General features: G+C 33.7%; 7 protein-coding genes and 1 long non-coding RNA gene across 10 annotated transcripts; 4 read left to right on the forward strand and 4 right to left on the reverse strand.

Moving 5' to 3' along the window:
* Nucleotides 1–470: 470 nt before the first annotated feature.
* Nucleotides 471–10,009, forward strand: LOC109810072 (cytochrome P450 714A1). Its single transcript, XM_020373449.3, has 5 exons — nt 471–1,128; nt 4,578–4,804; nt 7,260–7,513; nt 8,292–8,673; nt 9,454–10,009. Exons 1-5 carry the CDS (start codon nt 819–821, stop codon nt 9,877–9,879), a joined length of 1,599 nt encoding a protein of 532 aa, XP_020229038.1. The 5' UTR covers nt 471–818; the 3' UTR covers nt 9,880–10,009.
* Nucleotides 10,010–15,732: 5,723 nt separating this feature from the next.
* Nucleotides 15,733–17,865, reverse strand: LOC145959065 (uncharacterized). Its single transcript, XM_083077065.1, has one exon. The coding sequence runs from the start codon at nt 17,863–17,865 to the stop codon at nt 15,733–15,735; it is 2,133 nt and encodes a 710-aa protein (XP_082933191.1).
* A 1,601-nt stretch (nt 17,866–19,466) lies between these two features.
* Nucleotides 19,467–22,794, reverse strand: LOC145958890 (uncharacterized). Its single transcript, XR_014434438.1, has 2 exons — nt 22,661–22,794; nt 19,467–22,311 (listed from the first exon to the last, which is right to left on the reverse strand). It is a non-coding gene; the product is annotated as an uncharacterized LOC145958890 (long non-coding RNA).
* On the forward strand, nt 19,560–21,610 carry LOC109810144 (Acyl-CoA N-acyltransferases (NAT) superfamily protein). Its single transcript, XM_020373533.3, has 4 exons — nt 19,560–20,114; nt 20,425–20,483; nt 21,014–21,070; nt 21,147–21,610. The coding sequence occupies exons 1-4, from the start codon at nt 19,560–19,562 to the stop codon at nt 21,244–21,246; spliced, it is 771 nt and encodes a 256-aa protein (XP_020229122.1). The 3' UTR covers nt 21,247–21,610.
* On the forward strand, nt 22,048–23,604 carry LOC109810143 (uncharacterized). Its single transcript, XM_020373532.3, has 2 exons — nt 22,048–22,504; nt 22,713–23,604. Exons 1-2 carry the CDS (start codon nt 22,048–22,050, stop codon nt 23,300–23,302), a joined length of 1,047 nt encoding a protein of 348 aa, XP_020229121.1. The 3' UTR covers nt 23,303–23,604.
* A 341-nt stretch (nt 23,605–23,945) lies between these two features.
* On the reverse strand, nt 23,946–28,139 carry LOC109810048 (alpha/beta-Hydrolases superfamily protein). The gene is made up of 6 exons (XM_020373411.3): nt 27,790–28,139; nt 26,579–27,056; nt 25,737–26,070; nt 25,258–25,356; nt 25,042–25,162; nt 23,946–24,489 (listed from the first exon to the last, which is right to left on the reverse strand). Exons 1-6 carry the CDS (start codon nt 28,013–28,015, stop codon nt 24,275–24,277), a joined length of 1,473 nt encoding a protein of 490 aa, XP_020229000.2. The 5' UTR covers nt 28,016–28,139; the 3' UTR covers nt 23,946–24,274.
* A 3,178-nt stretch (nt 28,140–31,317) lies between these two features.
* LOC109810145 (GroES-like zinc-binding alcohol dehydrogenase family protein) lies at nt 31,318–35,497 on the forward strand. The gene is made up of 6 exons (XM_020373534.3): nt 31,318–31,699; nt 31,772–31,880; nt 31,997–32,088; nt 32,653–32,911; nt 33,844–33,987; nt 35,116–35,497. The coding sequence occupies exons 1-6, from the start codon at nt 31,356–31,358 to the stop codon at nt 35,206–35,208; spliced, it is 1,041 nt and encodes a 346-aa protein (XP_020229123.2). The 5' UTR covers nt 31,318–31,355; the 3' UTR covers nt 35,209–35,497.
* A 2,759-nt stretch (nt 35,498–38,256) lies between these two features.
* On the reverse strand, nt 38,257–43,517 carry LOC109810058 (autophagy-related protein 18d). Of its 3 annotated transcripts, none has more exons than XM_020373422.3 (6): nt 43,399–43,517; nt 43,030–43,100; nt 41,111–41,962; nt 40,323–40,581; nt 39,486–39,609; nt 38,257–38,588 (listed from the first exon to the last, which is right to left on the reverse strand). In XM_020373422.3, the coding sequence occupies exons 3-6, from the start codon at nt 41,891–41,893 to the stop codon at nt 38,489–38,491; spliced, it is 1,266 nt and encodes a 421-aa protein (XP_020229011.1). In that variant the 5' UTR covers nt 41,894–41,962; nt 43,030–43,100; nt 43,399–43,517; the 3' UTR covers nt 38,257–38,488. The 3 variants fall into 3 exon arrangements, with proteins under 3 accessions (XP_020229011.1, XP_020229012.1, XP_020229013.1); XM_020373423.3 differs by lacking the exon at nt 43,399–43,517 and adding an exon at nt 43,334–43,397; XM_020373424.3 differs by lacking the exon at nt 43,399–43,517 and adding an exon at nt 43,209–43,332.
* Between the last annotated feature and the right edge of the window lie 16,890 nt (nt 43,518–60,407).

A 60,407-nucleotide genomic window follows, 5' to 3' on the forward strand; every position in this document is an offset into this window, starting at 1 on the left:
GTTGTGTATGATAGTATAATCGTTAATTTTTTTTATAACAACTACTATAAAAAATCATATCTTTAAGATGATTTTTTATTAGTTAATATATAGTATAAAAATCTTTAGATAGTGCTCAGAAGTTAAACTTGTTAGTATCTCATTGTTGCACATACTTTATACTTTATTTTAACGAATAAAAAATGTTTACCGCTTTTAGCATTACTTGACTAGTTGGTCCATTAATATAGGATTTTCCACTCATGTAAACATGTGCCAATATAAATTTTTTTTCCTGCCACTAATATTCCAATCTTATTAGGTTAGAACTTAATCTCGCATATAATAATAATGTGATTACAAGAAGAAGATCAACTGATTTGATAAGATTTTATATATAAATGATGAAAATCATACACGAACTCTCCTCTCAATAGATAATTTATATGATGTATGAGGACATAGTATTTTATCTTTACATCAACTCATTGAATTTGTTTACAAATAATGTAATATGATATCACATTCATGCATATGTCACCGGCTCCTCCTGTTGTAGTCCTTATTCTCAGCTTCTTGTCTACTTTCCAAGGTATTCCTAACCTGATCGTATTTATAGAATCTTTCATCAGCCTTTAGTTACTGGACTGAAGCCACTTCTCTCTCTCTCCCACACCTCTCTCTAAGCTCAAATATACATATAAAATTAGAACTCTGCAACAGGCCAAAACAACCAGCTTTTGCTCCCTCACATATTACTATATAATATATAGTTTTTATGTGCTAAGCTTTGTTGAGTGAGAGGCTAGCTATTGCAAGAGTGAAAGAAAGAGGGAGAGATGGAGGAGGTCTTTGTTGTGGCAATGAAAGTGGCTTCTTCAGTTGCTGTTGTGGGGATTCTAAGCTGGATACTCTATGTGTATGGCAATATGTGGCACAAGTCTCAAAGGGTTAGAAGGAGGCTACAAATGCAAGGTATAAAAGGGCCTCCACCTTCTTTTCTACATGGGAACCTGCCTGATATGCAGAGAATTCAAGCTCAGGTTAGCATGGCCAAATCTTCATCCTCCAACCATTCTGATCAGTTTCTGGCACATGACTACACTGCAACCCTCTTCCCCTACTTTGAACACTGGAGGAAACAATATGGTACCCTTCTCTTCCTCTTCAACTTTTGGTCTCATCATCTCATTTTCTTTTAGTAATGTTTTATGAATGTAAACAAATCTGGTACTGAGGATGTTGGACAATTGCAAATCTTCTTAAAAATTTATGCATCTTTTTATCCCATTTGAACAAATTTATCTAAAAAAGAAGAAAATAAAATAAATTGAGTTTCTTTGACCAACTTTAACTAATTTCTTACCGATGGATCTCATGAATGAATTGACACGAGATTTTTCAATTTAACCAGTGTTATATAGTTTCAATCCTGAGTATATATTTGGTTTTGATTATTAAACTCAAGTCCTTCTCTTTCCACGTCCGATTCTAAATTTAAAGAGAAGTGATTATTTTCTACTTCAGCTGAAACGTGAAAAATCACGTCTTCACAGCTCTTACAAACACGCTATTAAAAAGAAGATTTTGTCATTTACAGTAACTCTACCAGCTCATCAAAAAGGATACCTGTAATGTTGAAACAGAAAAAGAAATTAAAACCAATTTATGGACTTAACTTTTACAAAAACATTTTCAACTAAATTCTTTAAAGATTGTGATTTATAAATTAATTTTAATTTACTGGTTATTTTACCTTCTTATTTTATAAGTATATACGGAAAAAAATTCATCAAACAAGTCATATTAATATTGTAAAGTATGGTGTAGAAAACTATGGGCATACCAAATAGTTTCAGGTTTTGGCAATGATGAAGTTTTAAGATAAGTTAGTTACTTTTGCCGAAAGTCTACCTAAGTGCGTATGTCCCTAACTGTGCAACTCTATTGGAGCACTAATTTTAAGAAGACTTGGTGGTGGGTATCACGTTTTTGTAGTTTTTACCATGTTTTCTTCTTCAGTTGTGAGCCCATGTCTTTGGGGCAAAAAGCCCTGTGTTTATGCATTTGGTGGTACCGAATTGATTGAGTTTTAGACATGACAGTAGTCTTTTTGAACATTCCTTGTTCGTCTTTATCGTGTGATAGTTTGCAAGTTGGAGAATTGGGATTGGGTTGGCAGAGAAAAAACAGTGATTTTTCTAAAGCAAACATGATCTTGACACTTTAAAAAGCTAATAATACATGATGGACAAAAAAAGAAGGAACAAATCCTTTGCTATCTTCTTTTTAAGTAATTAACCATTATGATTAAACTTTTTTAGATTTTCTTAATTAATCTACACAATATTTTGGAATCTTTAGTTTGAAACTGATGGTTATTTATGATTTCAATTGTTATATGCTTCCTTATTTGACCATTTGTACTTCGGAACCAAAAAAAAAAACAGGGGTTTCCACATTTGTTCCTCAATTATTATATCCTTCCACATTTTGTTACTGAAATTGGATTGAAATTAGAGAAATTAAAAATTAATAAATTTTTGGAATTGCTACTGAGAAGCTTTCTCCCCCCTCCCCCCTCCCCTCTCTCTCTTAACGTGTCCAAAATCATTATTATTCCCCTATAAAACAAAACACTTGTACAAAAACCTTTATTTCTAGGTGTACATAACAACTCTCTTGAAATTTTATTTTTAAGGTTTATATGCAATTCAATGCAAAAGGAAAAAGATAAGAAAAGGAACTAACAAATAAAATAGATGAGAAGGTTGACCAATGTGGGGTCTACTTGATACATGAGTAAGTTATCTTGTGTAGAAAGCTTGAAAATTGTTATGAGATTAAGCAGAAAATGGGCAACTTAAAAGTTGTCCAGCAAAAGTCAATCACCCTCTGTGGGTGCAGATGGTATCTTAAGTGTACGACTAAATGTTGATTTGATATACACAGCTAGTGCAAGACAGACAAATACATTTGGAGTTGTCAACTTTACAGCTGTTGTGTTTCTATTTGGGAAATCATGGGCCTATGCTTCAGGCGGGGCTGCCCTTGAACGTCGTCTAGAGCTTCCACCTCTCTGGTCCATGATCAAGAGGGGTTTAAATTTTTTTTAAAAAAAAATATATAATTGAGATTATTTTTTATATATTAATTTTAAAAATAAAATAAAACTTAAATATATTTTAAATTTCTATAAAATGAATATTTTTTATTTTTGGTCTTTATTTTTTTTTTTGTTTTTTTATCATTCTAAGTAAATATTATTTTTGATTTTTATAAAATGAATTTTGATTTTAATTCCTATAAAATCAATTTTGATTTTAATCCTTATAAAATATTTTTATTTATTTTTTATCTTCTAAAATTTAAATTTATTTTAGTCCATAATATTTATTTTTAGGTTGATAAGTAACATTTATTTTAAAAATTATAAAGACCAAAATCAAAATCCTCTCACTTTACATAAACTAAAAATATGTTTTAGCCATAAAATTGTTACTTACATATTTTTTTTAATTCTAAATATAAAATTGTGACACAATTATAAAATATTTTTTATTATTAATTTTCCAATGTATTATACTCATAAAAGAGTAAAATATGTTTTTGATCCCTATAGAATTTTTCAAGTTTGAGTTTAGTTCTTTAAAAATTTGTCCTATTTTGATTCTTCAAATTTGAAGATGCATCACTTTTGATTCTCAAAATTACTTATATAACACTTTATGATAAATTATAGCATAGAAGTAAATTGAAGAAAAAATATAGTACATATCTTTGAGATTTATTGTATAATATTATGTTATATTGTTATTTGTTTAATATAATTAAATATGTCATTTTTAAATGAATCGTGCATTTAATTTTATGTTATAAATATTTATATAATAAAATATTTATATATAAGAACTTATGCTAAAAATTTATTAGTTTGAGTAGCATTGAATCTAGTTCTCTTAGGTAAGGTATTATTATAATTAATCAAATTTTTTAATTAAGATTAGTTATTGGTAAAATCAATATATATTTTCTTACCAATATTATGATTATCAAAAAAAAAATATAAAGATACATATTTATCGTTTGGCTTAAAACTCAAAATACCTTACCTGCGGACTATATAACAACCTAAAGATTTATTCTACTCATTATCTTATTAATTGTTTTAAAATATTACTAATCAACACCCTTAATTAAAGAATTACTAATTGAGATTTTGTGAAATTACACACGCTCTTTATTATTATTATTTTTTAATACAGCTGCTTCTTTTATAAGAGGTGACTTTATAATGACTTTCACTTGATAAAAAAAGTTAATGTAATAATTAAGAATTATCGGTGTAATGTTACTTCTGTTACTATACCCGTTATTTTATCTCATGTTTTTCTATTTTACTTTCTTTATTAAAAAATTAATTATACAAACATATGCACATACAATTTTTCATAAGTTAATAACTACCAATTGAGTTATCTAATATTGGATAACTGGACTAACATCAAGTCTATCTATATCATTGTTAAATGATCAAAATTTCTACTAGGCGACATGAATTTATGTTGTGCTAACTATAATGTGATCTTGTCTTGCAGGTCTACTGTACACTTACTCCACAGGGATGAAGCAACACCTATATGTGAACCAACCGGATCTAGTGAGAGAAATGAATCAATGTATCACTTTGGATTTGGGTAAGCCTACTTACATAACCAACAAACTTGCACCAATGCTTGGCAATGGCATTTTGAGAGCCAACGGCCAAAGTTGGGCACAACAAAGGAAACTTGTTGCAGCTGAGTTCTTCATGGACAAAGTTAAGGTATACATAAGTTTGTAACTACCCCAATCCCTTGCCTATTTACTACTTTTATTTTGTTTCATTTTTTTATTATTATTTTCAGTTAAATTAAAGATAGAATAAATGTCCAAATGGGTTCTTATAAAAATCACTGAGATATTAATTCCTATAAAAAAAAGTGTTGTTTAATTATTATAATGTGAGACACTTTAGTTTTCTTACTTGAATTAATATTTTTAGGGATTAATTTAGGTCACTAATTAATGATTTTTGTGAAGAATTAAATTGATAGATAAATCACTTTTATGATTGAAAATAATTGGATCAAAGTATCCAGGTTTGTAATTTGGAGGGACTAAATGAATACCCTTATTTTTTACTCTTAAAAACAAAGTGTGTCATGCATTTCTTTTAAATATTTTTTTTTAAACATATTATGAGTCCGAAATATCTACGAGTTTTATATTATTGACTGATTTTTATAGAGAAATTTAAATAATTATCTTTAGTGGCTCATTTTCTCTTTTACACACATATATATATTAAAACTTTTTTTTTAAAATTTTGTTCATATCAATAATACGTTATCTTTTTTTAAAACAGTTTGAACCTTTACTCTAAAGGATATTTTAACATTTGAAGTAATTAGCGTTAAAAGTATGTTATTTGTACGTCTTTGATGTAATCTTTATATTATCTTAACACTTTAAAATATGATTCATTTCCTTCAGATGAAAAAAATGATTCATTTCCAATATACATGGAAATCCTACATTTATACAGAGATTCTACATATTGGGTCAATGTAATTTAGCTTTACCATTAATTATTTAATTTTAAACTCTTAACCGTCTTTTTTTTGGTCCATTTTTTCACTTAAGCAAAATGGATCCAAGTTGTCCGTATAATTTTGCATTAATCAAATGAGAGAGGAGATTCAGAGAAAGTATTTATAAGTTCATAAAGTACATCAGAAGATTAAAGTAACTATGAACACCTTAAAATAGCAATTTAGTCATTGTCTAGGATATGTATATGTATTTGTACAAGATGTTTATAGGAAAAACATTTTTTATATAATAAAGATAATAAAATTAAAAATTAAGAACATGTGTATATTATATAATATTTTACCATTAGACTAATTTCGGTGGTTCACATTTTAAGAATTAGGAACGACAAATTTTTCATGTATGTGAATGATGATTCATAGGAATCATAATTCTTAAAAATGATAAAAATCTATTTGATTGATCACAAATATTTATGAAAATGTTTATAAATGTTACTACCTGAGAATTAAGGATGTTTACTATATTAAATAAACAAATAAAAGAACATGACGATTTCCTCACATTAAAACTTTATTTTCATTTTCCACTTCATCATGAGAAACCTATACAAAAACAATTATTGAGAAATATTGTTTCTTAGGAATGTTATTTTTTTAAATAACAAATCAAATATGAACATTCTTCATGTTAGATTCTTGAGAGTAAAATTTTTTCGTATACCAAATGTTTCCTAATACTTCTTATTATATTTTATAATTATTTATTTATTTATTTTTGTTATCAATGTAATAAATAGAAATACCACAATAATTACACGAATTAATTATTTTACTATATTTATTATAATTTGATTATATTTTTTTAAATATAATTTCTTTCTTTTAATTAATTTTTTTAATGTTACATGAATTTTATGCATTGTGTTATATTAATTTTTAACGTATAGTTGTTTATAAAATTTGGTGTACATAGCCGATATCAATATATTGATGTGTGATTTCTATGTTTACTTTCTAAAGTACACTTTTCAAGTTAACACTAGTCTAAACGATAAATATTTGCGAGCCATGCCTTTTAAGACAACAATTGTTTTGTTTTCTTTTTTCATGCAGTCCTTCTTCCACTAATTTTGCTTTGTGACATGAGATATATCTAGAAGAATATAGTAATGCAACACTTCACAATTATATGTGTGTTGTGTAGTAACTTCCATTCATATGCAGTAGCCCCACATAAAAGATTATCCATCATCTTGCATGAATCATGATTCAGAAAGATGGGTGTGCTAGTACTGCTGGTAGCAAGTGTACCTGCCCTATCGAGAAGATGAAATTAACTTATATTTCAATTATTTAGAGGGAAGTTAAAAGTGAATTATAAGATGGATAGAGATGTCCCTTCCACCCTGTTTGCTTTATAGGAAATTACCCCACCATATGAAGCTTTACTGGCCGAATAATATGTCAACAGAAAATCTATTTTTTAGTCACTAAAAATATTATAACAACGATAATAAAGATTGAGTATAAGTTTTCATTATTTATTCCAACTTCATCACTACATGGATAAGGTATTATCGAAAATCTAGGCTTTGAATAACATATGTGCATGATTAAATAAATGATCCATGAAGAAAATATGGTAGGACAGTGAATTTGAAGTGAAATTGATGACTGTGGCAGGGTATGGTGGACCTAATGATTGAGTCAGCTCAGCCACTACTAGTAAAATGGGAGCAACTTATTGAGAGTCAAGGAAGTGGCACAGCTGAAGTTAAAGTGGATGTGGATTTGAGGGGCTTCTCAGCTGATGTTATTTCAAGGGTTTGCTTTGGCCATTCTTATTCCAAAGGAAAGGAAGTCTTCTCAAAGCTTAGAAGCATACAGAAGGCCATGTCTAAACAAGGTGGCTTCCTTTTTGGCCTCAGCAGTTTCCGGTATGCCAATTCTCTGTTATTCTAAAATGTGTTTTACCTAACTCACCTCAAAATTCATTTTAGTTCTCAAAATTCATTTTAGTTCTAATAATTAAAAATAGTAATTTTGAATCTTGCATGTCTAATATGACAAAATTTATATACAGTACAATATGTATAATTGTAATTCTTCTCTAATCAAAATTAAAGTTTTATTTTAATGAGTTAATGTATATTACTCATATTTATATTAGATATAAATATATATTATTAAGATAAAATTATAATCCTGATAAAAGAGAAACATCAATCGTACTTATAATATTATACCTAAGTTTTATCCTTAAAAAATATAGTGAATATGATCTCTTGAAGTCAAAATGAAATAAAGTCATATAGCAAATCCAACCCCCTTCAAAAATACTAGAACTATCAAAACCACTATTTTTAAAATATAATAACTAAAATTAAGTTTGACCAAAAATTTGACAAAGCTAAAACTCATTTTACCTATTTAAAATTCTGCTATCTTATGGTACAACTCTTACATCCATATACGTGCATTTGCATAATTGTATGTGTGGCTCCTGAATTCAAGAGTGACACTTGAATTATACCAAAAAGCGTCATATAATGTGTGATACAAAAGTTAAATTTCTTGTAACCTCGACCGTTATTATTTTAAAAGCTCTTATAAGAATAACTGTCTTTAAAACCTTATACATTGCACATCAGAAAGTAACTAAGAATCTTGTGTTTAACTGTAGCCTAAAACTTATTGATTATTAATTAATGGCAGCGACAAACTGAATTTCTTGTCAAAGAAGCAAAACGAAATTGCAAATTTGGAGAGAGAGATAGAGTCACTGATCTGGGAGTTAGTGGAGGAACGGAAGCGTGAATGCTCAGAGACATCTTCATCAGATAAGGATTTGATGCAGTTGCTATTGGAAGCAGCCATAACTGATCAAAGTCTGGGGAAGGACTTTTCCAAGCGATTCATTGTTGATAACTGCAAAAACATTTACTTTGCTGGCCATGAAACCACTGCTGTTGCAGCCTCTTGGTGTCTAATGCTTCTTGCTTTGCACCCAGAATGGCAAACTCGTATAAGGAATGAGGTGGCTCAACTTTGCCCCAATGGCATACCAGATGCAGATTCTCTCCCTTTATTGAAAACGGTACACATGAAGTTTGATTATTAGAATGCAAATAATTAGTCTTGCATGTTATTATCATATGAAAGTTACTAGTCCTACGACTAGAACAAAATTACTTTCAGTGGAGGATACATGTGGTGTCTGTCAAAATTATCTTATGAAAATGTTCTCTCCATTGATACACACTTATAATACTCTACAAGGGGATTGGGGTTTTTCATATACAAAGTCATGTGAGAGTTTCATCTCCGGTTAGTGTGTGGAAAAATATCTATCTAAGAGAATTGGAGAACTTACATTAACTAATGATATGGCAAAAAATAATGAATATAGGTGAGAAACAATTCTCACTCTATAAGTTTAATTTAATTTTGTAAAGTTAAGTTAGGTCGATAATTCTTATTCTTTAGATAGTATTATCCCTTATCGCAATAATAATTGTTGGGCATATATTTTGTTCTACATAATTCACACTTTAGATATCTAATCTTTGGTGTGAGGAAATGTGTTAGAAATTCTATATCAATTAGTGATATAACAAAAAATAATGTATATAAGTAAAAATAATTCTCCTTATAAATCAATTTTATAAGATTAAGATAGATTTATAATTTATATTCTTTACCTTAAATGGAGTTTTGTACCTAGGGATCAGTCTCTAGCTCTCAACCAGATGATTCTTGAACATTAAGATCGTCTTTGTTGGTATTCTTTTTTATCTAATGAAAATTAAGCTGCTTGGTTTCACTTCTTTTGACAATTTATAAACCATTTTCATTCTGCTTGGATTACTGTTCATAGGTGACTATGGTGATTAAAGAAGTGCTACGTTTATACCCACCAGCAGCCTTTGTGTCAAGGGAGGCATATGAAGATATCCAAATAGGAAGCCTCAATGTTCCTAAAGGCGTGTGTCTATGGACCTTGATCCCAACACTGCACAGAGACCCTGAAATTTGGGGACCAGATGCAAATGAGTTTAAACCAGAAAGGTTCAGTGAGGGTGTCTCTAAGGCTTGCAAGTTTCCTCATGCTTATGTGCCATTTGGATTAGGTACTCGCTTATGCTTGGGAAAGAACTTTGCAATGGTTCAGTTGAAGGTTGTGCTAGCCCTTATCATCACCAAGTTTAGCTTCTCTCTGTCTCCTAGCTATAGTCACTCTCCGGCATATAGAATGATCGTAGAGCCAGGACATGGTGTATATATTCTCATTCAGAAGATTTGAATGACTCGTAGCTGATGACACGAATAACTCAGCTATAACATGCAAGCATTTAGTTTGTCTTTGATGTGTGTATGTGTACTTTAGAAATGAAACTATTATTGCCTTAGGTTATTGAAGAGTTTCTTCTTCACTTCTTCGATTCTTTTCTTTTAGACGTGTATATATATTTATATTATAGGTTAGTATGACTGGTCAAACTTTGGTTTAAAGACTAAAATTGAATTTTGAAAAGTTCAGGAACTAACAGCTTAGTTAATTCAACTTTCATATTCTATTAGGCTACTATTCTAAAAACTGTCAACAAGCATGCACAAGATTTCTTGATTAACAAGATTTCATGAAAAGACATAAATACTCTTTAATTGTGTAAATGAGATTATTATCTAACAATAATTTTCAGTTATGTTTTTGATTGAAATATATAATGAAAGTTGTTCTTACCGGAATTTGGCCGTAGGGATGGTCTGCCCAGTAAGATCAGTGAGCCTCTTTTGCTTGATGTGTTGGTGCTCCAAGATGGGGGAGGTACCTGCAAAAGAGACTCCGATGCCAAAGTTAGGGTTTGTATGAGTATGAGTCTCGTATATATAATGCACATAACTTTGTGTGAATTAGGGTTGTCTTGGGCCTGAGATAAAATATGATATGATACGATATCATATAATATGATATGATCACGTTGTGACATAATATGGTATAATTGGAGAACGGTTTTGGCCTGGGACGAGATCTCCGGGCTCGGGCGTGGTCTGTCCAGATTCCGGGCTGACGTTGTTCAACGCGTGCCCGGGATGACCCTTATAATGTCAACCCGGGCTGAGAGCCCAGGTGCGAAATGCGGTCAGTACACTAGCCCCCAGAGCTCCGAAGGCCGTAGGCCGAGGAGTTAAGGTCGGGCTCGTGAGAGGAGAGGTGGCTTTGCGCGTACGCTAGCTGGAGGCTCGCCACGTGTCGCGATTGTTCATGCTCTGGAGACGTTTGATTGACGTATTGGGGGCAGTGACGGTTTTTTAATGATGGTTTGGTAATAAGTGTGTCGTCGGGTGTGCCTTTCAACTGACACGTGTCGCGTCGGTTTTGAATTTCGGGGAGAGTTTTAGCCTTTCTCTCTTCTCGCGCCTCTTCCCTGTCTTTCTTCTGACTTCTCGAGTACGAGAGCTTTTCTTGGTTCCCTTTACCTCCTTTCTCTTTTGCGCTTCCGTCGCCGTCGTCGTTTCCGGTAGTCCCTTCTTTGTTAGGGTTGTTTTCTGAGGAGGAGCACCAGGTACTTCCTTTTTATTTGCTTCTTCTCTTTTTTCATGGCCGGTGGAAGTGGTGCCGGATCCTCTGCGTCTGCCAGGGGCAAGGCGCGTGGCAAGGTGGTGGCCGTCGGAAGGGTCACTGTTGAGAAGAAAGATTCGCCGCCACCTAGGGGCCCAGAGCCGGGCGTTCCTGGTTATGACTGGGTCAAACGTGAGGTGGCCGAGGCTCAGAGCATTTTTCGCTCTTTCCTCGAAGTGAATGCGTTTCGGAGAGCGCATAGGGTTTGCGATTCCTCCATTTCCCACATGATTCGGCTTGAGCCCTGTCAGGCTGATGAGGGCGTGTATATGGGGAGGTCTACTGATCCCCCTCATTTCTATGTATATCAATGCTTTTATAGGGATTTGGGTGTCTGTCTTCCTTTTACCCAGTTTGAGTGCGATTTTTTGAATTTCATCAACGCGGCTCCTTGCCAGTTGCATCCCAATAGTTGGGGTTTCTTGAGGGCTTTTCAGGTCCTGTGTACAGTTCTAGGTATAGAGGTATCTCTTCGCGTCTTTCTTCATTTTTATCAGTTGAAGATGGGCGTTCCGCCTTATGGCATTTTGTCCCTGAGCGGGAGTAGGGATGGGGGCTTGTTTACTCCCTACTCCCAATCGTATAAAAATTTCAAGCAGGAGTTTTTCCGGGTCGCCCTTGTGGGTGTTGACCCTTTGGAAGACGAGGTGTTCTACTTCGGCGGTTTGCCGAGGTTTCCATTCTATTGGTGTCCCAAGCCGTCCAGGTTTCACGGTTTGGGGGATCTGAAGGTGACGGCCGCGGAGACGGCCGCCATCAAGAATCTTGCCGCGCTCCCTCGTCCGTTGGATTGCAAGCTCGTCTTGTCGCTTGCGAATTCGCCTTTCAGGGAGAGGGGCCTAGAGAGTGAGTATTATTTGCTCTGGTAGGTTTTTAGGACTTGTGTGGTTGCCGGTTATTGATGTGTTTCTGTTTCTTTTCTGCAGGCATTATGGGCAGAAACTTGTGGCGTCAGCTTAAACACCGCTACAATGTTTCGAGCTCGAGGTTCCCGAGCCTCTAGAGGAGGATGCTGTCTCCCTAAAGACCCACCGGAAGAGGAAGAGGGGGAAGGAGGAGGTCGGGGGGACCTCCGCTTCTCACGATGTCGAGGAGGCGACCTCCCGGGTTGTGGACGCTGTGGATCTCACCGACAGCCCTCCGGCCAAGGAGGCCTCGCCAGTGGCTACGGCGGAGGTGGTGCAGGGTGTCGGGCTTACTGCACCGGACGCTGAGGTGAGTAGCTTATCATATGCACACGTTTTCCGTGTTAGTTCCCCGTCTTTGTTTTTTGAGGCGTTATGGATCCCTTTGCAGGGCGAGGTTGGCGTTGCTGAGGTGGAGGTCTGCGTTTCCGAGTCCGAGTTGCCAAGGTGGTAAGTATTGTCCTCTCGGACTTTTCACTTTGGCTTTTTGCTGTGTTGCCTGGCCGTTTGATCTGGGTGATTTTTTGTAGGCGGGAAGTGCCTCTGGGCCTGAGCTGCAGGCGGGGAAAGCTGCTGAGCCTGAGGTGCAGGCGGAAAATGCCGCTGATCCTGAGGTGCAGGCTTCAGGGCTGGCCGCCCAGGCTGCTGGGGTGAGTCTGGTTTTTTGTTTTGTTTTGTTTTGTTTTTGTGGCTTTCTCGCATGTCTCCTTATTTATTTGTGATGCGGGACTGGTGTTTGCAGGCGGGCTCATCGAAGGGGCCTTCCCGGACCCAATATCTGTCCCATCGCTTTGGGAATGGGATAGATACGGTGCGGCTGGATCACGTGAGCGCGTCCGCCGGTATGGATTCATTATGGAGCGCGGGGGTGACCGCGGAGAGGTTCTTTCCTCAGGGTTCGTTGAGCTCCGAGGACCAGGGATTGATTGACAGGATCGGTCCCGAGGACAGTTTTGATGCTGCCCAGGTCATGCTGCAGAGGGTGATAGGCATAATGAGTCACTGGAAATCCAAGTGGGGCCAGCAGCGAGAAGACTTGGCCAAGCAGCAGCAGGAGCTGGCTAAGCGGGAGCAGGAGCTGGCCAAGCAAGAGCAGGAGCTGGCTAAGGTGAAGGGCCGACTTCAGCCATGGAAGGAGGCGAACAAGATCCTGAGGGAGGATAACAAGACTCTCACCGCGGCTCTTGATGAGGCGAAGCGGCGGGAGGCTGAGCTCCGGACCGCGCGTAGCGACCTTGCGCGGGTGCAGAAATCTCTTGAGATTGCATTGCGGTCCAATGAGGCTTATGCTTCTCTAGTGGGGGAGCTGCAGGGGCTCGTCGCTTTTTCTCGGGCGCGGGCCCGTTCTTTGGAGGACGAGGTGACGTCCTCCCGTGACCAGGTGCGGGTCTTAGAGGATGTTGTGGCCTCTCTAAAGGGGGATTTGGCAGCGGCGGCTGAGGAGCGTCTCCGTAGTGAGGCCATTTTGGGTGGTCGAGAGGATGAGATTGCTGCGCTGAGAGTAGAGCTCGTGGAGCTGGCAGCAGGGAAAGCGACCGTGGAAGGACGGCTCGTCGAGATGGAGCGCTCCGTCGTGGCAGAGCATAAGAGGGGCTTTCAGAAGGCTGCCCGTCAGACACGACTTCTTGCTCCCGGGTTCGACTTCTCCTCGATGCATGTGGAGAAGGTGGTCCGTCGTGGGAGGATTGTTTCGGAGGACGATGTTAACGACAGTTCCAGTGAAAATGCCTCCGCTTAGGTTTTCTTTGTAATTTTGGTTTCCTTTCTCTTTGGCGTGAATTGATGTACTGAATCTTGTGAACTTTGCTTGTATACATGTATGCATGTTGCTCTATTTTGTTCGTTTTGGGTTTAATTTTGGCTATTCGCGCTGTTTGAAGCGCATGTTTGGCGTCTGTTATATGCTTTTGTATCGGGTGATACCTCTTATCTTGCGCTAGTGACGTCGAGGTTCGAGGTCGGCCTTAGTTGCTTGCTCAGTAGGTTTTTCGTGGAAGTTCGGACTCGGCCGTAGATGAATGTGTTAAGATTCGTATTCGATCTCAAATTGTGACTTTGTAATTGTTGTGAGAGTTTATAAATGACCCTAGGCTGGAGTCAAGGTCAGAATTCAATCCTAAGTTGGTCGTGCCGGGGTTCGAATTCGACCCCGGTATCGAGAGTGGGGTGTGCTTTGCCAGGGTTCAAAGTTGTCCTCAGGTTAGTGGTTTGGTATCGACCTTTAAGGGAGAATTCGTGTGTGTGTTGAGATTCGTATTCGACCTCGGATTTTGAATTAGGCGACTTGGTTAGGTTCGGACTCGACCTTTAAGGGGGAGCATCGAGGCTCATACTCGACCTTGTATGCTAAACGAGGTTCGGGCGTGACTTCAAACTTCTGTTTGGGTGAGTGTCTCTGTAGAGGCTTGATGACCTTGATTTATTAGCGTCGAGGTATTGCGCCGACCTCAGGCCGGAGTGTAGTAGGTTGGATAAGTGGTCCATGTCTGCCCTTAAGTTTAGGGTCATGCATGTTTTGTCATGGAACGAACTCGATTTCGGGTATGTGGTCGGGACTCGACCTCCGAATGAGTTACTAGGGTTCGACCTTGACTTTTGACAAGAGCGTCGAGGTTTGCACTTGACTTCGTAAATTGCAAGCGGGTTCCATTAAGGTTTGGATTCGACCTTTGAAGAAAGCGTCGGGGTTCGTACTCGACCTCGGATTTGACGTTTGATTAAGGTTCGAACTAGACCTCGGATTTTTGCGAATGCATGGGTTAAGGTTCGTGTTTGGCCTTTAACGAGAGTGCTGGGGTTCGTTCTCGACCTCGGGTTTGCCTTTTTAAGGTTCGAACTGGACCTTTATCAAGGATATCGGGGTTCGTGCTCGACCTCGGGTTTGCATTTTTAAGGTTCGAACTCGACCTTCTATCAAGGATACCGGGGTTCGTGCTCGACCTCGGGTTTGCATTTTTAAGGTTCAAACTAGACCTTTTATCAAGGATACCGGGGTTCGTGCTCGACCTCGGGTTTGCATTTTTAAGGTTCGAACTCGACCTTTATCAAGGATACCGGGGTTCGTGCTCGACCTCGGGTTTGCATTTTTAAGGTTCGAACTCGACCTTTATCAAGGATACCGGGGTTCGTGCTTGACCTCGGGTTTGCATTTTTAAGGTTCGAACTCGACCTTCTATCAAGGATACCAGGGTTCGTGCTCGACCTCGGGTTTGCATTTTTAAGGTTCGAACTGGACCTTTTATCAAGGATACCGGGGTTCGTGCTCGACCTCGGGTTTGCATTTTTAAGGTTCGAACTCGACCTTTATCAAGGATACCGGGGTTCGTACTCGACCTCGGGTTTGCATTTTTAAGGTTCGAACTCGACCTTTATCAAGGATACCGGGGTTCGTGCTCGACCTCGGGTTTGCATTTTTAAGGTTCGAACTCGACCTTTATCAAGGATACCGGGGGTTCTATTTTCGTGTTTACAGTAATTGATGCGGTAATATTTAAGGAAATGCAATGAGTGAGCGAAAAGGAGAATATTATTAGATAATCCTGCCGTGCCTCGTTAAAAACCCTCTCCGTTTAGGACGGAGGCGGGAAAAGAGTGCGCGATTTCGCTTTTACAAATGTGAAATTAGAGTTTAGGGGCATGTTGTGGGGGGACTCTTCTTGCCCTCCTTGCTGGACGCGGAGATCCTCAGGCTTTCGGCGTAGCATTGCCGAGCTGTCTTCTGGTTTACTCTGACGGAGATAATTTTTTCGTCCTTTCCTGGGAACTTCATGGTGAGGTGCGGGGTGGACACCATCGCACCGAGATGATTTAAGGTCGGCCTCCCTATTATGATGTTATAGGAGGTGTTGGCCTCCACGAGGAGGTATCGGACCGTGATTCTTCTGGCGTCCGGGGGTGTGCCAAAGGTTGTGAGCAGGTCCACGTATCCGCGGGTGTGGACCCGTTCACCGGCGAAGCCAACTAGGGGCTCTATATGCGGCTGGATGAGAGAGTGAGGGACGTCGAGCTTGAGGAAAGTTGGCCAATACAGGACGTCTGCCGAGCTCCCCTGATCGATGAGTGTCTTTTGGACTTCCCAGTTTGCAATTTCTACCCCGATGACCATGGGGTCATCCTGATTGGGGCTGATCCCTGCGTAGTCCTCGTCGGAGAAAGAGATTGGTGGTGAGCTCTTGTAGGGGATCGAGGCAGTGGAATGGGCGCAGTTGATACTGCGGAGGTGTCTTTTTCGGGCTGAGCTACTAGCACCTCCTCCGGCGAAGCCACCTGCAATTGTGTTGATTATTCCCCGCAGGGGGGCTGGTTCGGTCTCCTGGCTTATTTCAGCCTGTACTGCGCCATTGGCGTTTTGCTGAGGTCCTGTGGGTAGGTCCCCCCGAGCTCCTGATCCGCGGCCTCTCCCGCGTCCCCAGCCTCCGGAGCCACCTCGGGAGCCTGGCTGTCGCTGAATGTAGTGGCCGAGGTGACCTGCCTGGATGAGTTCCTCGATGCGGTCCTGGAGTGTGCGGCACTCGTCTGTGGTATGGCCATAGTTTCTGTGATACCGACAGTGTTTGGACTTGTCAGCACTGTTTGGTGTGTGGTCGGGTGGTGGGAGGTCTAGCAGGTTGCTGTTACTGGCTTCCTCCAAAATGTGGACTCTTGGGGCGTTCAAAGGGGTGTAGAAGTCGTACCTCCCGGCTCTGTTTGTCCTGGCTGACTTCTTGAATTGGCTGTCGTTGTTGACTTTAACCTTGTCTTTGTGGCCCTGTTCTGGTTTAGCGGGGCCCTTTCCGCGAACCTGGTCGCGGAAGGCCGCGTGCTCTTCCATTTGAATGTAGCCGGCGGCGCGGGCGCGCAGTTCGTCCATATCGCGAGGGGCGTCGCGACATAGGCTGTCGACGAACGATCCGGGTTTCAGTGCCATGAGCATGGCGTGTAGGGCGACTTCCGGGTTTAGATTTCGGATCCGGACTGATATGTTAGAGAAGCGCTCCATGAAGGCCCGTAGGGGCTCGTCGTCATTCTGTCTGAGGTTGGCCAAGGCGGCCGAGGTTGTGTGGTGAGGTCGGCTGGTGGCGTACTGTGCCGTGAACCGCCGCACCAAGGTGGCAAAACTGTCAATGGACACTGCCGGCAGTTGGGTGTACCAATGGAGCGCGGGTCCTTTAAGCGAGGTCGGGAAGACCCTGCACAGTATAGCGTCATTGTTAGTGTAAAGGTTTACCTGAGTCGTGTACGCGTCGACGTGCTCATCGGGGTCCGTAGTGCCGTCGTAGCGGTCGAGGTGGAGGGGCTTCCACCCGCGGGGTAACGAAGTCTCCATGATGCCGTTCACAAAGGGATGATGGCAGAAAGGCTCTTGGCCCTCGGAGACATGAGTGGGGGCCTTGCTGGTGCCCTGCCCTGATCTGTGTGTTGATGCATGAGACCGGTGCGTGGCGGGCTGTGAATGTGGTGCCTTGGTGGTTGCTTGGGAATGGGGGGCTGAATGCGCCTCCTCCTCATGATCACCGCTGTCGTGCGGTGGCTGGCCGGGGCGATGCCGAGGGAGCTGGGCGCGGATGCGCTCGTTCGCTAGGTCTGCTTCGTTAGCGGTGCGCATCGCCGCGAGGTCATTCTCATGCTGGGCACGCATATTCTGGAGGTCGGCGTCGTGCTGTCGCCGCATCTGCTCGACTTGTTCGACCAAACGCCTTAGGGTCGCGGTATCGCTGTCCATGGTAGTTGAGTTGCTTGTGTTATCTGTTGCTCGTCTAATATGGCTTCTGGTAGAAACCATGCAGGTGGCCGATGAGAGCTTGGTCTGATCGGCCCCACGGTAGGCGCCAAATGTTCTTACCAGAATTTGGCCGTAGGGATGGTCTACCCAGTAAGATCAGTGAGCCTCCTTTGCTTGATGTGTTGGTGCTCCAAGATGGGGGAGGTACCTGCAAAAGAGACTCCGATGCCAAAGTTAGGGTTTGTATGAGTATGAGTCTCGTATATATAATGCACATACCTTTTGTGTGAATTAGGGTTGTCTTGGGCCTGAGATAAGATATGATATGATACGATATCATATAATATGATATGATCACGTTGTGACATAATATGGTATAATTGGAGAACGGTTTTGGCCTGGGACGAGATCTCTGGGCTTGAGCGTGGTCTGTCCGGATTCCGGGCTGACGTTGTTCAACGCGTGTCCGGGATGACCCTTATAATGTCAATCCGGGCTGAGAGCTCGGGTACGAAATGCGGTCAGTACAAAAGTCATGTTAATGTATTTGAGATATAAATTGTGTATTAGAAAATCTATTTTTGGAATCATGAATTGAATTGTAAAATTAATGATCAATAATAAAACATAACACACATTTAAGTAAATATAGGATTTCTTATCAAATTAAATGATAATGCATTATAATAAATGCATTTGTAAGTTTTTTAATTCTTAATATTTCTATTTTTACAAACTATATCCATTGTCTTTTATTTGAGTGATAACCTCAAAAATCTCTTTCGTTCATTTTTCAATTCCTCACCAAACAATCAAAGTTATTTTTTTTTCGTATTTAGTTTCTAATAGCTTGACAAATATTTCCTTATCATCATTTGAAATTCTTTTACACTCACATTTATCTTTTTTCTAGCAAGATGTTATCCTTGCAATTCCACCCAACACACATGTGAACAAAACTAAGATTTTACTTGAAATGTACTTATTAAGGTGACACTTTCATAGTATTGCAATGTAATATCGGACACCTTTATTGCTTGACTCATTCTTTAATAAAGTTCACACAATTGACATAAATAAGGAACACCAAGCAACATACAACCAACAGAGAACACCAACAATTACTACAATAGGATCCATCAATCAGTGTAGCAAGAGAACAAGAGACAAGCAACCAGGAGGAAGAAAACATGGACCACCACAGCAATGACCATTTAGCAACACATAAATGACCAACTATTCAACCAGTACCAAGAAAGAAGAAGGAACCACCACCACACAAACAAGACCAACACTCAGCCAGGAACGGAAACAAAGAAGAAAAGAAAATGATACCAACACCATACAAACATGAATTGTGAAATTCACCCAAAGAACATAATTCAAGTAATTTCGACGCGATTCTTGTGATTTGATCTATGATACAGAAACATAAATAACTCACATAATTAGTACATTAAATTATTAACTACCATGATGAAAATAAGTTTATATTGCATATAAAATTCATATAGACACGATGGTTTTTTTATTAATAAAAGTTTTTTAATTAATAATATACTAAAATAAACTTTTTTTTTTGTCATATATTTGAAATTAATTCCATCGTGTATTAACCGTTACCTCTCCTCTTACCTAATTAAAAAAAAAAACACCAAATATATAACAAAAACTCATTTTTATACACATTAAAAATATATTGCACAAAGTCAGAATGAAAAATTAAACAGCCTTGTCAAAAAAAAGAAAAAAAAATGAAAATAGGTGTGGTGGGAATTGGAGTAGGATTCAAGTTTGGTTATCCATTCGAAAGTTGCATATGCGGAAGCAGAAAGTGCAGTAGAGAAATGGTGGCAATGGGGTTGGCAGCACAAACCCGCACACAGTTACAGTTACAGTTAGAGAAACACGTGACAGAGGGTTTTGGTTCAAAATCCATGGAATTGAAATGGGTAAGGCGAAGAAGAACCACCAAAACCTCTCACACGAAACCACTCTTCCCAATTTACATTTCCACCGACCCGTGCCACGTCGATCCGCACCGTCTCCGAGACCTATTTGCCGATTGCAACTACTCTACCCGACCCGAACCCGAAATCGTGGATATACGCAAACTCGGCGTTGCTCTGTCTCATAGTGCCGTGATTATCTCTGTCTTCTGCAACCCCCAACATGTAAACGCCGTTCCCAATCACAATTCCCCAATTGCCGATTTCTTCACGCCGGTTTCTCCTTCTCGCGACCAATTGATCGGCTTTGGCCGTGCCGTTTCCGATTATGGCCTCACTGCTTCTATTTACGATGTCATGGTAACACTTCCAAACGTTCCAAAATCAAAGATTAGTTAGACTTTTCAAAAATACATATTGGAGAATCAACTATAAAGGATAAATAAAATAAAATTTCCAAAAATTAAATTAAATTAGTTTATGTATAGGGTAATTTGAAGGAAAAATATATTAACTTTTTGAATTATTTTTTTAATTTAAGCTAATTTTAGTTTAGCAAAGAAGTTAATTTATGTTTTTCACTTAGAAATTCTTTTAGAAAATTTTATCCAAAACAAAGCTTAGTGTATTAGTTAATGAGCATGTTTCAACGTGGTTCAGTCTCTTGCAGGTTATTCCTTCCATGCAGAGAATGGGAATTGGTCAGATGATAGTTAAAAAAATTGTGAGGTATGCAGTAAACCGTTTGTTCATGAGATTTGACTCTTACTCATAATGTTATTGTCGTCGTCTAGTTCTTTGTATAGCGGATTTCCTTAGAGTGATTCTTTAATTTTAATTACATTAAAGTCATTTTGCGGTAGAGATAACATACCATATATTATCGACATAAAATTTTAATTTTGATAAGAGAAAATAGCATGTGCGATGAAAGTTTAAAGAGTTTTTTTTTTATCCAATCATAAATTTTTATATAAATTTATTAATTTTTATAATAATTACTACTTATAAATCATTCTAGACAATGTATTCTGAGACGGTCATACTTCTACGATATCTACTTTAAAAGCATTCCAATTATAATTGATCACTTAAGTCTCCGGGTATTAGCATTGTTACCTCTTATCATTGATCACATGCTGCTACATTCTCCTTTTTCTTGGCCATATACTTTGTATTATAATGGTCACTTGCTATTTTTCCATTATACATAGACGCATGAATAATCAAATGTCTTATATGACTACATCCTTTTGCAGAATGCTTACAAGTAGAGACGTCTACGACATAGCAGCCCTTTGCTCTGAGAATGAAAGGTTGTTCACTGTCCTCTAGAGTGCCTAATCTTTTATACCTTTGTGGACACCACGTGACGTTCTCAACTCTTGTCAGGTTATTTTTTAAGGCGTGTGGATTTGGAGACGACATTTTGGGCTCTACTACCATGATGTACACGAGAACTGCTCCATTAACATTCCATGAAGGGGAATAGACAGTTACATACTTTCATGTGCAAGCCTTGCTATTGTTAATTCCACCTCTTATTGAGGGACCTACGAATCTTCAAGGACAGTAATGTAAAGAGTCAAGCTACATTCTGTAAACAATTAGCAACAACTAGATTGTTGCTTGATCAGCTAGAGGAGGTTCGACATTGCCATTTTTTTCGTCATTCATAGATTCATATTCACAATTCAAGTGATAGATAGGTAAAATTTGTAATTGCAAGATTTTTTGTTCCACGCTTTCAGTGTAAACGTGGGAAATGTTATGGCTTCTGGAAGACCACATATTTTGTACAGAGCACATCTTAATACAGAGTAAACTGCCAAAATTGTCAGTCCTTCTCAAATCAATATCTTGTAAAATATGTCTTTATAAAAGACTAAAGTGGTCTGCCAAATAAAGATAAATTTGATACCTGATTTGTCTCTTTGAGAGACTAATTTGATAAAATAAATACTTAGAGAACTATTGTAGAAGTGTTTGTACTCTATGGCCAATTTTTCTGACTAGTTAATTTTTACCTTTTGCCTTTGAGTCAACCCACCTATGAGTTTAGAAGATTCCTGTCTGCCTGTGATGAGCTTAACAAGGGGGGGAAAAGTTAGCAACTTGGCATGAGGGTACCCCCTAATGGCGTTTTGGTATAAAAAAAATTCTGATATCGAAGTAAAGTATCCTTTGAAATACCGCAAAGTCGTTCACTTCTTTTCCTGCGCAACCCTTATCCAAAGAAGCTTACAGGAGACAACATCCTTCAACATCTCATTTTTTCTTTGCTGCACTTTCTATGGGGATTATATGGGTGGAGGTCTGCTTGATATCTGCTCATGGGCTCCAGCATTCAACCTCACTTTGGAAACGTCAATGGTTTGCGGTTGGGTGGATTGATTTTAACAGCAAATATTGCACCAAAGTTGTTGATTCTGGGAGTGCAAATCCTGTATGGAGAACCACGTTTTTCATTCCTGTTGATGACTCATCGCCAAACATCCAAGATTTGGCACTGAATGTGGAAGTTTACAGTATCGACCCCATATTTTTCAAGGAAAAGCTGCATGGTTCAACAACAGTTTTTCTCAAAGAGTTTATTGTCAAGCAGGTAATGAATTATGAGGTGTCTAAGCCTAGGCAACAGGAAGTTGGAAGCTACCAATTACGAAAGAGGAAATCCAGCAAACCAAGAGGATTCATTGATATTTTGATTCGTGTTTCTGATGAAAAGAAAGAGTCAAGTTCCCACTCAGGTGTATGATCATTTCATATTTCACAACTTATCACCGTAGCCATTTTTCTGCATTTAGCATCTTATTATGTTTCTTTACTTTCAGCGAGCTCTTATTTCAGTATACTTCTAATGGGTTTCCTAATTTGAGAGGAAGTTGAGTATGATTTAGGTTTACCTCTAGCCTTTTTGGAAAATTCTTGATCTGTTTCTGTAAATTTGTTCCGTAGGTAACAAGGAAGGGATTTTGCCGTCAGATGATGGCGATGGTACTCAATTGACCGTTGAGGAAGGAGTAAGGCAAGCCAACGCGCAGAAGCCTCAAGCTGCAATCCATCGGCCAGAAAATCATGTACAAACAAACGTCCCTGAGTTCCATTCAGTGCCATTCACCACTACAAACTATTATGATCCATATGTGGGTAAACTAAGCTACCACGAGGTGGGTGGACCAAGCTACCACGAGGTGGGTGAACCAAGCTACCACGAGGTGGGTGAACCAAGCTACCATGATGTGGGTGTACCAAACTATCTACTACCTAGAAAAATAACTCCTCCTCCACCATCCCCACCATACAATGCTGGCTATATTCCCACTTTCATCCCAACAAATGATGGCTTGCCTTCAAGCTACATAGACATGTCAACATCCAGGGAGGCCCCAGGTCAGAGGGTACCTCTAGGTGTTGCAATGGGATTAGGTGCTGGAGCACTAGCTGCTGGTGCTGTAATATTTGGTGATGACTTCATGTCAGGATTTGATGTTCCTCCGGCCCTAGGAGATTCTAGTTTCAACCTAGAAATGGATCCTCCTTTCTGAACGAGCATTTATCAGCTTTAAATAAATTATATTTGGCTGCATAAAGCCTACCAACAAACCCTACATTGCCATTGTATATGAGTTTTGGCGTTTGTAAGATTTTGTTTGGATAAATTTCTCGACAAAAACAAACTGGTAGTAGAAGAAAATAGGAAGGTACAACGCATTGAATTTTTCCCGAGCTAAAGTCTACTTATTCACTTTAGCTTCTAGAGAAGTTGAGTGAAAAGAGCTTCAATACAAGTTAAATACCCAGGTTGACTTCAATTTGTGGGAAAAACTTGATTCATTTTACCTCCTTATTTACTTTCTATAAATACATATGGAAAAATTTATCCAAAAAGAACTTGGGATAATTTAGTAAAAGAAAATGTTAAGTTTCATTGACGGGTGAAAAATCAAGTTATTTAATACTTCTCTTTGTAACTGAAAATATTTTCTCCGCGAGAACTTGTTCTTTTTTAATAGCTTCATGCTAATATTTTTAACACAAAAAAAAGGTAGCTTAATTTCAAAATCATGGATCATGAACAGCACCAGATCCTGTCTATTAATAATTTTTTTTGTATGTTAAATTAAAAAAAAACTGCAATTCAATAAATTGAATGGTTGGATCGAACTGCACTACCCGCAGTTATCCACATCCCAAAATCAAATATATAAATTAGAGATCACTTGTTGAATTATAAGTCCTTTTACATCCAAGAGACAACTATGCTAGGTTCAATGGGCAGTGATGATACAGATCATTCGAGCAATATAAATATATAATAATGTAAGACTGAGTTATACATTATTGTTTATAAGAATTTTTCCAATTGCTAGATAAAGACCATCGAGCTTGATGAATTTAACGAGTATCAATATGCCTCTAGTGAATCTTTTTCCGTCTGATCAAGCTGCATTAGCTTCTGCCTGTATTATATGAATCTTCTCTAGGCAGTAAAATGGGGAAGCTTGATGTAGGAAAATTCAATTTGCTCGTTGTAGATATTGTTCGCTTGAATCAGTAACTAATTTCCTTAGGAAGTTTTCAACAATTGAAATGAACTCCTCCACTTTTTCTTCATGGGGAAGATGGCCACATTGCTTAATTACTTCAAATGATGCTCCTGGTATGACTCGTGAAAGTCTCTCGGCATTCCATGAAGGGACTAGTCGGTCAGTATCACCAGTTACAATCAGAACTGCTCATTGAAACAACCATCACCAGTTATGCTCAATATTTAACTCACAGCTATCAAGCAGGTTTAGATTGCTACTTACTGGAAAGAGTTGCATCATTTAACATGAATTCAGGAACAATAACACAGAAATCCAAGGAAATGAACAGGTAACTATATAACAAACCAATAAATCAAAAACTATGTGCTAATTGGTTTTCCCAGTTTATTGAAAATCTCTAGTAACGATGATTTGCACTTAACAGCTATATTCTGTCAATTTAACATTTTAATGATCCAGATTTGTTCTTAAGAAAAAAGTATCCAGCGGATAGAACAGAGAATAAATAAGATGTGCGAGCCATTTAACCTCATTCCATCTTGGTTAATCTCTAATGAAAGCATAAACCAACTAACCTATTCAACGCTACTAAAACTTACTGCATATTGCCAATCTAAGATGTTTTCCATCTCTCCTAGTCTACTGCCTATTAGTAATCAGTTATTCAAAGATAAAGGCCAAAGGCAAGACAGTAAAGCAAATGAAAGTGGGTATATGCAGATTAGTGATATTACCAGGACAAGATATTTCATGAAGTCGTTTAGATAGTGATGGCTTTGTTTTATATTCCTCGTCCAGAAGCATTGCTGCAGTGTATTCCACCAGTGCCCGATCCCAATCCTTAGTCCTTAAAGGCTGCATTTAGTGCTAACAACCACATGAGAACTAACCATTTGAGTATGACAAAAAAAGAGATAAAATAACAAAATAGGATATCAGAGTGGGATTACCTTTGTATAACCACTAAGGACATGCTCAGAGACCTGCTTTGGGTTGTACCATGCGTTTCGAACTGCAGCAGTACCAAACTTAATAATTACCATTCTTACCTGAGGGTGATTTGAATAAAAGGGCCGTCAGTCCAGTAGGCTTGACTAATAAAAAATTATGTCAATTTAAAAGTACAGTCTAACCCTACACCGAAGCCAAAATATGCAAAAGAGTCATCCGACAAGAAACAAGTAACCAGATTTCGCTTAATATATATACATGAAATTTACATTTCAATCTATGAATTATTAAAATTGAAATTAGTGAAAAATGGAATTATATGGAATATCAACTCACTGACATGTTTTTCATAAGTTCAATGTAGTTGTGTTTGAGTCAACAATTCCTTGTTTCTCTTGGATTATTATTTTCCAATAATGATTGAACCAATAAGGTTGAGATAACTCAATTGAAAATTGGTCATGAACAAGTTTATTACCAGCATTATAGCAAGGGAAGAACGCAGGATAGCTGATAACAATTTCCTATAGAAAAAGTTGAAGATATCTATCATCCGCTTTATAGCCCCTGTTATTGCCTCTGCAATGTACTTGGTAATCTTGGACAACACCTTGTAAATTGCCAAAATTGGATTTTTTCTGATGGAACTGTTGTCTTCTTTTTTTCGGCTATCATGTCTTGATTGATTTTCTTTAACAGATTTTGGTGTAGAAAGTGGGGCAAAAATTGCTGGGGCAACTAGGATCAGAGCAGCAACACGTTCAGGAGCTTCAAAATATGCATTAACTGCTACAAGTGAACCAGCTGAGTGCCTGGCATGTCATTTTGGAGACAACTCAGATTCTAGAAAAGGGACTATGGTGCAGAGGCATATGAGAATACATTTCTTTACGTTGTTAATAACCCATAACCAATTATAAAGCACTAAGATCTGCTTCAGTGGACAAAGGCTAAGATTTAAAAAGGGAAGGAAAACATCACTAGAAAGTAGAAACATATGTAAATTTTATTTTCCTATGAGGGGCATTCATGCTCCTAACTTCTGATTCTGTATACCATGATTCCTACTTCAGAATGGTGAAAAGAAAAGCTGATTAATTTAACATTTATGATTTGAAAAATGAAAATCATATTAATGCAGCAACTCATGAATGTAAGATAATCAAACAAATACATATCGAGATGCAGGGATGCAACTAATATTCAGTTCTCATCTTATAAATACAGTGGGAAATATGCTTTACTTGTGTTTATGGAAACCACCTGATGCATCAGAAAAATAAAGCCACTTAACAAACAGAAGATAGAATATTTTCATACCCCACTAAAATTGCCTTCTCAGCATTTAACAATTGAATAAAGTGCAAGGTAGCAAGCACGGAAAATGCCATTGAGTATGCATTTAGAGGTTTTGTGTCTTCCATTTCTGAAGAAAGAGGCCTAGATAAATTTACCCTTGATGTCAATCCAAAGGCTGGCCTATCAAAAGCAAGAACTTTTGAACCAGTAACCCCTGCCAAAGGCTTCATAACTTGTTTCCATGAGAAAACGGAGGCTCCAAACCCATGTAACAGAATCATAGGATAACCAAGCTTCTTGATTTGATTTGAAACAGACCGACTCTGGAACATGCTTTCTGCTTGGGATTCAGCATCACATATCTTGTGGTGTATATGCACTCCTTTGAACTCACAAAAACAACTGTCTAGATCAGCTAAAAGCTTTGGATCCACTAACTCCTCCTGATCCATGCCAGATACCCCCTTATTCTTTTTTGCTCCAGCATCCAACAACTGCTCTGAAGACATGTGGTTCAATTCAACAAAAAGCACTCATGTAAGTAACCTAGAAAAAAAAATTTTGACTTTTGCATGATGAAAAGAAAAATAAAAGTTCCGATGACAATTTTTCATCCCTACCCCCGTTCTTTTCTCCTGGGACAAAACTGTTAGGGTTGGTTCCCAATCAAAATTGAAGTTCCACTTCTATAATATGAGTAAATATGTATTACCAAAGTTTGCACTAAGAGGGCCTTTGATATGTAGAATATTTTCACTTTCTTAAGTTGGGAATGTTAGTTTTCCACATTTCATTTATCATCTAAAAAATAACATTTTAGGAAACATGGTTTTCCAAGAATGCTTTTTATACTAGTTTCTCACCAAATGAGTAAGTGAGAATCTAACATTCCTAAGATAAAATTTTCCTTCTCCCAAACGCCCCTATAATGTAAATGCATGTTATCGAGTTGGAACTACAGTTCTCGTCTGGGAACAGCACCAACAATACCCATTATATTTTACCTAAGTTTTAGCCTTTCTCCTATAATGTTCTAGGAGCCAAACCAACATAAAAATCCAGAAAGTGAGAGGACTTATGTGGGCTGGCTCTTTTCTTCTTCTCTCCTATAATTCATCGACTATTCCCATCAAGTGAAAAAGAAAAAGAACAACCAATTCATGGAACTAGAAACAAACATTAAATTACTTTAAAGAAATAAGGAGATGGTGAAGTATTGAAGAGAAATATACCGGAATATTGAGCACCTGAACCGGAAACTGATGGAGCTGAAGAAGCAGAAGCAACGAATCGATTATTGTGATGAGAAGCAGAGTTAGGAAACATTAGAGGAGAAGGATGTTTATGAATATATGAAAGTGTAGAGTTATTGCAGCGATGGGATAAATAAAGAGTATGAGTAGGAGCAGGAGGGGTAAGAAAACCCAGTTCCCCACAAAACAACCCTACCCTCATCATCTCACCCAAATCGCTTCAACTTCTATCACCTTCTCTCGAAATTCAACGCAGCTTAAGCTTTGTGTTTTTGGTGCCAACAGATAGAATACAAGTACCAGCACAGAAATAACTAAACAAGAGTACAACAGCGCCACTTAAAGCTAATAGGTTATAACGAGAAACGTTTTATTTATATATTAATATTAAAATAAATTGCATTTTTTTCTTCTATATTTTTCGAAATATAATTTTATTTATTTTAAAAGGAAGATATTTAGTCTCCTATTTTTAAAATTCAAATTTTGATCTTATTATCAATTTAATATTTATTAATAGTTAAATTTTGACATTACATAATGATTTATCATCATTTAAATAATATAATAAAAATTAAAAATAATATAAAAAAATCATCATTTATATATATTTTTACGAGTGATTAATATTTATTTTATTAATAAAAATTTTATTTATATCAATTTTTTATTTTTAAATGTCTTGTTATTAAATATTATTTTAATTAAGTAAGAAAAAATGTTAAAATTTAACAATTAATAATGATGAGAAAACTAAAATTTCAAATTTTCAAAATTTTAAAATTAGAAGAAATAAATATCTTTATTTTTGTAGATTCATGATTTTTATTATTTTATACATTGATTTAAATTAATGAAACGAAGTATTAAATAGTTTTCAAATATTTTAAAAATTTACTAACTTGATATATGCATTAAAAACTTTAAATTCAATTATTGGATCGTTGAAATTTGATGTAAAATATGCTATTAAACGAATTAAATTTAAATATACTTACTCATAAAGTGAACGAATCCCTTTCATATAAAAGTTAAATTATTTCATTTCATTAATAAAAAAGAGAAATGGAGTACTCTCAAATACATAATACTCAACTTTGAATATGTTGACATATACTATGAATCTAGTCTAGTTGGTTGCTTGAATCTATAACTACTCCATGAATGAAATAAATTGTTTTATCCTTCAATTAGTATAAGGAATAAATGAGGCGTCCACATTTTTTAAATATCTTTACTCGTTAACTAATACTATTTAAGAGCACTTTACTATTATTAAAAAATTAAACTCGTACTTTCATTTTAGGCGAAATCTATCATGACTTTATGATTTACGTGGTTCATGGATACATCAATAAAATAAAATATCATTTTCATGTGATTTATTAGTAGAGAAGGAAAAAAAATATCATTATATATAAATAACTAAATTGAAAAGTTCAAATTTATTTGGTGATAAAATTTTATTAATATATTAATTTTATTTTCTGATGATAAATGATCATTTTGTTAAAAAAAATTATTAACCCCATTCGGCTATCTCAACCCTCCCTTCCACTTCCCCACTATCATTTTCATTTCTGACTTTGACTTTGACGATTAGTTAGACACCCTCTCTCATTTTTTTCATAACTTTTCCTTTCCAATCTGTTGATGGTCGAGGAACCTCAAAAATCAGCTCAAGCGACGTTGACCCTTTTCCCCCATCAACTGTCCAAGCTAAACTCAAATCCATAGAAAAAGTCAATAACCACCATCGAAGTTGAACCTAAACCTAAAAAGAAACCAACAAGCCCCGAAGAAGTAGAGAAAACCCATGAAGACAATATTTTCAAATGAGTTTCGTTCAAGGACGAGACCAACGTTGTTGTTGACCTCCCCTGCCCCCACCACAACCACAACTGCAGCCGCAACGTAGGACCACCCTCTTCACTCCACTACCTTCACTCCCTCGACCTTGCCCCCAACATTGCCTTCCCCTTCTTCCTCTCTTACGCTATCCTTGCCCTCCTCCACCATGCCCATATTAGCCACAACTTCATTATAAGGTTCGGTCTATCCTTCAAATGTCACACCACCCACTCCCTCATCACTACGTACTCGCGTAGGACCATTGATGGAATCATGCCTAGTAATGCAAGAGGTGATATATTGAAGGATCCAAGAGGAATGGGCTAAACATGAAGATTTGGGCTAGTTTAGAGCCCAACGAGCTAGTGGGCTTGGTGGGCCCAAGTTGCTTTCCACATGGGCCACACCTTGAGATCTTCATCTTGCTCTAATTGTATATATTATATTAGTATATGTTTCATATCTTTTGGTCTTGTATTTTGGACCACTTAGAATATGATTTTGGGCCTTAGGCTTCATGGGCCTAGTTTTGGGCTTTATGGGCCTTTGGGCTTTTGATACCCAATATTAGACTCATTTTGTTTCTTTTATTATTTCTTAGTATTTGTGATAGGTTGACCATTGTATTTAGGTCATTAGCATAGGATTATTGATGAAATACTAAATAGGTCAAGAAACTAAAATCTAGGTTTCATTTAGTAATCATTTAAGGTACATTTGAGTCACATGTTTTAAGCCAAGTGTGGTTGATCATGTGCATGTCTAAATGCACCCTAAATGCCTTCCAAATGACACTTAAATGCTTGGCACACCTAGTTACACGGAGCTACACATGACCACCAAGAATTTGAATTCAAATTCCATTTGAATTTTGAATTCTTGGCGCCGATTGTGAGCCTTTGGAACTTGGCGCCAATGAGCTTGTTTTAGGACCTATAAATAGCTTTTCATCCACTTGTTTATTCACTTTGATCATTTTTGAGAATTTTGAAAATTTCTTCAACACTTTTCTCTCTCAAAGTCACCCAAAGCTCCTTGCTTAGTTCTAGGAATTCTTTCACTTTTTTAGGGAAATCCGTGAGCAATCCTTTGCTCACCTAAGCTTGAATGCTTCCTTCTTTGGTTTGGATCAATCCGAATTCGAATCCTTCTTCATCTTCTTCTCCAGAATTGCAATCAAGGACGAAGATCTTGTGAGGAGCAAGGCTAGGGAGAATTCCCACCCCACTTCACCTTCGATACTGTAGGACACCCTCTCTACAACAGCCTCCCTCGCTAAAACTCATTCGAATCAAGCCCTCGAAGTCCTAACCTTGCTTTCGCTTTCATAAATCCACCTTACCTATGTCGAATTCCATGATGACAACAATGACCGACTAGTAATTATCATAGACGAATAAATTTGCAATAAATACCTCATCATTAGAATAAAGAATGCGTATTAGTCACTGAATTAAGTCCAAATAATTTTTAATAAAGATTTTTTAATAATTTTAAATAAAAATAAAAAATAAAAATAATTGTTATTCACTTATCCACCTATAACAATATGATAAATTGATGAATATGATAAATTTGCCAATCATTTTATATCTATTTTTATTTTATTATGATTATGTGATTAGTGAGTTGGATTAGTTAGGATAAAAATAAGAAGAAACAGTATAAGCTTATAGAAACACCGAAGCACGATAATGGAGGCACTGGTGTGCAGAAAACTGGGCGATCCAACGCTGGGTTTGGAAGACAACAATAGCCCAATAATTTTGTCAAGGAATCACCCAATTCCCCAACTCGATTCTCCCACTGCTGTAAGAGTCAGAATCAAAGCCACAAGCTTGAACTTCGCCAATTACTTGCAGATATTGGGAAAGTACCAAGAGAAATACCCTTTGCCATTCATCCCCGGCTCCGACTTTTCCGGCGTCGTCGACGCCGTTGGCCCCAAAGTTTCTGACTTTCGAGTCGGCGACCCCGTTTGCTCCTTCGCCGGCCTCGGTACCTTCGCTGAGTTCATCGTCGTTGATCAGTCCCATTTGTGAGTTTCCACTTCCTCTACCTTTTGACGATGCTTTCTAGAAAATTCTTAATGAAGTTGTTGCCTTTGAAGGTTTCGAGTGCCCCAAGGTTGTGATCTGGTTTCTGCTGGGGCACTTGCTGTGGCGTTTGGCACTTCTCACGTGGGGCTTGTACACAGGGCACAGTTGACATCAGGTCAGGTGTGTATCTGTGCTTTGAATTTGATTCTCTTCTTGTTGGGTATGTGTGGATGTGTGTGTTGTGGGAATGTTTATTGTACTGTCTCTTCTCTTTGTGTTGTGGAATTGTGTTGCAGGTGTTGCTGGTTTTGGGTGCTGCTGGAGGTGTGGGCCTTGCTGCTGTGCAAATTGGAAAAGCTTGTGGGGCCATTGTCATTGCTGTTGCAAGGTACTGAATTGTTTTTTTTTTTTCCCCCACTTTTTGGGTGGTAAATTGTCCTTTAGGTCTTTATGATCCGGTCAAGATTGGTTTTAGTCTTGTATCTTAAAATCGGTGGGAGGTTGGAGTAGTATGCAATGCAGAGTCTTAGGCTTTTGCCGTCATTGTAAATCCTACAAATAAAAAAAAATGGTGGTTTGGTCCTTGGATTTCTGAAATGTGGTGGATTTTGTTCCTCTTGAAGGCAAAATGAAGTATAGGGCCAAGAACAAAATCTACCACATTTCAGAAATACAAGGACCAAACCACCATTTTTTTTATTTGTAGGAATTACAATGACGGCAAAAGCCCAAGACTCTGTGCATTGCATATTACTCCAACCTCCCACCTAAGATTCTGTGTATTATACTCTAATCTAAGACTGTGCATACGACTCCAACCTAAGACTTTGAGGGGCTTGAAATACATTTTACCCTTAAATTTTTTATGCATGGGTTGTGTATGACACAATGGCATGATGACATTTTAATGATTATCCCTGTCTACTTGATGAGTTGAGCAATTTTTTATTAGGGGAGATGAAAAGGTGCAGCTCTTGAAATCTCTTGGTGTTGATCATGTGGTGGATCTGGGCAATGAAAATGTAACTCAGAGTGTCAAAGAGTTCCTTCAGGCCAGAAAGCTTAAGGGGATTGATGTCCTGTATGACCCGGTTGGAGGCAAGCTCACTAAAGAATCTCTGCGGCTTCTGAAGTGGGGAGCGAAGATTCTCATAATTGGGTTTGCGAGTGGAGAAATTCCTGTCATCCCTGCTAACATTGCTCTTGTTAAGGTATGGTGGGAATGGCGTTTTAGACCATAAATTTATCTACTAGGAAGGAGGGTGTGATGTAGATATATATTATTATATGATATCTACTAAACTTATGAAACAAGCAACCACATGTATTATTGCAACTTTCTGAACTGTGCTTTCATTTTCTTTACCTTTGGACAATGAAACCGAAAATAACCTTGTTAAATACTACAGTTACTTTGTAATATGTATTTAAGGAAGCAAAAAACCTGCAGAAAAATAAAAAGCCACTATGATGCAGTATGTTTTTATTTTAGCACTAAACAACTGGTCAAAGGCCTGTGATTTGTGGCGTTTACCTGCAAAGTGTAACTTTAGGATACATGATCAGAATTAGGGTGAATTTAAGAAAATTATTATTTTTTAAGGTAATAGAAAAAGATGATTTAGGTATCTGAGGTCGGGGAATTCTATCTGGTGGGCTAATAGGTCTCAATCTCATTAAAGAAACAAGTCTACAAATATCAGACTACTTAGAGGATATGTACGAATAAGACCAAGCCACCTGAGAATATTTCATGCCTACATAAATTATATAGTCATAAACTTCAGACCAAAGCTAAATAACCATCCACTGATAAAAAATTATGAATCCAACATAAACTAAAGTTAAGTCCATAGTCCCATAAATATGACTTAATACTCGACTTTTGACCTTAATGTACAGTTGTACAATACCAAAGCCCCGTTGATTAAATCACTGAAACAATCTTTATGGATGAAAATACTACAGTTAGCCCTACCTATATCAACATCAGACCGAACTAGTAAGAACTTCAGATCTTTAAACGTATTTCTTGGGTTTTGCTGCCTGTTTCACATATTCTCATTAATTCTGCCATATCTGGTATAAATTGTTGATCATGATTTTGGGTTATGACTGCTTTTATTTAAAATTATTGTGGCAGAATTGGACTGTGCATGGCCTTTATTGGGGTAGCTATAAAATACACTGCCCAGGTGTTCTCGAAGATTCTATCAAGGAGCTACTTTCTTTGTTGGCAAGAGGATTGATTTCTATCTATATTTCTCATTCTTATCGCCTGTCAGAGGTCAGGAATTTCTTTGTCAAAACTGTTCTACTAATTTGTGTCTCTCTTTTCTCTAATCCTATACACATTCAAAGACTTGTATGTCTTTTAAAAGTATTGAGCTAGGATAAGTCAAGAGAGGACGTGAGATAAAGGATCTATCTATCTATCTATATATATATATATATATATATGGTTACATCCTTTTGCTTCGTTACCATTTGCAACCAAATTGGCAATTGCGAAGGTCCTCTTTAGAGGAAAACGTTGCAAGGCCAAGTGAAAGATCTCAGCATTTCTACTTGCACCTTATTTTCCTTCTTCTGATGTAGACACGGTAAAAAGCCAAAACATTGACTTTTTTCGTTCTTTATAGCAGCTACACCGTATAGCTTATTAGTATAGACATGTCACTTAGGTGGTGATGTGATGATGCTCATCAAGGAATCCAGCACATCAATGCAATGAAAATTGGAAACATTTTAGAGTAATATTTATAATATCAATAGAATGGACATTAGTTTTCTTGAGAGAATTTAACTGAAAAAAAAAAAAAAAAAAACCTTAAGCCTAGGCAATTAGATTTCTTTATTGTTCTGAAAAATTAGATAGCCGTTTGACACTCAATGTGGAAGATATGCATGGAAATATTGAAGATATAAATATTTGCTCATACTATATTGTTGAATGTTCATTTTCATGGGGTTCTGTTTTCATCAGGTTAAAATTAGCTAGTATGGTGGGAAAATAGGAAATGTTATGCATGTGTCTCTCTCTGTAATATAGGCTTGAAGATGACAAAAATATTTATTTAAATATCTGATTTACTCGTTATAATGTCTGTGACAAATAGTTAATTGTGTATATGATTAATTTTATATCCATCTTTTTAGTTTTGGTAAAATATTTTGTAGTTGATGTTGGTGTTTTTTACTGCATTATTCACTATTTTTTAGTTTAAATTTGATTCACTGCCTAATTGTGTGATTATGTAAAGCATTTTACACTATTAGATCACAATTAAATCATTTTCATACATTGGTTGAATTTACCATTTTGTATCACTTGCCTCATCGTCCATCTATGTGCTTCATAGATTTTCATTGGGGGTTAGTACTATCTGGTGTGAACAATTTCTTATCCTTGCAGGCCAACCTTGCCTTTTCTGCCATCAAAGATAGGAAAGTTATTGGAAAGGTGATGATTGTTTTTGATGAGAAACTTCCAAGATCTAAGCTGTGACCCTGCTAAAATTTGCGGTTCAATAATTTGTTGTGGACACGCAAGGGTTGAAGGTGATAAAATAAATAAATAAAGAGAGAGATGTTGGTTTAGGGAACAACTTAAAAGGAGCAATAATTGTCAAAAATTGTGTGCAAAAAATATTATCCTTGAAGCCCTCACATCGTTATGTAAAATCTTTTTTTTTTTTTTTTTGCTGAAATTGATTTTCTTCAAGTTTTCGTACCGCTTGAACATTTCTATAATATTTCAAAGCTGTTTGCTCTATTAAAGAGCGACTTTAATTTTACGTACTTCTATGATGCAGAAACTTTAGATGCCACCGGTCCTTTGACGTGTCATGCAATATTTGTGTAGTAATAATTTCCTATGCTAAAATGATTGGTGTTATGAATGACAAAGAGACTCAAATGAATGAGTCATCTAATCTTTATCTACCAGTTTCAATTTGATGACACTACCAAATTTGACTGCATCAAGGTTAGAGAGGTACATAAAGCATCACCACCATTGCTGTAACCATTATCGTATTCATTCCACCACCGAATTTCTCATTTCTCAAAAGTAAAATAAACTTTTTCCTTCACGAAGGAGGTACAATGAAGGGGGTCCTACATTCACTCCAAATACTGACAATATTCAAATAATATTGGTTAAAATATCAAAATTCTAAAGATATATACGATTTTTCTCTTACCCGTCAACTACCTAGTTACTACTAATCATCGCCAATTTACGGTCCAACACGACTCAGTTATTCTTTTAGGGATTACAAGCGATTGTGATAACTGATTTTAGAACATCCACAACAAGGGTTGCTCAAGCTAATTTAATAATAAAAAAAACACACTAAATTAAGATTCACTAATAGTTAGTTTAAGTGACAGTTGTATAAGGGACAATTATTTGTGCAACGGTTACTTAACCAAAAAAGAAATAATGTCTGATCTCATTAAAATCGCACTATGGCATTTGCTCTCCGTGGTCAGCAATTTGTCCCATGTATTTAGTTTTTGAGTTTTTTTCTTAAGATACTCAAACCACTCCCGAAATACGCATTTTATATATTTCGGAATGCGTGTTTCAAACACAATATATCATGTTCAGAATAAGTGTTCAGATAAAACATTCGGATTGTGTGTTCCCAACAAAATAAATTGCGTCTAGATTAAGTGTTCTGGACATGATATATTGTGTACAAATTGAGTTTCAGAACATATACTACCATTTAGAAGGAGTTTTTAATAGCTTGAAACACCCATTCGGGATAAACCAAACTAAAAAAAAAAAAAAAAACAATCCAAGAACGTTGATCCAAAATGTTATTTTTCCATTCCGGATTTGCTAATCCTGAAAATGTAGGGTGCAGTGGTGCACAAATTTACTTCCAGAATGGTTATTCCGGATTGTAATACAAAACCATAAATCTGAATTGGCTAATCTGAATCCACCAATTTGAAAGGAACCAAAAAACACAAAAGAAAAAAACACGCATAACTAAACACAAACCAAAACAATCGCGTAAATATATATAGAGGAGGGATCCGTTTATTTCATGAGTAAATCTACTTAAATTTATTCCGTTTAATAACTCATGTAACTTATATTTTACATTAAATTTTAACGATTTAATCGTTGAATTTAAAATTCTTAATACATAGATCAAATCTACAAATTTTTAAAAAAAATTAAAAATCATTTGATACTTCGTTTCATTAATTCAAATCAATGTATAAAATAATTATGATTATCCATCAATTAAAATTAATTAAATAAAGTATCAAATGATTTTCAAATTTTCTAAAAATTTGCAAACTTGAGCTATGCATTAAGAATTTTTAATTCAACAGTTAGATCGTTGAAATTTGATGTAGAACATGAGTCATTGAATGGAATAAGTCTAGGTAGACTTACTCTTGGAATAAACGGATTCCTCCTCCTCATATATATATATATATATATATATATATATATATATATATATATATATATATATATATATATATATATATAAGGAGGGATCTTTTTATTCCAAGAGTAAGTATACTAGACTTATTCCGTTCAATAACTCATGTTCTACATCAAATTTCAGTGATCCAACCGTTCAATTTAAAGTTCTTAATGCATAGATTAAATCTGAAAATTTTTAAAAAATTTAAAAATTATTTGATACTTCGTTTCATTAATTTGAATCAATGTATAAAATGATTTTATGATTATCCGTCAATTTGAATTAATGAAATGAAGTATCAAATGATTTTCAAATTTTCTAAAAATTTGTAAATTTGATCTATGCATTAAGAACTTGAAATTGAATGATTGGACCGTTGAAATTTGATATAAAACATGAGTTATTAAATGGATGAAGTCTAGGCAGACTTACTCCTGGAGTAAAAAGATCCCTCCTATATATATTTGAGTTAATCATTCATACACTGGAAACTAATCATATCTTTTAAATTATTTTATTTTATTTTTATTTCATTAAATAAGTAAATGACATGACATTATTAGAAGATATGATTGTTTGTCAGTGTAAAAATTTTTTATACTAATAATGTATAGGTGATTAACTATATATATATATATATATATTAACTTGTCATAGGAAAAATCAATATATAAATTATAAATGATAAAGTTATACAACTCCAATGAATTGCATCATCGGAGATTATGCTTAGAGCATAAAAATGGGTTTCTCTAGTGTTACGGGTTATGCTGATTCTTCTTCAACTCCATTTCAAAAAACCAATCGAAGCTGCTCTTTTTCGCCTCTATAAAGAGGATAGTTTGCTTTCATGACGAAGGCTAACCATGACAATTTGTATTTTATTTTTTCGTTTTTTCTATGTTGAAGGGTAGGATTGTCGGGGGAGAATAATGTATAATATCATGTTACTTACACTCTACAAAATGTATGATAGTAAATAAGTTTCAGTTTCTTTGTATTATCAGACCTTATCTAAATGAAATACTATTGAGGTGTCCTAAACGCAACCTTAGCTGATAGATGTGACATGAATATACCCATGAAACATGATAATATACTCCGGCAAAACTTCTCATGCGACTATGATGTAAAATGTAAGATATATGCAGTAATTGATTTATTTGTGTTGCTATCGGCATTTCTCCTTTCAATTTCAATTTTTTCCCCACAATATACAAGATATACAACAATGCATCTCCAGATCCTCTAATACCACCGATAACATGGTTACCCCAAAAGGATCTTACAATACGGGGAGGCATCATATTTACACAAAATGAGAAGGGTTTATTGCCGGTGATGATGAACACACAATTTTAGGAAACGAACATGCTCCTGCCGCACCATCTCTCCTCCATGTACTGGATCAAAGCTGCATTTGTAGAAACTGATAAAAAAAAATAAAAATAAAGAGCAGATGTTATGAGTGAGGTTTCACAAAAATGATGACAACTAAGTTCCGTAAGTGATTTTGACAAGGATAAAAAGGAATTGATAGAGAAGTGAGAAGTGACATACACTGAATAGCGTTATACATTTATATATATGATATACCCTTTTGAAGCTAATGAAATCATGGCATGCCATCAACTTCAAAGCAAGGAGGGGAGTGTATGAAGACAACTTATAAAGAAGCAGCTTCAGAAATAAAATTATATATGTATGTTTGAGAATCCACCAACTCCACTAAATAGCTTTTGTAGAATTTCATAATCAAGTGGAACCTCATTAATCTAATTAGAAAACAATAAAGGGCGACTTAGTGCATGACGCTCCCACCTAGTGGGATATGGGAAGGGTAACGTAGCAACCTTACCCTACAAGTGTAGAGATTATTCCCAAGATTCAATCCTGCCATGAGGCAGCAACATTATGGTTTTGGTACCCTCATTTTAACAATAATATACTTTCAAAATATAAGTAAATATCAACCATGAAATTAGAACTTGTGAGTGTCTGCTCTACCTTAACTTTAATATTCACACAAACACCAAAATAATATCAGATGATTCAATAATAAGTTTATAAAATTTGCATTTTATAAAAGGTTATTTAATGATTTAAGTTAAATTAGCCATTAATCTCAACTGCATGCATCACTGAGATATTATATATATATATATATATATATATATATATATATATATATATATATATATATATATATATCCCAACCTTATTTGAAAATTTTAAACATCAACTATTCAATTTCAGAAAGAGGGTGGTGGTGGAACACACAACTGACAAGTTCACTGAAATAGTAGGACGATGATAGTACACATACCTCCCATCCATGCCAACAATTATGACACTGTTCTGTGATCCAAATGCCACAATGAAACGTGTGTTCTCAGGCAAGTGGAACTGAGCAAATGACCATTCTGAGCTAAAATATTTTGGTAAAACTCCTACAAAATGGTCAAGAAAAAATCATAAGCACAAAAAAAAGTATCTTCAAATATTGTGCTATATCCGACCTTAAAAGAAAAGATTCAGAACTATGACTAGAATTAGAGAACAGAAACCCCATATCCTTAGCAGATATGGGCTCTGTTAGAGAAGATGATGTTAATACAAGAATACTTTGCAAGGACTTGATTCTGGAAAAGGGTAATGCTAGGTCAGCAATCGTTACAAATAAAAATAATTAAAAAAAAAAAAGAAGAAGCAAAACTAACATGCAGAGCCATTGTTTCATGTATATTTGCACAGAAAAGTATAACCCTATGTAAAACCAAAGGTAAATCTAATGGAGCTGAAGAAATTGGCTTTTTGTGTGTCATAAAGGAATTAACAATTGGAACAGGGCAAGCACAAACACAAACAATCCTGTTCTAGGGGGTAGAGAGGGTGGTCATCCTTTTTCATGGACGTGGTATCACATTTTATTCCTGGCAATCATATAGAAATAGTACACTTTAGATACATTATTTTATGTCAATCGAGTAATTCCATCAAGTTTTCTGATCTATGTAAGGCCCTATAAATTATCAGTTTAAAAAATCACATACACAATGTTCCCTGTATAAATATTCAAATGAGTAAACTGAATGAATCTCCGCATTATGATAATTCCAAAATTTCAATTGCTCAGCATTATACTTGAGAAAAATTATTTTACCTCTCATGAAAGATAATGATGAATTGGGGTTGGCACCAGTATTCGGAGAAATCAAGGGATCTAAAGAACTAGAAGAATTCTGACGAAACAGTGCATGCCCTTGAATGGCATTTGGCTGAGTCAAACTATCCTCCCCAGAAACTCTCACTCTCAACCTGAATACATGAACAGTGCCTTTGTCACTTGATGCTGCCAACCACTGGAGGTCTTGAGAGAAAGCTATACTGTTTATTTCAGCTCTATCTACCCCTCTTCTTACCTACAAAAAGAGTAAATGGTTGGTAGAACACAGAAATAAAGGAGGAAATTAGATAAAGATCAAACCAATAAAGTGACAAGTTTTGGAATTTTTGTGGACAACCCAATACTAGTAACGTGTAAAAGCTTCTTTTTATAAGTAACTAGAAAAACATTATTGTTGTTAGGAGACATCCAAAGCCTCAAAGGATAATTGGTATATCCTAGTCGTATTTAAAAATGATCATTTAGAGTGTGCAAACAAAACAACAAATGGTTCACAATAAAAATGTACCTATATATAAGTGTTTAATTCTAGCGTAAGATAATTTGTTTTGTTTTCCTACTTTCATAAATCATAAGAGGTACATGAATTTTTTTTCTTCAATAAAACAGCATTACCAAAGAAATGCTTTTTAGACGATCCATATTATACTATGCAGATGTGAAAATTAAAATTCCCAAAAAAGCAAAATACAATGCAGGAAGTTAGACAAAATAAATTTATAATGATTTATTACAAGAATAATATCCACTTTGCAGTAACGTACTTCTTGCAAAAGAGACCTGTCCATTGTATTGAAGATTCTAATTAAAGTGCCCTTTACACTAGCGGTTGCAAGAAGGAGCCCATCCGATGTCAGAGTGAAGCATGAAATTTCAGAATCATGAGCATTGATGAATTTTGTCATGTTCAGCCCAAAGTGTTCAACTCGAACCCGTCCTTTGCGAAGACCTTGACAAGCCAAAACAAATGTATTTGTATCGTGTGAAATACAGCACAACCCTCTAGGATTTGCTAGAGTCTCAATCTGATGAAGAAGCTTCAAATCCGTGAAGCTATAAACATATATCTTGTGCTCAAGAACAACTACAATTCGATCATGTCTTAATTTCACTCCACGAACTTCAGACCTAAATGTAAATTCAGTAATGCTCCTGCTCTGATGATCATCCCATATCAAAACTTTATTGGGTGGATAGTGAGAATTAGCTACCGCACCAACAAGTGCTAGAATATTGCAGCGGAAAAGCATCTCTACAATCTTAAAACCACCACATTTTAAATCACGCCTGAAAGTTTCTTTGCAAGGTTCACAATTATAGATTCGAAAACCATGACTTATTCCAGCAGCAATGCAATCATAGTCCTGATTCCATGATATTGAGAGCAAATCTGTTTCATCATTTTCATTCATATCTGCAATAGGCCGGGTAAAAGAAGAAGAGGCTCCACCATTGGGGGATTCACTGTTTCCAATCCTTGAAGTTGGAAATATTCCTTGAGACATTTTAGATGAACTTGTATCAGAAGATGAGGCCCCTGCCAGCATTTACTGCACTCAATAACCTCAGCTGACCAAGGTATAGAGATTAGAGAGTGAAGTACCACAAGGTGATTTCTGTTGTAACAGACAAGAAAATTTCGTTGGCATTACTTGAAACAAATTATTAATAAGACTCTGTTATGTTTAGAGGTTGCAAATTTGGGGATGAAAGTAGTGGGAGGGAATTGATCTAATACAATAAAATGCAAAAAATTGTATTGTAATTGTCTTTGTATATATTCAACAATAGCTGAGCTGAGTGTCTTACTTAATGGTCATTCAAACAGGCTAAAAAGAAATAAATAGGAAGATAAGGTAGTCCACAAGATTGTAGGGAATTCACATCTTTTATGTTTGGTATGAAAATTAAATTTGATTCAAGACTCACAAAGTGATAAACTTTAAAGATTAGATCATTCCATTATTTAGATATGTCAGTCTAAAAATACTGAGCTTCTCTAGACAGATAAACCCACCCTTGAGCCTCAACACAACTTTTCAATTAAAAGAATAATACATGCATACATCAACTCAAGTGACAAGAAACATAAACCCTGTTCATACTCCTCCCACAGCTCAGTTCTTTCCCGCCTCATTTTCTTCATAGCTCGGGTCATTATTCATAACTGCCAATCTGCCATAAACCTAAGTACCTGAGATTTATCTTATCAATAGTTGCAAGTCCTACTAATTCTACAAGCTCTCTGTTTTAATGCACCAGTTCCAGCACCATCAGATCCCCTAGCTGTTATATCTCACTTAAAATGACAACTTTCCAAATTCATTAGACCTATCTAAGCAATAATTATGTCTAGATTTTGATGCTCATCAAGGTTCAAACAGACCAATCATTATAGAAAGAGCAGTTTTATGGCAATTTATCTAGTGTCCCAGATAACCAAAATGCCCATATAACATATTAATAAGATCTAGCTTTCAAACACTGAACATAAGTTGAAAAGCGATTAATTTCTTATGGTTATACAGGTTTAGTATGAAACCAAGACTATTCAGTTAAACTTCAATTACTTAAAAACAAGAAACACTCATTATAAGTGTATATCAATAAAATGCATCATATATTGTTACATCTTGACATGTCTACAAGTAAGGGTAAAAATCTGATTAAGACAAGAGGGTACCAGGGGAAGCAACTCTGACCAAAGCGGCAAATTCTCACTCTTCCCAGCAAAGAAATTTCACTTCATGGAGCCTACACATAACCCATAATCATAAGTTTCAAAATTGAAAAGAAAGATGGAATCTTTAACAACGAAAGAGCAAGAATTGACAATAGCATAAGAAAAAATTGGCCAATTACGAAGCAGGTCTTTTGGCTTTTGGGAAAGAAAAAAAAGAATTGAATATCGGAATTCCAAGTAAAAAGGGCACCATAAAATAAAAAGAATAAAAATGAAATGGCATAAAATGTATGAAGGATGTTACGAAGTGGAGATCAGAATGTTAAGCGTGGGTAAGAGGGTTCTGAAAATCATAATCATAATTCATACCTTCGTCTTTGATTCTTCGCTTTTCATTCGCTTGTATCCTTCCTTCCTTCCTTCATTCCAAGTAAAAGGGGATCATTTCTAGTTTGTTTCCTTAACAGTAACAAATAAAATATAAAACATTAAATAAAAATATATTAATATAAACATGATCAAGAATTATATGCAAAATTAATTTTAATTATTAGAATTGAAAAAATATACACAAAATCAATTTGAACTTTAATTCTTTCATAATTCAAAAGGAAAAAAAATAGTTATCTCATTATAATTTTTATGAATAAAAATAAATATAACTACTATCGACTTGTTTAATATAATTAAAGATTAAATTTTATAAAAGTCATTAAAAAAATATTATGTAAATTAATTTTATATATAAATTAATTTTAGTTAAACTATTAAGGTCAATTTGGTAAAGAGATTTGAGTTAATATGCACTTGATCTTAGATTTAAATCTAGATGTCATCAATGTAATTTTGATGGATAAAAAAATTTAATTTTAGTTCATATTTTTTAAAAGTACTTTTATGAACAGTAAAGATAATTTAAAATATTACAAATACAATCAAAAAATTTAATAAAAAATTACATTGATTTAAGATTTCAATTGTTCATAGTTCAACAATAAATATAAATTCTCAATCAATCTAATTTAACACTAACTTAATAAAAAAAGACAAATCTAAATTTAAATCTAAAATTAATCTTCAAAAGTAATCTGAATCTATTTAAACAAAATTCATAATCATGAAGAATGAAAAATAAATCTAGAACAGAGAAAAAGACGAAGATAATTCGTACGGTAAAAATAAATTGGGGATTCAAATTTTACCATAATTTATAAAACCTTAAATCAAATGAGTGGATTAGTCACACATCTTTATCAAGACGTTACAATTCCTTTGTGTAGAAAGATGTAAAAAGAAAATTTCAAGAAAGAAAGAGAAGAGAGAATATAGAGAAACTTGTACAAGAAATAACTCTACAATCTGAAAAATAAGTGTAAAGTGTACATAACAAGTTTCACAATACCTATTAATGAAGAAATATAATGGGCCTAATTAGAATATTTATAAGGTCTGACCCATTAAATCAATTAATTACATCACTAAACAAATTCAAATATTACATTATAAAAATAAAAAATAAAATATTATGTAGGACCACAAATCCTATCCCTAGCATAGTCTACATCGCAAAATCTCACTAACCTAAAATTATTATTTTTTTCATAGAACAAACTTAGGTTTATAGAACCTGCAAGATATCTAAAAATGTGTTTTACAACTTTAAGATGAGACTCTATAGGATTAGACTGAAATTTAGTACATAGACATACACTAAACATAATGTTAGGTCTACTTGTAGTTAAGTAGAGGAGAGATCCAACCGTACCTTTGTAAATTGTCTGATCTATTGGTTTACCTAATTTATCTTTTGACAGACCACAAATGAATGCATAGGTGTAAGCATTGCACTCATTCATCTTAAACTTTGAGAGAAGCTCTTTTATATATTTATGTTGATGAATGTAGATGTCTTTGTCTATCTGTTTGATCTGAAGGCCTAAGAAGAACTTTAGCTTACCCATCATTCTCATTTCGAATTCATTATGCACTAGCTTAGAGAAATCTTTACACAAAGATTCATTAGTGACACAAAAAATAATATCATCACCATAAATTTGTTCAACTGTGAAATCTGTGCCAAATTTTTTTCTAAACAAAGGCATGTCAACTTTGCCTCTCATAAAACCATTATTTAGTAAAAAGTTACTTAATCTTTCATATCAAGCTCTAGGAGCTTGCTTTAAACTATAAAGAACCCTTTTCAGTTTGATAACATGCTCTTTGAAATCTAGATTTTCAAAACTGAGAGGTTATTTAACATAAAATTTTTCTTCAATAACTTCATACAAAAAAGGCACTACTTATATTCATTTGAAAAAGTAATATTTTTGTGAGCTGCAAAAGCTATAATATAATTCTGATAACTTCAAGTTTGACAATAGGTTCAAAAGTTTCAGTAAAATCTATATCTTCTTATTGATTATAGCCTTATGCTACCAATCTAGCTTTATTTCTTACCACTTTACTTTGCTCATCTAGCTTGTTTTTGAAAACCCATCTTGTTCGAATGATGTTTTGATGTTCTGGTTTAGGAACTAGAGTCCAAACATCATTCCTTTCAAATCGATGCAACTCTTCTTTCATAGCTAGTATTTAGTCGTTGTCACCAAGGGCTTCATCTATGTTTTTTGGTTTAATATCTAACACCAAAGCATATGAGACATTATCTATGAGAGCATACCTCGTCTTCACTCCTTCAATCTTATCACCAAGAATTTGATCTTATGGGTGATGGTTGACAAACTTTCAATCTCTATGAGATTTGGTAGCTTCATCTAACTGATTTGTTTGCCTTTTTGGCATAGTCATCGTTTGATCATTAACATCTAGGTCCTTGGTCTTCTCTATATCTATTTTCAAATCTGTAAAATCCTTCTTCAGATCTAATAGTTTCCTATTAGTTATTAATACATCATTAAACTTCACATTAATAGATTCTTCTACCACAGAGGTTATAGAGTTAAAGACTCTATGCCTTTAAGGTATTTGAGTATTCGAGGAAGATGTCATTGTCCACTTTTGAATCAAACTTTCCAAGTTGATCCTTAGTGTTCAAGACACAACACTCATATCCAAATGGATGAAAGTATGATATGTTGGGTCTTCTTCTCCCTCCATAATTCATATGGAGTCTTATTTAACAAAGGTTTTATCAATAGTCTATTTTGAATATACCAGCTTATGTTCACTACTTTTGCCCATAAGTGTTTTGGCGAAGAGTTTTTGCAAAGCAAAGTTATAGCCATTTATTGCAAGGTTCAATTATTTCTTTCAACTACCCTATTTTGTTAAGGTGTTCTTAGTGAAGAGAAATTGTGAAAAACTCAATTCTTTTCACAAAAGTAGTGAAAACAAGAATTTTCAAATTCAATTCTATGATCACGTCTGATGGAAGAGATGCAAAAACCATTCCCATTTTGAACATGTTTACAAAATATCTCAAATACTTTGAAAGACTCATTTGTGGGTTAGGAAGTAAATCCATGTGTATCTAGAATAATCACCTACAATGATTAAAGAGTGATAGTTTGTCTAAATATGACATTTCGCCAATGGTCTTATTCTCCTTCATGGAAAATAATTCATAGTGCCTTTAAAGAGTGATAACTTGTATGTGTCGGACATCTTCAATACCTCATCAGTTATCCTAGTGGACTCCCACATTTCTTTAACCATAGAGTAGCTATCACTACAAGAAAAATGCTAATTTCTGACAGAAATTTTTGACGGAAAAGGGTAAATTTTTGACGGATTTTCTTTTTTCCGACGGATTTAAATCCATCGAAAAAAGTGGCATCGAAAAAAAAAACCGTCAGAAATTATAATTTTTTTTTAATTTTAATAAATTTATTAATGTAACAGCCCTCATATTTGGCCTCTCAAGGGTTCTATTTTACGACATTTCACTTTTTAGCGTGTTTTATCCTTACTTGTGCAATTTCTGGGAAACTTCCCAGAAGGTCACCCATCCCTATACTACTCCAGGTCAAGCACGGTTAACTGTAAAGTTTTGATGAGTAAGCTACCGAAATGTATATGTGTGTTGTCAATATAATTTGTACAAATTAATTCATTTAAGTTATCCTCAAATATACAATCTCATACTTGTATTATAATTATATATATAATAATTTTATATTACGAATAATAATAATAATAATATATTCAATTATTCTTTATTTATATGTACTTACTTTTATAATTAACATCTACTTATTTTTATTTAAAATTATAATTTAAATTATTTAATTTTATAATTTATAATGATAATATAATTTATAAAATTATAAATATTTATTTATTACATACTTATAAATTAAATTTAACATTTTAAATAAATTATTAATTAATTTAATATATTTATTTACCTTAAATCAAACATATAAAATTCAAAAAATTTATTTATCCTTGTTTTATTTTCTAATTATCAACCATTAATAAAATATTAACTTAAAATCTTATCTAATTATATCATAATATTCTCATATCAAATTTAAAACCAGATATTAGTTATACAAAAATATTAAGATCATATAGTAAATTGTCAATAATATTTTAGTTAAATAATTTAAAATAATTAATGTTTCAATTATATTGTTAATTAACAAATAATTTATTTCAAAACTAATTAATTTTTTATATATTAATTATTAGTAAAATTTAATAACTTTTAATTTAACAATTAATTGGATCGATGGAAATTCAACACACACATGAGTTATTGAGCGGAATAACTTTACCAAGAGTTATTTTGTAAGTTATCTTAAATCAAACATATAAAATTCAAAAAATGTATTTACCCTTGTTTTATTTTCTAATTATCAACCATTAATAAAATACTAACTTAAAATCTTATCTAATTATATCATAATATTTTCATATCAAATTTAAAATCAATTCTTACATTTTCGACAAATATAAATTTGTTGGAAATATTCCATCAATAATATAGCTTTTCCTACAAAAAAAATTTTCATCGAAAATATAAATTTTTCGATAGATTTAATTTTGTTTTATAAGAAATCATCTTCGATTAATATAAATTTTTATATATATGATTTAAGAGTAAAAAATTTTCAATTTAACGGTTGAATTTACAAAATTCATATTTAATATAAAATTATTAAGCAGTGTAATACTTAGTAAACTTTCAAAAAAAGCGATCATCGAATTCTCGAAGAGTTCAAACAAGGGACATTAGGAAGTGTGCTATGGTCTTAAATTTTTCGACGGAAACAAAAATCCGTCGGAAATTTCTGATGGAAATGTAAATCCGTCGGAATCTTCCGTCGAAAATTTTTCATCGAAAATTTCAAACGAAAATATTCATCGAAAAATTTATATTTTCCGACGGATTCATATCCGTAAAAAATTTTCTGTCAAAAATTTGCGTTTTTCTTGTAGTGTACATAACTTGTTATACTCTGTTCTGGACAAGGAGAAAGCCAAAATGTATCTGGCTTTTGTGTTGAGTTATAGAGTGTTGTAGTCCTCTTGAGTAGATTGGCTCTCAAGCTTGGTGACAACCACATCTCCTTACATTGGATGAATTTAATGAACATCTCTATTTTATCTTTCCAATACGGGTAATCTTCTCCATTAAAGGTTTGTGACTTTGTAAGAGAAGTTCCTTTTGATAGGTACTAACTTTCACTACTCCTCATAACGGATCTTTTATTTTAGCATGGTTAGATGCTCAACCTCATCAAAGGCTGGGTTTTCATATCAAACTATGGAGAATAGATAAACATTAAAAATGGGGGTTGAATAGTGTATCAAAAACTCGCATTTTTCGAGTAGTGAAATAGTAATATTAATAGTAAAGAGTGTAATAGAGGAGGCAAACGAAACACACAGTAAACTATATCACACACCACCATCATTGACATCACGTTCTATCACCATTCACCACTACCATCATTGCAATTACAATTACCATCACTATTGCCGCTATCACTATTATCGTTGTTGTCACTATTATCACAAGTCTATCATCATTGTTGTTGTTATTAGGAATGAAAATAAGTCAAGCCTTAAATAGGGGCGCATGACCTGACCTAACATGACTTATTTAATAAAAATGTCAACTTTAAACTTAAAAAAAATTATTTAAAAGGTTGGACTTAGTCCTATAAATTTTTTTTGTTAGATCTTATAAGTCAATCTATTTATCAATGATATAATAATAAATAATATATATATATAACATTATTAACAATATAATTAAATAAATAAATTTGTAATACAAAAATTTAAGTTATTAATATTTTTTACATTTCTATCACACTTAAATGTTTTAAATTATTTGATCGTACGAAATCAAAATATCAAAAATAAAAACTCTAGTTACTACATTTTTGTCTACTTTTTTCTTCTTCTTGATCTTCATAATTGATTATTTAAAATACTTCAAATGTGATATAAAAAATTTGTAAAAAGTTTTTTTTTAATAAAATCATCTTCTTCATTAGAATCTGTGTTAAGTATAAGTTATATACATGGATATGTATGACATTTTCTTACATGGGTATGTATGACATTTGAAGTTTAAAATGGGGTTCAGTACTTTTGAATGGTTACAATTTGATTTACTGAATTCGGTCCATTAAGTTAGTTACAAAGAAGTTTTTTGGTTGATGATATATATACCTCCTTTTTTCTATAAGTACACCTCCTTTTAAAAAAATAATTAAAATTTTAAATTTTTTTTAATTTTACACCTACAACATTTTATTTAGTACATTTTTTTCACATTTTTTTCCTTTTTTTTTATTTTAATTTTTACATGTATCCCCTTACCTTTCTTTCACCCCACCTATTTTGTTAATATGTGAAAATTGAAAGAGAACAAAAAGTGTATGAAAAAAAGAAAGTAGCAAATTAAAAGTTGAAGGTATAAAATTAAAAAATAAAAAAAATTACAATATTTTATAATTTTTTTAAAAAAATAAAGGAGGTGTACTTGTAAAAAAATGGAAGTGTATATATCATGAGCCAAGTTTTTTTAAGTTAATGACAAACCTCTCTGTTATTTTAATTTCACAAAGTCCTCAGAGCCCACTAATGGCCCAAAAAGGTATGGAAATGTTTGTGTCCAATTGCATATATTTCTAATAACAAAATGAGCATTAGTTGGGTTCGGGTGAGAAAAAGAAACCACTCTATAAAGTGTTCTAATTGAGTCCAGATAAAACGTTAAGTTAGCCCAATAATACCTAAACATGTGGGCTGTGCGATTTTGAAGGTTCACGATAAAAATGTGTCTTCGATACTTGACTTTACTAAATTTATTTTAATTCCTACACACTTGCAACTTACTTATATTCATAACTTTTTCCAAAATTAATTAATTATAATATATTTTGATTATTTTAACTTAATTAATTAAGATATCATTTCAAAACTAATTACAAAAAACAATAATTAAAAATATTAACTAAAATTAGAGTAGACAAAGTAACATAGTTTTTTTTTTATATATATAAAATATTATAATTTATACTAATATTTGCACAAATATTTTAATCAGTACATGCTTGAATTTAGTTAGATTCGTGAAATTTCTCTAAATTTAAATAAAGTAGAGTTCTTTCACACTTTTATTTGATTAAAATAAAATTTCAAAAACAATTAGTGTCGAGCAAGGTAGGATGTCATTCATCTTTATATTTTCATTTATGTTGTTCCTCTAAATTCCAACTTTCACTATATTCAACTTGAGTAGTTAAACATTTAATGAAAATGACTATTTTTTGGTTTTAAATTTTTTATCATATTAATATTTAACTTGCCTATTATATACATTTTCACAACTTGTACTACATTACAACAACGTTATCTTACAATTACTAGAGTGATGTTCTGATTAAGATTACCAGTGTCATATGCACTAATGCACTCGATACGCGAGTTGAGTTCTTCCAGAATTTAAATCATTCCTCATGTAAATGTTTACATGTTCACATCACTTTGGGAAAAAAAATTCCAGCTTTATTTTATACTAATTAAAATAATTAACGATTGTCATTGAGATAGAGTAGTTTTTAAAATCAAATAAATCAGTCTAAAAATATAAAACTAAATATGCGCCTTTTCTATTTTTTATTATTATTAATATAAATTAATGTCATAGATTAGTGCACGCACACACTTGTATATATGACACATTTATTGTGAGAATTTTTTAAATGAAAGTAAAAATAAATAAATATACATTGACTATATTTTATTTTTTTTACAAACCACAATTATCTTTTTATGAAAAACAATTCTAATCAACCTGACTAAAATGATTATAAACAACAATACTCTTCATTTAAGTATATAAAGGAACTACATACTTAAACTCAAACTTGATACTACCACTTAAGGTAAAACAAATTTGTACTAATTTAACTCAAAGTTAATTAAAAGTTTTTATTTGATATTTTTGGTACATAATGTCGATAATAAGATTTAAATTTAAAATATCGTTCGATGAATTTAAACTCTTTCCCATTAGATGATTCTTAGTAAGCAAACTTACCTCTTATTTCTAGGCCTTACCGAAGGAAACTCATATTTTATGTGGACAGTCTTGGACAAAAAGGAATGAAAATCCGTGAAGAACCAATATCAATATGTTAACGATAAAATGAATAAGAAATTTCGAATTAGGTACTTTTTGTATAACTTTTAATGTAAAATTTTAAAATTCCTTTAATTTTTGAATAATATACAATTTTTAAATTTTTTATACATGAGAGTATACATCACTGACATAACATTAATATAAAAGGAGTGAAAGTCCAAACTATGCGTGAGGGAGTCTCAACTAGAATTATCTTTACAGCCACGTTACCTGCAAATAGAAAATGACTGGGATATCAATGGTGATACTTATATATTTAGGGAGTTACCACGATACCTTCCAAAATTAAGATGTTTTTATACAATTAATTTTTAAAATTAATAAAAATGACTTAAAATATATTTTTTCTTTTCTTTTCACTTTCACTTTTTTCCCCATTATATTAAGTGTTGTGTTATTTATAAAAAATAATTTAAGTAATTAAATTACTCTTTTTTCTCACTAAATACTAGTCCAATTATTTTAAATCATTTTATAAAAATAAAAATAACTTTAACAAAAACGTAATAAAATTTTATTTGTTGAAGTAGAGGAAGATTTTGTGAATTTTTTATTCAACTTGTTTCTCAAAATTAAAATATAAATATGAAAAATCTCAATTTATCATGATTCATAATATATAAAAAATACCCTTAATAAATCCAAACATTTCATGTAATATATATATATATAGAGAGAGAGAGAGTTTTAAGAAAATAATAAATATGTAATCAAATTATTCTAAAACACCAAATGTTCACATATTCTTTAAAAAAAATGGTTTTAAAACCCTTTAAATTTTTAAGGGTATCGTAGAACTTTTTCAAATATTAATCCGCATCGATAAATTCTCGATTATAAATGATGTTGCATATTTATGTGAAATTTCAATGCAGTCAAATGTGCGCAAATTAATAATAACTAAATGCAGTTTACTTTATATCCAATCAAGAATGCGAATATATTCATTAGAGTGCCTCCAACGTAAGAACAACTCCCTGATTTCTTTTGTGAGTACTGCTCTTAATTTAAGGTTTTAATATAAGAATTAAGAAAGCAATATAAAACATTAATGAGTAGTGCATTTTCGCTAAATTATTCTTATTGACAGATGATGAAATGGTAGTTACTAAAAAAAAAAAAAAAATTCAAAGAATCACCCACTAATTTTGCTTTATCAATAGGAATTGAAGATAATATAAAGAAATTACAACAACTAAATTACTTGTTAGGGATAAAATTGAAAATATATTATTTAAATGTCATTAATATTTTTAAATGATAGTTAATGTAAAGAAAATGAAAACTTCCTAAAACATCACAAAAAAATGGAATGGATGAAATGGAGATAGTACATTATATGAGAAGAAATTAAAGTTGTTAACCCATCAAAATCCAAATATTTTTCCTGCATTGATGTACTTGTGTAGATTTTAATTTCTATATATTTTCGGTGTAAAGAATTTTATATTCTCAATGAATTAAAAATCATATTAAACTTGACTTTTAAATAATTATTATAAATTACTAAAAATACATTATAAAAATTAACAATTTCATATACTTTTTAGAATGTTGATAAATTACCAAGTGGATCTGTATTTAGCCCTTTTAAACAAGATCTCAAGTTGAATTATTGTAAATAAAAAATAAAAACTCGGTGAGTATTAATTATTCATAGATAAAATTTGTGATATTATATTGTCACTGCTTTTGTCTGACATCATAATCTCCTTCAATATCGTGTCTGCTTAGTGTGGTCTAATTAATTAATTGTATAAATCTATAAACTAATAATAAAATAAACTCGGTCCTGATTCACCAGGCTTAAGTGAACAGAAAATGAAGTCCAGCTCCAAAGCCATATAATATTCATCATCTCTAGTGCATATAAATTAGGAATGGAAAAAAGTTAATAAGGTTTAGATTGATACCTTCAACTATGCAATAAGTTTAGAACGAATAGAAACAAAGTGAAGTATTGGGCCCATCATGACCTAAACTTTGCTTTTTCAGCCACCAAATAAAAGAATTGAAGGAAAGCAAAGGGAGATAAAGAGAGAAGCTAGAAAAACCACGTACAATGCGGATTCGGCTCCTGAAAAATATGATAAGTAAAAGTAACCAACCACTCACAAAGTTACATGAGAGCAATCATTTGATGTTGAACAGAACAAATTACGTACATTGGACATGTAATGTTGATGACTGATGAGAATGAGAGACATTTGAAAACAATTAACTAAGTATGCTACTAATTATACATTGGACATGATGATGATGATGAATTTTGAGGGAAGTGAAAAAGTACTAGGTGGGACATCCAGCTATAAAACTCATATGCAACTGTTGCAGATGTTTGCGGAATCTTGGGCAGGCTAGTGGTGAAGAGTTAATACTTACAAAGACGTAGAAGACGATATGTTACATCAGCTACAGTTGTGTTCCTTTTTGCATGTGGCAGACACATAAATATTAGGCTTAGATATGTGTATATTAAGAACAAATTATGAAGATGTGTGTGTTACTGTTAATATAAATGGAGGTAACAGAAAGAAGGAGCTCCCCTTCAGTCCAAGCACAGAGAAAGAGGCATACCCATGCGTGGGCTGAAGGAAGCTCCTTCACTCTCTTTCTCTCCCAACTCTGCGCTTGTAATTTCCTTCCACAGTTTCATGAGGGTTTCAACAATTTGGTAATATTGTTGCTGGCAGAAGGATAATCAATTGCCTCTAATCGCGTTAATAAATACAACCAGAAATAGTATATATGCTTATCCAGGTTAATTTACTCAAAAACTTTAAGCAAATACATGCGGGGTTAGCTGATAGAGTATATATATATATAGCAACAAATTAAAGGTTTCAATTAATGACAAAACAGACTATTATATACATGGACTGTAAAGTATATATATACATATTCAGATTCTGTCAAATTAATGATGAATAGATCAGATGACAAAGTAGTTTGCTACATTACAAAACCCTTTTTCCTGATCTGAACATAAATCTATCTGATGGAAATTGCAAAGCCAATTACTATAAAACTGCTTATTAAATTCATATAATAAGACTAATAGAGAAGAAATAAGTGCCGGAAAAGGCACTTCTGTAGGCCCCAAAAACAAGGCCAGTTAGTTTCAAATAAAAGAAAACTCAGAACTAGGAAAAGGAAAAGAACTGAACCAGCAAGAGGTATTAGAAAGCTAATCCCCCAAATGCCAAACGAGGTATAGTACAATAAGGTGTATAAGTATAACATATGTGTATGTCCAGTCCATGCAAGTTTACAAACTCAGAATTTATTTTCATTTGGAAAACATTTTGGTAAAACTTGGTACCAACATATATTAGGCTATATATATATATATATATACACACACCATCAATCCAACACGTAGAGAAGAAAACAGCAGTACTAGTACTAGTGCAGGGAACCCTAATTTAGAGAAGTGCAAGATGAGTGAAAAATAAAGAAGAAAGATTAAGCCAACAGAAGGTAGAAAGTAATTTTAATTTAAGAAAGACAAGAGGAAGAAGAATTGTGGGCATGAATCGAAAGAGTTTGGATGGAAAGAAGAGAAAGTTGAAGTTAGAATTAAGTAGGAAGAGAAATTAAAGGTGAGAGGAGAAGCAAAGGTAGATGGTGGCAGAAACCCTAAATGAGGTATGTTTTTTATGGATATCTGCGTCAAAGAAAACGAGAGTTATAAAGAAATGAAAAGTGTAAAGACGAAAAAGCTCTTGCATGCAGGGATGACAAATAAATCTGGTAATATTTAAACTCGTGCCGACTTTAACGGGAAATACCCGATTTAATCAGGTAAGAGTACGGATAAAACCTGATAAATTAAATCGGGTACGAGTACGGTATAGGTATATATATACTCGCTCCGTACCCGTACCTGATTTAATTATATTAAAAAAATTTAATATTTTATTATTTATAATTATTTATTATAATGTAAAATATTTATAATTATGTAATTATTAAGAAATCTCTTGATTAAAATATAAAATAAATAAATAATTTAATTATAATTATAATATAATAGAAAAATAATTTAAAAATATTGTATTTTTTTTGTAAATTTTTTTTTTTTTACGGGTACGGGTACGAGTATACTTGATACCCGACGGGGATAGAGGTGAAAATCACATACCCGACAGGTACGGGTACGAAGATGAGTTTGTATTACAGAGACGGGGATGGGTATCATAAAACCCGTACCCGACCTGCCCGGTAGGTGACAAAATAGCCAATAATGAAAATTAAATTAAATATATAATATAATATAATTATTAATTTATTGTTTTTTCAGAATTGATAGGGTAGAGTAGAGACATGATGGGTCACTGTCCCCATGAGAGTCAGAGACGGGAAAGTAGGTCCAATCAATATGTAAATAAATAAATAATTGTGTGGCACTAAGGGCAACTTTGACTGGTGGCTCTATATACCAATTCAAATTTCACTCACATCACACTACTGTTACAGTAGCTAAACAGGTTTATATTTTTTTTGCAAAAAAGAAACTGTGTTCCTTATTTATTTACTTTTGTCTGCACAAATTTGTAAAATCACTCGAGGGTAATATTACAGTGCCACTTCTTTATCGCCTATCTATAATTTTTACTGTGTTCTTCTCCTGATTCTATAAGCAGTCTGCTTCATGAACTCGTAAATTTTCACCATTTTAATTAAATTTTGCTTGATCTCTCTCTCTCTAGCTGTTGTACATACGTTAAAAAGAGAGAGATATATAAATTTTGCTTGATCTCTCTCTCTACCTTGTGTCTCTCATAATAAATTAGCACTAAATTTTAAGAAATTAAGTCAACTGAAACTTTAAATTAATATAAAAGAATGATATTGTTTGTACTGTAAAATAAAAAATAAAGTAATTGATAAGTATAACTTATATAAATTTTGTTAATGAAAATACACAAAAAAATATTAACTATTTAAACTGTAATATAAGAAAATTATAAAAATTTCATATTTATTACTGTACATGTTGTAGATACTCTGTTGTAAAATACAAGGAGGTATGAAAGTATAGGTCTTAAGACCAATAGTAAATTCTGAATCCTTTGTCTATTTGTTGACAACCGAATTTGGTGGTCTTTGAACAAAGCTGACCTTACAGCTGTGAAGAATATTAAGAAGTGTTGTATATATTTTTTTTATGATATCTCCATATTCAAAAGATTATGTAGTGATCTTAATGATTTTGGCCATGGAACGAGTACACTGAGTTTCAATGGTAACATTGCTGAGATTTTAAGATTTTTATCCATGTAATTGCTTCTAACAAGGCTATTGCCTCACCTTAAATATGGACACCTTAGTCATTAGAAATTTGAACTTTATTCATTATGTTCCGAGGGACGATATAATTAACTTCTTTCATTGTACCTAACTTTGTTACTATGCGTGCATAAGAAGATTGGAGGTTATTAAGTATCATTTTTCTACGAAGTTGAGTCACACTTTTGTCATCTTTAAAAACTTATTACTGAACCACTGATTTTCATCGGTTCAAAGCTATAGTTAGACTGGTCTTGAAGATCAAGTCTTGTTTAAATAAATTTACTATGAACACAGAACACTTATAGATAAAAAATTAAATAATTTTTTTATTAGTTTATATATAAGTTAATATTATAAAATCTTTTATATTATTTTTTTTCTAAAATCTTATCTTAACTAATACATGAGCAAAATTTCATTTATAAGATACTTTTTTTCACACACATGCATAGAAAAATTTATCTAAATAAGATATTTCTAATTGATTTTAAGGATAAGACTGATCCAGATTCTGTTTCAATCCATTCAACCTGCTCTAGATTTTAAAACAATGTCAAGAGTAATATTATTACAGTACCCCCTTTTTTATATATATATATAAAAAAAGAAAGCTGTCTCTCCTTATAGATTCAATACTGTTAGATTCCCTCTCAATTTATTTGTGTTTGTCTATGCGTATATAAATTTCACAAGTTTGTGCTATATATATATACAAACAAGGCTAGGCCCCACGTATTCATAGCCAAACATTTGTTTTTTTTTTTTACACCACCAAACATTTGTTTTAAGAAACATACTTGCTCAAATAATTATCTTCATACATTTTACATATGTGAGATTCATTCATTAATTATTAAAACAATTTACGTATTTATGTATCATCACAATTTATATCCAGAAATGTTTTGTCGTTCTCTTTGGAATTCTATATAGTAGTTTCTTTTGAATCACTGTGATCCACCTTTGTTGTAGAGGGTTGGGGGTAGTGTATATATATATATATATATATATATATATATTATATAATATATCATAAAAAAAATATTATTATAAATATAATATATATAAGTATAATTTATTTGACATATAATCACACATAATTTTAATATTGATTTTCAATGAAATTTAATAATTTAGATAAAAATAACATATACTAACATATATTATGTTTATTATGTAGATAAAAATAATTTTTAATAACATATATTATGTCATTATAAAATGTGTATGACAATTTTCTTTTGAACTTTGATATTCTCATTATAATTTTGATGATAAAAAAATTATATATATCCTTAACATTTCAATTTCAGAATATATATATTAGATAATAGTAACTAAATGATTAAATTAATTCATGATAAATTTAACATGCGAAGTGCATGAAAAAATTAAAAACCATACATCTGTGTGTTGTAGAAAATAATTCATTATTCATTATAAATGATGGTTTTCTCTTAAAAATTTGAATAAAAGAAGAAGATAATAATGGTGTATAATTACTATAAAAATGGAGAAGAGTGAGTATGTGATGGAATTCTTGAGGTTTGCTTGTTTCTTTATCTCACACTCTACATGTTTTTTTAAAAATTGTTGAGGATTTAATTAATAAGCACAGATCAAGACAACGGACAACATAACAACTTATCGACAATTTTATATATACATGATTTATTATAAGTTTGTGAGTGTGTTGATTTAGTTTTCTGTTAAAATAAAAATACAGCCTCTCCAGACAATAATTAAAAAAAGGCAATTATTGAGAGTTGATACATATGTAGACAACTTTTATTTTAGTTGTCAGAATGACAAACTTCTTTCTCAGAATGAGAAAGGAAGCGCCAAGAACGGTCTAGTTTTCCATAGTTGAAAAATAATAAGTTAAGTATTATTTATTTTTTCGTAGTTGCAAAAATAAGAATCAAACAAAAGTTTAATTTTATGATTTCGTTCTCGATAAATTCAACTGCATCATTAATCTTAAAAAGGTAAACCATTCTTATATTACTTCATTTCGTATGAAATTGTATAAGAGGCAACATTAAATTATTCTTATCATGTTTAAACCTAAACAATATTCCTACGTAAATTGTTGATTTATTATAAAGTAACATGTTTAAAAAAATTAAAAAAATTTCTATCAGTGACAAGAGTCATGGAAATCATTTTGAAGTATTCGAACAACCCATGCATGTGATACCTAAAAAAATCTTCAAGCTGACATTGTAAAGTGTAAAAGATACTGATCTTTGTAAAAGCAACCCGTGAACACAGTTTTTGTATAAATAGCTCATAACTATTTGCCAAATTAATATCAACATTTAACTCCAATGAATAATTTGTTTTTTTCAAACGCCAAGATGGCTGGTTACACATACGCAAATATAACATATTATGTGTGATTTACTAACATATATCTTTTTAGTATATTAGCACGTTAACTCTTAAGTGTGCTTTAAGATAATCAAGGTTATACCTTGCTAGTAAAACAAAAAAATTGTAGTTCTTGTTAAAGTAAGTGAAGGTATTTTATATATAAAGAGAACACTGTAAAAGGTGAGTAGTGTTTGTAGGAAATGGCAAATAGAAAAAGCAATTGTACATGTATAAAAATTATTTAACAATGAGATGAGCACTTAAAAAAATAATGACATGATATGTATATGTTTGAGGAAATTTGTTAAAAAAAATGATTGACATGCATTTTTGAATGTGGTTCCTTAGCTGTTCTTCCAAACATGGAGACCAGCCTTGTAGTGCATTATTCAGCTGTGCTTTTGATAGTCTTATTTTCCATCATCAAAATTCCATAAACTGTCAGAGTACCTTATTTGTCACCACCACGTGCACTGTGCTCCACGACATTCTCTAAACAAACTCTCCCATGCCTTTAGTTTCCATTCGGATCTAATGTCTAGTTACGTAACTCGTCGCCAACTAGAACTGCATCCTTTCATTCAACATTATAACCATAAGGTTACCCTCAAAAGGAACCGAGAAAGAGAGAGGTAGCTCTAGAAAAATGAAAGAACCAAGAATTATGTTCAATACACTAATAATATTCATGCTGTCATGCAACTATCCTAAACTTACTGCTCACCGACTATACTAATGTAATCATATATAATTGCATTAACATTTAGATAAATTGTGAATAGGAGTGGAAATAAAACAGCTAAATAAATTAATAATTATATTTTTAAATATACATGCAAATTTTTATTTAATTTATATGATAAAAAAAATAATTTATACTATTATTTTAAAATTTAGAGTTTAAAATAAAAAATAAAAAATTAATTGAGTAACAACTCATACATATTCATGCATGGACTATGAAAAAGATGATTTTACTAAAAAAACTTTACTAAATATTTTTATATTATATTTGAAGTATTCTAGAAAGAAAAAAGTATTTAAAAATATAGTTATTAGAGTTTTTATTTCTAATATA

Source organism: Cajanus cajan, chromosome 6 (genome assembly GCF_000230855.2).
Source record: "Cajanus cajan strain Asha chromosome 6, NIPB_CcT2T_4, whole genome shotgun sequence".
Lineage (NCBI taxonomy): Eukaryota > Viridiplantae > Streptophyta > Magnoliopsida > Fabales > Fabaceae > Cajanus > Cajanus cajan.

What these genes read in the sequence shown, in the direction of transcription:
- LOC109810072 (XM_020373449.3), top strand. Translation starts at nt 819, where the DNA reads ATGGAGGAGGTCTTTGTTGTGGCAATGAAAGTGGCTTCTTCAGTTGCT. An exon ending in TTTGGCCTCAGCAGTTTCCG is followed by an intron (nt 7,514 to 8,291) that starts GTATGCCAATTC and finishes AATTAATGGCAG; the next exon opens with CGACAAACTGAATTTCTTGT. An exon ending in CTCTCCCTTTATTGAAAACG is followed by an intron (nt 8,674 to 9,453) that starts GTACACATGAAG and finishes TACTGTTCATAG; the next exon opens with GTGACTATGGTGATTAAAGA.
- LOC145959065 (XM_083077065.1), bottom strand. Translation starts at nt 17,865, where the DNA reads ATGGTTTCTACCAGAAGCCATATTAGACGAGCAACAGATAACACAAGC.
- LOC109810144 (XM_020373533.3), top strand. Translation starts at nt 19,560, where the DNA reads ATGAAAATAGGTGTGGTGGGAATTGGAGTAGGATTCAAGTTTGGTTAT. An exon ending in ATAGTTAAAAAAATTGTGAG is followed by an intron (nt 20,484 to 21,013) that starts GTATGCAGTAAA and finishes ATCCTTTTGCAG; the next exon opens with AATGCTTACAAGTAGAGACG. An exon ending in CTTTGCTCTGAGAATGAAAG is followed by an intron (nt 21,071 to 21,146) that starts GTTGTTCACTGT and finishes AACTCTTGTCAG; the next exon opens with GTTATTTTTTAAGGCGTGTG.
- LOC109810143 (XM_020373532.3), top strand. Translation starts at nt 22,048, where the DNA reads ATGGGGATTATATGGGTGGAGGTCTGCTTGATATCTGCTCATGGGCTC. An exon ending in AGAGTCAAGTTCCCACTCAG is followed by an intron (nt 22,505 to 22,712) that starts GTGTATGATCAT and finishes TTTGTTCCGTAG; the next exon opens with GTAACAAGGAAGGGATTTTG.
- LOC109810048 (XM_020373411.3), bottom strand. Translation starts at nt 28,015, where the DNA reads ATGATGAGGGTAGGGTTGTTTTGTGGGGAACTGGGTTTTCTTACCCCT. An exon ending in TCCTTAGTGGTTATACAAAG is followed by an intron (nt 25,163 to 25,257) that starts GTAATCCCACTC and finishes CACTAAATGCAG; the next exon opens with CCTTTAAGGACTAAGGATTG. An exon ending in TCATGAAATATCTTGTCCTG is followed by an intron (nt 24,490 to 25,041) that starts GTAATATCACTA and finishes TTCAATGAGCAG; the next exon opens with TTCTGATTGTAACTGGTGAT.
- LOC109810145 (XM_020373534.3), top strand. Translation starts at nt 31,356, where the DNA reads ATGGAGGCACTGGTGTGCAGAAAACTGGGCGATCCAACGCTGGGTTTG. An exon ending in ATTGTCATTGCTGTTGCAAG is followed by an intron (nt 32,089 to 32,652) that starts GTACTGAATTGT and finishes ATTTTTTATTAG; the next exon opens with GGGAGATGAAAAGGTGCAGC. An exon ending in ATTCTTATCGCCTGTCAGAG is followed by an intron (nt 33,988 to 35,115) that starts GTCAGGAATTTC and finishes TTATCCTTGCAG; the next exon opens with GCCAACCTTGCCTTTTCTGC.
- LOC109810058 (XM_020373422.3), bottom strand. Translation starts at nt 41,893, where the DNA reads ATGCTGGCAGGGGCCTCATCTTCTGATACAAGTTCATCTAAAATGTCT. An exon ending in ATCATTATCTTTCATGAGAG is followed by an intron (nt 39,610 to 40,322) that starts GTAAAATAATTT and finishes ACCATTTTGTAG; the next exon opens with GAGTTTTACCAAAATATTTT. An exon ending in ATTGTTGGCATGGATGGGAG is followed by an intron (nt 38,589 to 39,485) that starts GTATGTGTACTA and finishes TTTTTTTATCAG; the next exon opens with TTTCTACAAATGCAGCTTTG.